General features: G+C 42.5%; 1 protein-coding gene across 9 annotated transcripts; it reads left to right on the forward strand.

The window, feature by feature from the left end:
• The first annotated feature begins 14807 nt into the window (after positions 1-14807).
• Positions 14808-25894, forward strand: LOC146253644 (uncharacterized). 9 transcript variants are annotated; one of them, XR_014731838.1, is made up of 5 exons: positions 14808-19605; positions 20724-21486; positions 23338-23436; positions 24352-24482; positions 24620-25894. XR_014731838.1 is itself a non-coding variant. In XM_084678324.1 (5 exons), the coding sequence occupies exons 2-5, from the start codon at positions 21415-21417 to the stop codon at positions 24632-24634; spliced, it is 321 nt and encodes a 106-aa protein (XP_084534450.1). In that variant the 5' UTR covers positions 14808-15647; positions 20724-21414; the 3' UTR covers positions 24635-25894. The 9 variants fall into 9 exon arrangements, 2 of the variants coding, with proteins under 2 accessions (XP_084534450.1, XP_084534449.1); XM_084678324.1 differs by having other exon boundaries at positions 14808-15647; positions 20724-21490; XR_014731835.1 differs by lacking the exon at positions 14808-19605 and adding an exon at positions 19616-20164 and having other exon boundaries at positions 20724-21490.
• Positions 25895-72089: the final 46195 nt, after the last annotated feature.

Raw genomic sequence — 72089 nt, forward strand, 5'->3', positions numbered from 1 at the left:
TATGGGTAATTTGATTGCTTGGCCACCTCATTGCTGCTTGCAGCTATAGTTTTATGTGGATTTGTACGAGGGGAGTCACATGACTGTAGGGCCTTTAAATATTGGCCAAACAACATAAACTATTCCGCTATGTTTAAAGGAAGTAATATGTATTAATATTAACCACATATTGTGGAATTATAGTTATTTGACTATATGGGTTATATCAGAGCAAGAATGGTCAAAGTCAGTTTAAATGAAATAGATACTAACATTGCAAATGAATTAAATCTATTACAAGGCAAACATGTTACAAAATGAAGGCTTTAAATCTTACCTACCCTACCATGATTATTGAAAATTAGATATAGAAACAGTGAGAGGTGAGGAAGGAGGAGAAGGAGAAACCAGAACTGAGGTGAAGCCCTCAGGAGATCAAGAATCCAAAGAACAATGCCTCACAGTTCCCTTTAAACCCAACTATTATCTGTAGAACAACCAATCAGACCACATCTTGACCCTTACTTATCAACATATGACTAGAAATGCAATAGTAAGTTACACAATGAGTTGTGAGACCCATCAAATAGAGACTCCATCCAGCAACTCCAGATTTTAGCATATGAGAGATGGGGGCAGGGTGACACCCAGCTTTATAGAACATCAAGTTGACTTCAGTCATTGGAAAACTACAATAACCACAAGGTGGAGCTACGTTTCCATATATTAGATTATTTCAAAAGGTTCAGGGTACTGGGCGTTATGCATACACACGTGACTGTTTGTTTGTGTGTGTTTGTGTGTGTGAGTTATCTGTTATTCTAATCTGATGTAATGTGTTGTAACTGCTGAAAATCTTCAGAAGGAGTAAGGAGAGATACAAGGATAGAGGGAATGAAGTATCCTGTGGAAACAGGACAGAGTTCTGATTGTAGGGTTACTGGGAGCATTTAAGGTGACAATTACTTCTATAAATTGATGTGTGTCGACTATGTTTTTTAGTTTTGTATGTGTGTTCTAGTTTTGGTGTGAGTGTGTGTGTGGCAAGCAGGCCGAGTCTTGGGTGAATGAATGGTAATTTCTATGTGTGTGTGGTGATCATTGCTCACAACGCTAGCCAGCAATGTCAAGGGTCGTCCCCTTGGAGAGGGATCGACTGAAGAGATTTGGCTACCATGATGACCAGGTTTCTGTCTCTCTTGTAAGCCTCGGCTTCCATTAATTTTGGAGGCCGATGCCCATTTCTCTCTCTCACACTCATTTTTACTCTATCTTTCATCGGATTGAATACCTAATCTTTGATCTTAGATCTTCAACTAAGATCTGTTTTTTGCTGTACTTGTTATCAGTGTGTGTGTCAGTCTTGTGTGTGTGTGTGTGTACGTTTGTGTTAGCCTGCCTGTGCCTTGTGAGCCTGAATGTGTCTGTTATCCATGTAGATATTTTAGTAAGGACGTCCTGCCCTCCCTTCTCTCAACTGAACTGTCTCTCTCTTCCAATCCCACTATCTCGCCATACCTCTCCCCATCCTTGATTCTGCACCCCTTCTCTAACCCTTCCTGTGAATGCCTCTTTCTCCCTCACTCTTTCACTTTCTTCTTCTCTCAATCTCTATATTTTACTATCTCTCCCTTTCACTCTATGTCTTCACCTTTATCTTTATTTTCCCACTTCCTCAATTAGCTGCCTTGCACTGCAGTGATGGTGAAACAAAGATTAGAGCAAGGGGATGGAGAGATTACCATCATCCACTGTTCAGAAAGACAGGTAATTACTAGGGGAGATGGAGAAAGAGAGATATCAGCAGAAAGAGGGAGAGAGAGAGTGAAAGGAAGAGAGCAAGAAACATGACCGCCCCTGGTAGAAATGGATCTCTCTCCATCTTTTTCTCACAGAAGTTACTGATAGGTTGATTCTGAAGACCAGGCGCTCTATGATGGACTGATAAGGGCCGGGAGTGGAAGCTGTAACAGTTTAAAAGGGGGACCAACGCCATATTAATGTAGATTTAGAATGGGATGTCATAAAAGCTCCTGTAGGTGTAATGTGTAGGTGTCCCAAAACTTTTGTATATGTACTGTATATGTATGCACACACACACACACACACCACAGCTGTCTAATCCATCTTGTAAAGGATCTGATTAACACCCACTAATTACACTCAAAATAGTAGTCCCTGGGTAAGCTTATAACACATACACACTCAAATTCACACACACCCGCACACACGAAAACTGCAGCCTTTTGAATGCCTACATTTATAAAAGCAGGCATAGGGTGGTGTTTGTAGTGTGTCAGCTGTTAACTGACTATGATTTATCTGATCATCCAAGTGTTTGCTCCCACAGCAGGGTTCAACATTTAAAAAAATTGCGACTGGCCCCATGGGCCAGTGGGTTTGAAATTTACTGGCCCAAAGGCCATTTTTACTGGCCCCCCCTCCAAAAGTTGTAATTTATCATTGTTACAACAAAACCAAAGACTTTTAAGTTATGTTATTCTGTTAACATATTTAACCATTTATTAAACACATCCTGGATATAAAAAGAACAAAAATGAAATCACATTTCTAGTGATAAAAAATAATAAGGTAATAGTCAGCAAAACAATTGACTTCTAACGTCAAAAACTACGTGCTCTCTTCCCTGCTGACAGCCGTCTCTGCACGACTGTCTGGCTGAAACTGAAACCTCTGGTCCCTCAATGCTAATTTATAAAAGCTTCCATTGAATTTCATCAGTATGATACGAAGTACCCAAGTCGACACAATTTTTCTGCTGCAGTTCAATAGCCCGGGGGAACAAGGCGAACGTCTGTCCGTCTTAATTACGTGATATTCCGTTGTTATAAATCGTAAAATAAAATGATGGGCATCTGCATTTAAATTCCTAACCAGCATGGTCAACGGCCTGGAAGATAGATTGTCAACCATCCGCTTAACTGTCACGCAAACCAGGTGCTGCCTGCTAGCATGGCTGGTCAGGGATTGTTTTCGAAAATTGTCGGTGCCTTTGTAAAAAAGATCGACTTTTGTCTGCTTTAAATGGGAACATACGACAGGCGACACAGTGCATCTTAGCTCCATAAAAAAAGTTGCTTCCGTTTGAACTCATAGCTCTACTTTGCTTTCATCTTCACTTTTGTCTCGCGCCAGTTCTTAAAAAATGTATCGAGATTAGAGAATTACAATTTGACAACCAGTCGTCACTCACTCAACTCTTGATTTGCCAAATGTGCGCCCCACAAGCTGCAAAGTTATTTATGCATTTAGCAGATAGCAAAACTTATGAAGGATGTTAACTTTTACTATGCAAAATTTTGCACAATTTTTTTTTCAATCAATAATTTGCAGTGGCCCGATCGGGCCAGTGAGTTGCTATTTAACTGTCCCGACGTTACTTTTTACTGGCCTCGAAATTTAGAGCATGCATGACTACAGATTTCTGTACCAACGCTATCAGCTACATTCATGTGTGTGTGGGCCTGTCCTCACTGCTCACTGCTCTATACTCTACTGTAGCCCCACTTGTGTCTTGTTGTAGTGTTAGCTTATGTTCAGCTCACCGTAATGTTTCTTTACCTGACCAGACAGCTTAACAAAAATCTATTTTGCTAAGCACCATGTATTTGTATGTGCCTGAATCACAGTGGTTCAGCCAATAAGCCTATCTCGTATTTCTGAATCTGTAAAAGGGAAGTGAGTCCCTATTTTTGGGTTAGCAATCCCACAATTAGCAGTCCCGTAGTAGTAAGCATTGCTGTGTGCACTTTTACTACTACAAAAAAACGTTGGTTTCTTTTCACAGTTTTCAGAGCAGCGAAGATTGTAAACGAATGTGGGTTCATGTTATGATTGGCCTAGTCCAGTCACAGTAAGCTGGGTCCGAGTATTTTTGAGGTAGAAAGGGAAACACCACAATGTGAACAGTCAGGAATTGAACTAATAACTCCTTCTAACAGCAGGCCAAGAGATGCATTCAACATACATTTTACTTATAAATGTGCTGTAAACAGTAGATATCTCTCTCTCTCTGTAGAATGTAGAAAAAGTTGAAATTCCATATAGCAGTATCTAAAAGCATATCAATAAGAACTTGGATTTGGCAAACATTTCAACAGAAGGATTCCATCGTACCGAACATTTTCCTTTCTTTGTATACACTCACAGCACTCCAGAACTGCTTAGGGCATCAGTTTGTATATGTTTGAATTTCAAAATCGTAAACATTTCTCCCACGCTCCCCTGCTACTAACAATCATGTGTCTGACACCTCTGTAGTTGAGTACTGTGACAAAACATTCTTACCTCTGACCTCATCTCCGCCCTTTCAATTACCTTAAAGGCATGACCTTGCAGGACCATTAACCTGAATTCAGAAGGGAATTTTCTGAATGTGTGTATGTGTGTGTGTGTCTTGACATACAGTAATGCCACAGGAATAGAGCCCCCCACGGGAAATACTGTTATGCTCTGGTACCTTAGAGAAATATCCCAGACATCTTGACAGATGTTTGTGATCAGAGAAGGAAAGCCCAACCCTAGCCGAAGGTCTTTACCACGCTCCTCACTTGCTTCTTCTGAAAGACACCCTGTCCTCTGTTAAACATGACTTGGAGTGTGTGTGTGTGCGTGTCAGTGTGCTTGTGCTCCAACAGTCCACCATAAACAGCAACTTTTCCTACCCTTCTGCAGATCCCACATTTTCAAAAACCTGTATGAAAGAGAGTACTTTTCCTGATGAGGTATTTGTGTTTGTTCTGCAATCCGGTACCTGACTTTCCTGGGTTACTGATAAAGCAGGATAATTGGTAACCCTTCCTTTTACAGTCCCGTAAGTACTAGGTATTTACCTATAATGTAAAGGGTATGTTTTGTGTTTATTTAGTATTACGGATTGGTACCAAGGCAGTAAATACCTAGATAATTCAAAGTATTTAACCATTAACTAAATACTAACGTGCTGGACATTACTGGGTATGTTTTCTGTATTATTGGGTATTACCAATTGGTACCAAGGTGGTAAATACAGAGATAATGCAAAGTATTTACCCATTAACTAATTACTAACGTGCTGGTTATTACTGGGTAATTTTCACTGGTCCTAATAAGACAGAAGACAAAACTTAGTATTTACCTGGAAACTTATAAATATTACTATTTAAATACTGCTGGTAGTAAGTTGGTAACTACGGGAGATATATATGGTAAATTATAATGTGTTATTGGGTAAATACCACTGCTACTAAGTAGGTAAAGACGGCCAGGCTCCATCAGACTTACGAAAAAAATACTCTACTATTACCCAGCAGTTCCCTAAGGCTAATGTCGGTAACAGTCCACGTCTAATGAGAAGGTAATATAAGATAGTACTTTCCAATAAAATACCTTTTCAGATACATTTATCGATGATGGCCTTATTTACTTGGCTGGTATGCCTACCTCCGCGGGAAGAGTTTTCCTTTACTATCATGGTAAATCTTCTTGGATACTGGGTATGTTCTTGCGCATGTTTGGACTATTTACTCAGTAAGTAATCTGAAACTGGACTGTAAAAGGAAGCCGTGTTTGTTTCCATGGTGTTACCAGGTTCTTACCATATTCTTTGTGAGCGAATACCACTTTGTCAATGTTACCCTTAGTATGAACTTGTATTCTACGTTCCAAGGCGATACCAGGTAAAACAAGGCTATGTACTCAGTAAGTAATCTGAAACTGGACTGTAAAAGGAAGCCGTATTTGTTTCCATGATGTTACGAGGCTCTTACCATATTCTTTGTAAGCAAATACCACTTTGTCAATGTTACCCTTAGTATGAACTTGTAATATAAGTTCCAAGGCGATACCAGGTAAAACATGGCTATGTACTGTAGCAGAGAGTCCACAGACAAAGCATGGTACCATCAACACCTTCCCCTACCCCCGACAAGGGAAGGGTCCTTCCCCTTTGTCCTTATCTCCCAGAGTAGGAGCTTCAAATTCCTGACCCAGCATGGGGTCAGGAACAGAGACCATGGTCTCACATTGTCAGAACAAAGGGAATTACTTGAAGGAACTTTCTTGTGTGGACTTATAAACATTTTCTAAAGGACTACATGGCTCATGGACACTAATTCAAGGACAGTAGTCGATGTGTTATAATGTGTTTGTCTCATTTACCTAGAACGTTGTTAATTGATGTTTGATTATAACTTCCCTTCAGGTATAGTTAAATCAGTCAATCTTGGTATCAAAATAATTGTATCATACTAACAAAACCAGTTATGAACGTTGTATTGTTATATTCTGAAGTTTGAGCATTCCATGGACATTTGAGATAATGGAACTCAAAACTATCAGCCACTTCACACCTCTGGGTAGGTCCCAGGACAACTCCCAGGTGGAAGTAACTGACCAATGAGAGAGGTCACCTTCACAGGGATGACCCCCCTTGGTTCTTTGGGGTATTTAACCCCCAAATGTACAATCACCCCCGCTCGTTCGTAGGATCAACTGGAGGTGCACACTCTAGTCTATTTCCTCATAACCTGCACATTCACTTTGACGAGAGATTCCGTTTTTATTCGTTGGACATAACGAACCATTGACTCCGTTCTTCAAACCGACAAAAGTAACTGCGATTTGCAATATTTCTTACTTGTGACATATTGGCATGTTGTGTTTGAATTGTTGATGTTTGATTGTATTTTACAAATGATTTAACTTAATCATTGTTAGGTCAGTTTCCATTGATCGTCCATTGTTACTATAGAAGCCTCTTCCTCTCTACCTCTTCCTCAACTTCTCCCCTCCCCCTTCACACGCGCTCTACGCAACCATTGTGTAGTGCGCTCGCATTAGAATCTAGGCCTACTGTACTGCTTTAGCCCAACTAACCCATAACTTACCTGGTATGTGTTCACTATAATTACATTCTCTTAAATAAATCATTGTGTATAATACTTACTCATCTCTCACGTTATATGATCGGCTCTACTTTCATAGAATTCACTACTTAAGATTAGACTGATTATTACGAGTGCTGTTTTATTCAACAAGGTTTCCTCTGTCCCTTCCACGAATCAGAGGTGGTGCCACAAGAACTACTATACTTTATTATAAACGAAGTATTGCTAATCTTAACCGTGCAAACCACACTACAGTACTCAGTAAGGAATCTGAACTGGACTGTAAAAGAAAGCTGTGTTTGTTTCCATGGTGTTACTAGGCTGTTACCATATCCTTTTCAACTGTTCATTCCCTTTTCATGCAATAAACACAAACTTGGATTATGTTTCAAAGGAAAACGTGACACTTCACTCTGTAAATTGTAACATTATTGACCGAACATGAACAAATACAAAGGTTAAATCTATACAACCCTCCATATAAAAACTCAAACTTCAATAACTTAATACCATAGAACACATCAGTATTAGTTTTGCCCCTTGGTTTGTCTTTCTACAGCTCCTGTAACATAAAACATAGTCTACAAATATCTAAGATTCTTCCTATTTTATTTTAGAATACAAAATAATCGAGTGCCACATTTATCTGAGTGTATCCTGTGTGGTAGCCAAGGATGCTGTGGTAGTCTTGGTTCTTTAGAAGTGGTTGCACACTGGGCATCGTTTTTTCCTTGCCTGCCGCCTCTCCCTTTGGAGCCTTATTATTAAGCTTTTACCACCTTGAGCCGTCCTCTGAAGTAATATTTTTGTAAATGTCATACTACTAAAAAAGATGTTCAATGAATCTAAGTGGTATTAGCACTCAGGAGCTTCATTTTCTTAGCGAGAAAAACTCTGGATGCAGATATCACACATCGTGAGATTAAAATGGCTAGCAAAGATTTAAATGGCAAATTTTGGCCTCTAAATGTGTTCTGGACCAATCATCGTTCTACTGGTAGGTAATGGACGATAATAGACCGATGGTTCATCCAATCACCTGCCAACTAATATATGGAAGTTCCGGGTTTTATTCTGAAAAGTTTCTGTCATCAATGATTGGTTTCGACAGTTGGTTGGTTTTGTGAGCTAACTCCAGCAGCAGTCTTGCATTACTCGGTAAGTCACAAAATAACACACAGCCTAATTACATAATTTATTTGTCAAGAAAAAGTATAGCAATGCATATTGCATTGCACAAGTGGCCTTACAACAATATTTATTATGTTACTGTAGCAGTCGACATTGCCTGGGGCCTATTCCATAAAGGCCGCTCAAAAACGCTAGACTTAAAGTCCTAAACCAGACTTGAATAAGTTTAATTAGTCAAGCGGGGCTTAAGCGGTTCCATAAAGGCCAATTTCAGCTCACGCAGTCCTACTAATTCAAGTCCGATTTACGTAGTCAAGCTATTTGCGCGTGCACACTATTTTTCAACAGCCCGAGAGGTAAAACATGGATCATACAATCCACCACGGCAAAAGCAATGCGGACGGCCACATGACTTCTTCCAGAAAGAACGTCCCCTTTAAATCGTGTACTAAGACTCATCCACCGCTTCAATCAAAGTAAAATGACACGCCATGATTGACGTCGTGAACGTAGACCTTTGTTGATTAAAAAATACCCTCTAAACTAATCTAAATTGACTTTTTTGACATTGTTTAAAATAAATAGCCTTCTATTAATTAAAACATCCAGTAGCCTAGAGCTAACTTTTTAACATGGGTTTTGTATCGGGGAAATGGGGGGCGGATTTAGGTTTGTTTTGCAATTGTAGGCTACTGTTAACAATTATATTGCTATGATAATTATATTCGGATAATTTAGATTGAGATGTAGGCCTATGCCTGATGCCTCAACATTTGAAATCACAAACTAACATCCATACATTTAACGGCTATGGTGCGTAGCCTATCAAAGCATTGTTCATCATTGTTTAATGCATTAGGCTAAATGTTGTAGCCTATGTAGGCTATTTACGTTGATTTTCTATCAATGTTGAACTGATGAGAATAAGAAAATGAGAATATACGTGGTAAATCATCGTCTTCCCGTTGGTTCAGTGTTACAGGGACGTCTAGTTAAACACCAAGTCACGCTAAGCCTGACAGTTAGTCTGACCCTGACTAGTTTCGTAGCCTAAGTTGCCATAGTAACCGAGTTCGAACTACGTTGAGCTAGCTTTATGGAACCGAATGAACAAGAAATGAGTCCGACTAACTGACATAAGTCTGGCTTATTCGGTAAACTGGCTTTATGGAACAGGCCTCTGGTTGCTCGTCCATGTTGCTAACATGTTTATTTTCTTTCTATGATCTGTCTTGTAGTTCACAGTCCAGAGGATGATATCCACCGCTATCGTGCTCGGCGCACCAGGAGCATGACCCTCTGCCGAAAACTAAATGGCCGGGTTTCCCAGATTCGTTAAGAAACTCTTAACGCTAAAGGCCGATTTATACTTCTGCGTTTTTACGCACACGCACACAGGGAACGCCCTCTCCGTCAAAGAACTCCCTCTCTGTGCCCTCTCCAAACCCCTCGCAGACTTCTGCGTGCACGTCCTGATTTTCCTGACTATGTGTCTGTCCGTCCGTCATTTTACGGATACCCCTTGGCTGTGATTGGTCCGTATTAAGAACCGCTTGCGTCGGGGACGGGGGCGGGGTTGCCGTGACCAACCAGAGAACAGAATCCTTTGACCGCCATTGTTGTAAGTTTTTACAATTCATGTTTCAGCTAAACAGTACATGTAAATCAGCATCTGAATTAAAATGTGAAGAGAAATGGGCAGAACCTAGCAAGCATTGCAGTGCAGCGCCATCTACTGTTCTGGCGGTGAATTGCTTTCAGCACGCAGAGCCGTCGGAGTAGTATAAATTCAACCAATCCGTCCGACTCCGTGCATGCGTCTGTCCGTTAACGGAGACCCAGAAGTATAAACCGGCCTTAAGAGCTTCTTAAGAGCGTTTTGCGTTCTAGAGCGTTTTTAGAATGCTTCTAAGAAGCTATTAGCGTTAAGAGCTTCTTAACAAATCTGGGAAACGTGGCCTATGTCGACAAGAGCACATAGCTTTGACTGCCATCATTGGGGCAATTGTGATTTAACCTTTGTATTTGTTCATGTCATGCCATGTAAACAGTGCTCTAATTTAAAATAATGTTACAATTTACAGAGTGAAGTGTCATGTTTTTCTTAGTAACATAATCCATGTTTGTGTTTATTGCATGGAAAAGGGACAAAACTAATACTGATGTGTTCTATGGTATGAAGTTATTGAATTTTGAGTTTTTATATGGAGGGTTGTATAGATTTAACCTTTGTATTTGTTCATGTTCGGTCAATAATGTTACAATTTACAGAGTGAAGTGTCACGTTTTCCTTTGAAACATAATCCAAGTTTGTGTTTATTGCATGAAAAGGGAATGAAAAGTTTAAAAGGATATGGTAAGAGACTGGTAACACCATGGAAACAAACGGCTTCCTTTTACAGTCCAGTTTCAAATTACTTACTGAGTACATAGCCATGTTATACTTGGTATTGCCTTGGAACGTATAGTACAACTTCATACTAAGGGTAACATTGACAAAGTGGTATTCGCTCACAATGAATATGGTAAGAGCCTGGTAACACCATGGAAACAAACACGGCTTCCTTTTACAGTCCAGTTTCAGATTACTTACTGAGTACATAGCCATGTTTTACCTGGTATCGCCTTGGAACATGTAGTACAAGTTCATACTAAGGGTAACGTTGACAAAGTGGTATTCGCATTCAAAGGATATGGTAAGAACCTGGTAACACCATGGAAACAAACACAGCTTCCTTTTACAGTCCAGTTTCAGATTACTTACTGAGTAAATAGTCCAAACATGCGCAAGAACATACCCAGTATCCAAGAAGATTTACCATGATAGTAGAGGACAACTCTTCCCGTGGAGTTAGGTATACCAGCCAAGTAAATGAGGCCATCGTCGATAAATGTATCTGAAAAGGGCATTTTATTGGAAAGTACTATCTTATATTTTCATTAGACGTGGACTGTTACAGACATTAGCCTGAGGTAACTGCAGGGTAATAGTAGAGCACTGGGGAACCTTCAGGGCCTTCTACGCCTTCAGAGAAGGCCTAAACAAATAATAAATAATAATAATACATTTAATGCTAATAATACAAATAATAAAGTATTCAATATATATATTTGTTTTCTATCTCATTTAATTTAATACAATAAATTAAATAAATTTTCTCTCATCTATGTTCTAAAGTTTAGCTTACTGTCATGTTCATGTCCTGAAAACATGTTATCCAATCAGAATCGTCCGTCTCTATTAAGGCCCAGTTAGCTGGCTCATTCATTGGTTAGGACTTCACGAATCCAAGGGAAGGCCAAGCTATGTGTTTTGGTGTGAAGAGTGACGGGCAAATCGACCAATCACGCTTTGATTTCATGTGGGCGGGAATAAAACAAATGATTTTAGGCCTTCATGAAGGCTGATCTCTGCAGAGTGGTGACAGCGGTTGAGAGACAGAGTTAAATGACAGAAGACGAGAGTGATGTTTCTCAAAGTCCTGACCTTGTTGTTGTGGGCCGTAGTATGATTACGGCGCTGCTCGTCTAGCTGAAGATCAACTCTTGTGTCCCCAAAGGTTTTCAAACTGACCGTAGTTTGCAGGTGTGCCGCAGAATCTTGATGTCGGTGGGCTGACTTCAGATCAGGCTGACAAATCCGCCACTGACCCAGGTGGATGACTTGTCAGTTGTAAAAAGTAAACAACTCCAGCTGTACAGCTTGTTTGTTTTCTTTCTCTATCATTCAGTCTTATAGCTTTAGTGGTTATTCACTCCTGGCTATACATTTGTGTCTAAATTTGAGTCAGCCTTGACACCATGGCTGTCAGTCTGTCCATCTGTGGCAGTTGTAGTATTGTTAAATAGATCAAACTAAAAACTGTATCTAATTATATATTCAGAATACAAAGGTAACTTTTTTTCCAATTACAAAGGGGTGTTATTTGCAGATTTATGTTGCCAAGAACATTGTTTCAGTTTTATAGCATTGTCAGAACAAATTACTTAACGTAGCCATGACCAAAAGGAGCTGAAGGTTACAACTCTCTCTCTCTTTCTTTCTCTCGTTCTGTCTCTCTATCCACGTATCACCCTCTCTGGACACTTAGGTGAAGTCACCACCTTTTCTTTTTCAACATGTTACCCAAGTGTCGTATTTTCTACACAGCTTTTAGACCCAACCTGACCCAAACTCCACCACTTTCTCTCTTGTTCCTAAAAGCAACTTTTCCTGTACTGTGATGAGGCTGTTCTGTCTAGACTGATGATTTGGTGTGACTTGGTATCACACATTGAAGGTACAGTGTGTCATCTTCGGGTCATTGTGACCCTTCTGTCATTGTGACCCACCCCCCACGTGTTTCGAAAACTTTACCTCATACAAAAATAAAGTGAAGCATTTTCTTTTAACTGTCCGGCTGTCTCACACCCCCCACAGCCCGAAGGTTAACCTTTAGATGAGTGAGTCCTAAATATTACCGGCGCTTCCACCAGAGTGAGTTACTTTTTCAAAACGAAAGCTTTAGTTAGCTTCCGTTACCTAGCAACCTAGCATAATACTCGTAGCAATGCTACTACCTGCTAGTGTTACTTTTTTTGAAAACAAATTTGAAGCCATACTATAGCGTTTGTCATATAGTTTTTGTCTATCGGAAAATAATCGGTTGGAATGTTCAGAATCACACGTGTGACGCTACTCTGTGGGGCCCGCTTTCGAACGATCACATATTTGTGATGCTACTAATTAAGGAGTTAAAAGAAAATGCTTTTTTTTTATTGGGTCGTTGTGACCTGAAGGCAGCACAAGGGTTAAGTGCCTTTTCCACCCTTTCCCTTCCTTCCTTCCTTCCTTCCTTCCTTCCTTCCTTCCTTCCTTCCTTCCTTACCATCCAACCATTTCTCTTTTCTTCATCTTTCTTCCGGAATTCTTCTGTCCTTCTCAAACCTTTCTGTTCTCTGTTGCTGCATATTACATTCTTTTGTTAACTACAGTATGTGTTATACACTCAATGATCAATTCCTTCCCTATCAATTCCTTCCCTATTTCAAACAGTTTTTGTCATAACGGCTTAGCTTTTTGGAGCTATCGCTTTTATTCTACACAACTATTGGTGTGTGTCTGTGTGTTTGACACTTTTAGGTCACAGTCCTCTGTCCTGACTGTCTGACTGACAGAATGTAATTTTGAATTAAATATGCCCACACTTGCAGCATACACTATTTGACATGCAATGTAGGTTAATGTGCACACAAGTTTGTAAGTGCAAAACCAAGTACCTGCACACACACTCCAATGCACACAACACCTATTTTAATATTTTACTATATAACTCATTAACCCCCCCACACACACACAAATCCACATAGCACAGACACACACACATGCACCTTGTGATGGTGTCACAGATATTTATCTGTTCCTGGGTGGTAAGATCCAGCCTGCTTGCCAGTCAGTTCATTAATGTCCATCTCCACCCCTTACCACAGCAGCCTCCGGTTGGGGTACTCACTCTTCATCCCCCCTCCTCCACTGGATTTGTGGATCAATAACAGTGAAGCAGGTTAATGGAATTAGGCCCTCTAATGGAAAGTAAAAACTAGATTTAATTTACTGTCTCTTAAAATCCCTGAGAGTGGTTAGACCAGATTGAAAATTAGTCTGTAATTGTGGGCAAGGTAAATAGAACCCTGTGTGCAGAGACCAACTCAGATGGATTCACTTTTTAGCTCCTTCCAAAGTACAGACTTGCAGACATCACTATCGGTCTCATTCAGAATGAGGAAGAAGCTTCCTGGTTTGGTTTGCATTATTACCCCGGTTAACCAAAGTATAGAAGTTTGTTGTTTTATGTTGGTGGGAGCACTTCCAAGCAAACTAATGAGACATGTTTGTCGAAGAGGACGAGTGTATTCAAACTAATTCCGCACTGTCTATGGTTATTGAATCCACCAATACTGTTGTGTGGCCTTCCATGCAGAAACCCCCCCGCCCCCATCTCAGCTGTTTTCAATAATACAATTGAACAGAAACAGAAAGCATTTGTGTTGCATTTTATGTGCTGCATTGATGGTTTTACTTAACTTATGAATTTAAGTATCTAGCCTCGTAAGCAAGCTATGCAAGGAACTAACACATTGCTCTGACATGTTCAGCCTAACTACTTGTGACTGTACTCTAAAAGTTCTTGACTGAGGCACAAGTAGGCTTCTCCTCTCTGTGTCCGTGGAAAGTAAAGCATGTCGTTCATATTCAGCTGTTTACATATCAAATCATATCTCTCTTCATGACATTTTCACCAAAATGTTCTGTTAAAACACATAACTTAACTTTATCAAAACAAGCTATTTTAACAGTTATTTTGCAGATATTTACTTTCATCCCACGGACAAATAACTTAATAACATAATTTTTGGTTTAGACATAGGAACCTTGAATTGTGAACTGAGCTCGGGTAGTTGATGTCATGCAATCCCAGCATGCACCAGTCAGTATCAAATATTACAAAAGCCTGCAAAAGCCTTTTAGGGGCTATCTTGTTGTTTATGATCATTTACCAATGCACTTATAGTAAAGCTCTCTCTTGGAAGTCGCTTTTGATAAAAGTGTCTGCTAAATGAATAAATGTAAAGACGCCAGAGCAGGACGAAGGAAAGTTGATTAGATAGTTGTGTAGCGGCAATGTTCCTGTTACCCAGAATGCTCCGCGGCAAGCTGAAAAGCTACAGAGTTAAAGGTTTAAACTTAGTTAGATAAGCATTCTTTGGAGTTTTGTTGTTGTGTTCGTTCTGTTTTGATATGTGATGGTCTGTAGTTTGGATACTGTAGTAGTTTTCATGCAAACTCTGTAGCACAGGATGCAAGATAGAACAGTATGTCTCATTTTAGTATCTAATCACAGCACAGGCTAAGGGCTGGCCCAGTGGGCCTGCCAAAAGCCTATGGGACATATCCTTCTATGGGCCTGTTCTAGGGTCTGATTAAGCAATCAGCAGATTGCTCTGTTCCCTCTGATACTTCCACTGGTCAGATTGACACGGGGAAGCAGCCGTTAGGAGGGGGGTGGAGGTTGCCCTTTATGAAATGAATCAACATGTATTGAGGGATAGGCCTATCTGTGTATCAGGGTTCCAGGCCAATTGCCAATGAAATATTTGTATGACGTACAAGCCTTGTATAAATATCCCTTGTAGCCATGTTAAAGTGGGTTAGTCCCTGGAGCTGAGGCAAACCTTGTGAATGTATTCCGAACCTGGCACAATAAAGTAAGACCTTTGTTATAATCGACTACGACTTGCAGAAATCCTTCTTGTCCACATCAACTGACCTTGGACCATAGAAAGAGCATATTGAGTCCACAACAAAATTGGTGACCCCAACGAGATTCCTGGAAATCTACATTAATGGAAGTGGGCAAGTAAAACACCCATGTGTAATGCTTAGATAAGGATTGAACTGGCAAAATCAAAAGGTTAAGATTGATGGAAAGTCGATAAGCAAAGGCTTGTATTGTGCCGGGACATGTGTGTTTATTAAACACCCGTATGTCTCCCTGAATGAAAGAAGGAATGTAGAAAGGCGTGTGCTTTTTTCCCCCAAAAAGCTTCTCCAGGGTACCCGACAGAATCAGCAAGGGCCTGGCCGGACAGGTCTATTATAACTGATTCTAGGTACAAAAGATGGCGGCAGAAAGTTACGGGAAGAACTGTCGTGTGCCATGACCTTGGGACATGACTAGCGCACTAGAGTCATAAACCTGGAAAGCGAAACTTAACCACCAACGATTAAGGTTGTGTGTAACTGTCTTAAGAGGAGGTTACACTAGAAATTGTAAGAAGTTGAAAGGAAATTATGTTAGACCAGAGATGCTATGATCAGGACATCTAGGAACTAACCCTCAATAGACTTACGGCAAAATTATTGTTACAGTACGTAAATATCTATGATCTGTCAAAAGGTTTTTACTGAACAAACACCAGTAAGACAGCAAAAAACAGGGCGCCTATGTTTTTAGTTTGTGTGAAAATAAACGGAGTCATGATCCATAATAATTCACAATAAACGCGCTGGATAAACGACAGTGAATGAATATTTAAATAAAGAAACGGAACAATGCATAAGACATGGTTTGATAGCGAGAGAGACTGAATAGAGTTCCTTGGTAACTCCACTTGGTAGACAGCTGAGCGGCTTCCTCGGGAAAAAAGTGGAGTAGGAATTTTGCCTCACGGAGGGCTACAAACCATGAATGGAGTCAGATGGATAACAACTAAGATTTTATTAAGAAAAAACAAAGAGTTGTTTTGAAACTAAATAAAATAGGAAATAAAAGGTTACAGCAAGAAAACTAAACTGCGACACAGAAAAATGGTGTCTGACCAGGGGCTGCGAGTACAAGCCCCCACCAACTGATATCCTTTTGGTGCGGGCAGCGGGCCAAAAATGGGGCTAAAAGCTAAGTATAGGAGAATAAAATGAGAATAAAATTAGACACAGAAATAAAAGAAAAGGAAAAATTGATGTTAAGTGAATGTGTACCGATGCCGGATGAGTTGTCTCACATTTTGTTTTCTGAACATTGCAGACGCTTATCCGGGCATGTGGACACTCCGTTCTGAATAGACTGATAAAGAAGGTTTATTTAAAGATTGTAATAAAAATAAAAAATAAAGAAAAAATGAGTGTGACTCCGTGGGTGTTGGTTGAAATGTGCCACGTTCAACAAATTGACCTTGCATGAACATGTAGACAAGTACATATAGGAAAAAATTGAAAAGATGGAACAAATGTGTAATAATTGGGTAGTAACACATATCTTCAAGCCTAGGTCTGTTCTCGCTTTCGACTGCCATGAGTGATAGTGAGAGTCCAGAGGGAGGGGCCAGAGCGAGCCAGAGTGCTGACCAGACACCACCAGAGAGACCTCCGCGCGTGACTGCAGAGGAGGTCCTCAGCCTTCGTTATCCTCTTCTCTGGGACCGCCTCCTCATCATGAACAGGAAATGGGCCAAGCACACTGCCAAGATGACGACCGTGTGGCTAGAACATGGAACTTTTGATCTAAGCCCGTGTGGCGACATGAGAGTGCTGATTGCTAATTATAGGCACTCTGGGAGTACAAAGGACAAACTTGAAAAGCGTGCAGAAGAAGCTGAAGTTTTGAAACTGTACGAGACTCAAGGTCGGGACTATTGTGCCTCACTAAAAGCTTGTAGGCAGGCTGCCCAGGCTGGTCACGAGACTTTGAAGGGAGTGTCACCTCCCCCATATGATAGTAAGAAAGGCGCTTCCCCCCATCCATATATGGCTGGAAAAAGACAATGCCCTGCTGAAAGGGGCATATAGCCACGTCAGAGAACTTCTGGATGCACCAGAGGGGACTGTGGGAAAGGGAAACAAGAGAGTGGGAGCATATCACCATGTTAAGGAACTTCTCAAAGAGGCGACAAGAGGTGTGGGACAGGCTGAGAGTCCTTTTTCCGGATAAGGTCAGGCTGGACATGCTGACGGGAGAAACCATCAAGCCAACCGAACCACCTGTGGCGTTTATTCACCGAATCCTGGGAACATGGAGGGCGGAGCTTGGAAGGAATCCAGAAGACGAGGTCTTGCAGCAAGCTATGTTTTATTAGGTTATTCAATGACTGTCTGAGGCTGTACAGGGACGGCTGGGAGATGTAGTAAGTTTCCACTCAATGCCGTTCGCACAGTTTTGTGAACACATTGCTCACGCGGTGTCAAGAGAGCGTAACAGAGAAGAGAAAAGGCCAAAAGAAGACAGAGACGATGTGAGAAAATTGAATAAGATCCAACTAAAAGCTGGGCTGCAAGCAGTGCTCGTTTCTCCCCTTCCTGTCTCCAGCAAAAATAGACAGTGGGGAAACCAGAGGACAAGATAAGAAGGAGGGCCGAAGACAAAGTTCAAGGGTGTTGGGGCTGTGGCCTCCCAGGACATTTCAAGCAAAATTGAAGATTAACAACAAATTGCTGTTGCCTCTTGGTGTCTGACAAAACACCTCTCTCGGAAGAGATGCACTCTGGTAATTGAACTGCAGTCTCACCTGCATCACAAGGCATGGGGTAGTACCAACCAGTGCCCCAAATGATGATGCAACAACCAAACAAGGAAGCCACTGTGTTCTGGCCGGGAGAAATACAGATGATAGTAGAGTCCATATTATACCTTTGCCTAAAGCCCAACCCCCAGCCCTGAAGTATCACTGTACACTGCGGTACTTCCCGAACACAGTAAAATAAAGAAATGACAAATGGCTGAAAGAACAACCACAGACTGTACCCATCACTCTCAGAAATTTCATCATTGGCCCTCAGGGGGCAGCAGTGATGGTGGATGAAACACCTTACCTAAAGAAGCAATTCTCGGTTGACAACTCCCTCCCCCATGTCACACTACTGGTAAACCCTGGCTACAGGGCCCGTGACCTGGGTCCCATGGTAAAAGCGGTAAAAACGCAATGGAGGAAGGAAAATACACCAAACTCCAAATCATCAAGGAGGGACCATCGACCCCCCAGGCTATCAGGCTGCCAGAAAGAAGGGCCGAAAAGATGACTGCGGAAGAACAATGGGCGGAAATTATGGCAGTAGTCCCACCAGAGCTGTGGTCGGCCCATGAGACGGATGTGGGCCTGATAAAATCTGCACAGGCCGTTCAAGTCACACTAAGACCAGGATGCCGACCCCCTCGAGTACGTCAGTATCCCTTGAAGAAAGAGACTGAAGCTGGCATTGAACCAACCATCAAGGGACTGTTGAAAGCAGGTGTGCTTGTACACTCTCGGTCCTCGGCAAACACTCCAATCTGCCCCGTGCTAAAAGCGGACGGGACTAAATATAGATTGGTGCATGATCTAAGAGCACTGAATGAAGTAGTTCTGCAGCACGAGGCTGTGGTCCCAAATCCACACACACTTCTGACCAATGTGCCGGCCAACTCAAAGTACTATACGGTGGTCGACTTGACCTCTGCATTCTACTCAGTCCCGTTGGCTGAGGAATCTAGGGACCTGTTCACATTCACCTACAATGGACAAAAGTTGACCTACACCAGGGTCCCACAAGGCTACACCCACCCCCCTCATCTGTTAACCAAGCTCTTAAGAAAGATCTAGCGGACATTAGCGGACGAATAACATCCACGCTCCTTATGTACGTGGACGATTTGGCACTATGCGCGGAAAGCCTGGAAGAGTGCCATCGGGACTCGATTGTTTTGCTAACAACGCTTGCAGAGAGAGGGCACAAGGCCTCTCAAGAAAAGCTCCAGTATTGTCAGCCACGAGTGCAGTACCTGTCCAGAACGCTGGGAGCAGGAACCAAGGGAATCTCGCTAGCACATCTGCTGGGAATATCCCAAGGCTCGAAACCACAGACGGTGGGGGACTTGATGACGTTTCTTGGCATGACTGGCTACAGCGCTGAATGGGTGAGCGAGTACAAAGCTGTGGTCGCTCCCCTCAGAGACATGATGAAGGAGGCAGGAGTCACCTTACTGCAAGCCAAGCTGAGGTGGACAGAGGAGGGAGAGAAAGCGTTTATAACCATCAAACAAAGTCTGCAGCAGGCTCCGGCTCTGGCCCTCCCGGACTATGGCAAACCCTTCATTTTGTATGTATCAAACCGCGCACACAACGCCACTGCATTACTGACAAAGTCCTCCAGTGGGGGACGGAAGCAACCTATTGCTTACTATTCATGCGGTTTGACACCGGTTGAAGCAGCATTACCACCGTGCTATCAAGGTTTAGCCGCTATGCACCACATGTATGAGAAGGCATCGACACTTACAATGGGCTATCCAATCACCATCTATACACACCACAAAATTGCAGGTCTTGTTGAACGAGGTAAATTTCTGTTAACGGAGTCACGAGTTAGGAGTTATGTAACATTGTTGCGATACCCAGACGTAAGCATTAAAAGCTGCACCACGGTAAATCCGGCTGACAACATTCGTCTGCCAGAGGAGGGCATACCACACGATTGTGAAGCTGAAACATCAGAGTATGTAAAACTAAGGGCTGATTTGGCATCTGAACCATTAGAAAGGCCTGAATTAACCCTGTTTGTGGATGGATCATGTTTCAGAGAGGCAGATGGTTTGAAGGACGGGTATGCGGTGGTGGAGCTTGCGGCAAATGGGGCGTTCGCTACTCTAAAATCTGAGGTATGTCAACAACCATGCTCGGCCCAGAAGGCCTCACAGAGGCCTGCCGGTTAGCGCGGGACAGGACGGTAAATATTTACACAGACTCGTCCTATGCGCTGGGGGTATGTCATCTGTTTGGGTCATTGTGGAGGTCTAGGGGATTCAGGAAAACTGATGGATCCAGCATCACGGCCAAGTAATGTCTTTAATTACCGCCATGATGCTGCCAGACAGGATAGCAATAATAAAGTGCAAGGCACACCAGAATGATTCTTCTACCATCACTCTGGGAAACAACAGGGCAGACGAGGCTGCAAAACAGGCAGCACAGGAGAAACAGGGCGCTGTATTAACGGTAATACAAATAACCCCGGAGTTGATCGATAGAGACATGGCAGAGGTCCAGGCAACGGCTTCAGAGTCAGAGAAGCAGTTGTGGGTGGACAGAGGGGCAGCACAGGGAAAAGATGGGGTGTGGAGGAATCATGAGGGATTGAGCATACAGTACAGGCATCAAAGTCAGTCCAAGGTGAAGCTAGAAACGTCAAACTCAGATCTACATGCCTTTGTGAAACAGGTCTCTAAGATCCAGGAGGCAATCCACGTGCAGGAGAGCAGGAGGGAGGAGCGGTTGCTGGAGGGAAGGGCCGTCATCAAAATCCAACCTGGTGACCGGGTCTTTGTCAAGACCTACCGGAGAAAGTGGAACACTCCCCGGAGAGACGGCCCTTACACTTTAACAAAAGCAACAGCCACTGCAGTACAGGTCGAGGGTTCAAACACGTGGTTTCATCTAAACCACTGCGTTAAGGACCCCCGCCCAAATTTGCCAACACCCTCTGACACCCTGACACCAAATTCAGACCAAAGTAAAAATGTTTCAGTCAATAATGAGAAATCTTCTCTTGTGTGTAGTCCTCCTGAAAGTAGGAGGAGAGACAGTAGACTTGGGGAGTACCCTGCTGGGGAACCCCCAAGAGGAGGGGAGAGACGGTCTGGACCACAAACCAGATCCAGAGCCAGGGCTCGAGCCGGGGAAGGTCCTGCAACTGGAGCCAGTGCAGGAGGCAGCCGAACCTCCAGCAGCCCCGCCGGAAAACCTGGGGGTGCCATTACCCGGGCAACCACCAGGAGACGGGCAGCTGAGCGAGAGAGAGGTGGGCCAGACAAATCCCTCACTTCCGCTGCATTAACCACCCCCGGACGAGAGAGAGGCGGGCCAGACAGACCCCACACTTCCACTGCAGAAACCACCCCCGGACGAGGGAATGGCGGACCTGCCAGACCCCGACTTCACACCACAGTATCCCCCTCCGAGTGACAGGCTCGGTGAGGGAGAGGTAGGTGGGTGTAGTCGAAAAAATAGTCTAAGTTTTTAACAGATATCAAAAAGTAAAACAGCACGGAAACAGTAGCAAAGTTTGATGCAAAGTGTTTATTCGAATCTAACACAAAGGATTGATTCCAACAAACGCGAGTAGACCCCGGAGTCTGACTGAAACTTTTCTGCGGACATTTTCTTATATATTTTTCCTCCATTATTTTATACTATTTTATCATTGGTACATTATATGTGGTCACAGATTCATGTATGCATTTTCATACTCGGTTGGTCCATTGTCGCAGAATTTGCATAGCCTGGACCTTCCCTAACTTTCTGCCATCCAGTGCCCACGTGGGGCTTTGCAGCTCAGCTGCACGGTCATACAGAGTTTAAGGACATAAATCTGTCCCCTGATGTCTGGCGCTTGTAGTTCTCAATATCTGGGCCTTGTAGTCTTTCATGGGAGAGGCCTACACACACACTTCTCTCTGTTGCTCTCAAACTCTATCTATCTGGTCTTCCACATTTGGTCTCTATGTCTTCTATGTTTTAGTGGTAATACTAATCAGTCAGCTTTGCATCTGGTTTTCAATAGTATAGCATATAAAAGTAAAAAGGTGATTAAGAGGTTCATTTTCAATCTTATAATCTATAATCATTTCAACTTCATAATTACAGTAGTGTGATGTTTTTTTCCACTACATGGGGAGGCACGGGATAATGTGGAAAGTGGGGTGAGCAGTACTAACACCAAAACTGTGTGCATAGCGTAAGTAATTGCCCATGCAATGCCACCAACTAGGACACTAGAAAGGTTTGATGGCGAACTAAAGGTTGCGCAGGATCACCTGTATATAGAACTAAGAAAGGTTTGGATGATTGTGACACCAAAACTGTGTGGGTATGAGAATCTAGGGAGAGAACGTATACCAGTGGTGGCGAACTGTGTGGATGGAGCATGCTCAGTGGCAGGGTCTGCATGGCAGACAGGAACAGGTGAACCCAAGCGAACACCCTCTCAGAACATGTTTGAAAAGATAGAAGGGGCTCTTAGACCTCTTGGCCAACTAACCATGGAAAGTGACTACCTTCATAAGAAATACCAAGCGGTGTAAGAGGGCCAGGAAAAAATGTCTATACCCTATTACTATGTGCGGTAAATGCACTAGCCACGGCCCTCCCATTGCAACTGGAGATGCATTTGTGCCCTTTAACACTGATTTGGTTACCAGCAATACAACAGCTAGAAATTGCAGCAGAGGATGAGGAGTGGAAACTTTTGGTGAAGGATGTGACGTATGAAAAATGTGTTATGAGGGGCCCAAGTCAAAGAATCAACAGGAGAGTCAGTTGCTGGACCACGATCTGCCATGCCCAGTTAAGCCAACCAGGAGGGATACTGATTGAGGGGCACCCAAAGAGTGAGTTGCGGGATTCAATAAAGCTAACACAGGGAAGAGGGGCCACTCAGATATGTAAGATAAAAACAGGATTGGAAATGGCCCCGAAAGACTGTCATGAGGAAACGGCGGGCCCCCAGAGTTACCCCTTGAGACCATACAAAACCCCAATAGAAGGTGAATTACTAACTAATTGGGCCCAGAGGGACATGGGGGACTGTGCTTTACAGATCTGGATGATGGCGGCTCCACGACATCTGCCAGTAATGATGCACTGGTGTCTGACGATCACAGCCAAAATAGAGGAAAGGGAAAGGTGGATGCAAATGATGGATGCTACTTAGAGTTACCACCCAACCAAAGTGCCTTTAGGAGACGTAAGCCACAGGCAGGCCCCGTAGCGCTGCAAGCACCACCGGTAGCACTAAATTTGATGTTGTCAATTAAAATACCTTTTGCCACCCCAGGAGAGTCACGATTCACCCATCCTGTGACAGTGAGGGCAGGGGAAAATAACATCTGCAGATTGGCCAACACGGGAACCCAGGAGCCTTTGCTGGCTTGGGGTGAGTCTCAATGCACATTCACAATCACCAGGGCGGCAAGGGGCTGGGATGTGGTGGTCCGATTCACACCCCAGTGGACTCGGAGCCAGGGAGTTGAGTATGAAATACAGGTTCAGGCCCCCATACAGATCAGGCAAGCAGCCCCCGATCCAGCTCTGGTCCCCTTGGAGTGGGGAACAGAAACTGGACCAGTAAAAAGAACGCACTCTAGAGGGTTGCTAAAGGAGGCGCAGTACAACCAGTGGTATTTATGGACCGAATTCACCGCACAAGCTAATGGCCTAACCGATTGCTATGTTTGCTCTAAGCCTCGACCAGAGAAGTTGTATGTTACCTCCACGCACCTAGGTTGGGAGCAGTGTGAGGAAAAGACCAACCAATGGCTGGCGGCTCCTGCAAACAGGCTGGAGAACAATATCCCCACCTGTGAAGCAGCATGCCTCGCCTACTTGGGGTCTCGTGAGTATACAGAGGGAGTGGATGGAGTGTTGGGAAAAACAACTAGGGATGACATCAAGGTTAGCTATCGGTATTTGGACGGTATGTTGCCCCAGTTAAAGGAAAAGATAGCCATACCAACAGCGGTTTCTCTCATTCTGGAAAAGTCCTTCGAATATTACGAAAAGCAAGGAACAGTCGAGGTGGGAACGGTTCCGGAGGGGGACTGTAGTTACATCTGGGAAGTGGGTGGAGTCTGCACTAAGCTGATAGCTGGACAGGCCAGACAGATTAAGGGAGAAAAGGCCAGGCGCCCAATTCCACCGTCTTGTCCCTACCACTACCAAAATCAAGTAGTTGCTGATGTGTTTTGGCTGTGTGACTACAAAGCGGGTTTAAGATCAACTCTGCCATTGGGGTGGGGAGGAAGGTGTGCTAGGGTGCATGCAGTAACTCATGTCGTCCACTTTAAGCTAGCTCAAGCAGCAGAAAAGATCCAGGAGGCCTCACGTGTACGCCGCGCCTTCACATGTGACGTAACTATTGACGCTATATGCCAGCCAAGGGGGGTGCCCAATGACTTCAAGGCCAGAAATGAGGTGATTGAGGTAATTTTGTCATTTATTATTTGCTGCTGCATATCCATTTTCCGGTCTCGTGTCAAAACCCACTATGCCTTCCCTGTGGGGACTGTGGGTTCCCTGAAAGAGACTGATGTCAATCCCGCTTATCTGCTCAAAACCAGGGCCTCCCTTCCTGACCTCTACCCGGTGCCCGGATGGAAAAAGGAGGGAGTAATCTTGGAAGGATAAGCGGGCTGGAGAGTATCCAGACCAAGCCACACCAGGCCTCAACAACCGTTCGAGCCGCAACAAGGCGTGGCCAGCTACTCAATGAGTATTCATAGAAAATTATGTTTGTTGATTTCTTTGGTTTTAATTTTAAGGGATTGTGAAGTGATCATGGGTCATAAACTCATGGGTCATAAATGTGTAAAATTGTTAAAGAGGTTTGTGGAGGACTGCCATTCCAAACCTATGAGGTATTGTAATGATGGCTGTCCATGGTTTCTTCCCATAAAGAATATGGCCTAACAGCAGCCAGGGGGAGTTTTACGCCAGGATTTCAAAAGCCACAGAAAGGCAATTCTGAACAACTGCTAGACACAGCACTTGTTTTTGTAAAACTGTGTTTGAAATCTGGGGTAATTGCACCATGGAGGGAAGGGAAAATAAATATATATATACTCACACGTGCTAAGCTTACAATCATACGAGTAGGAGACACCAAAGTATCCTCAGAAAAAAGGGGAACCCATGTTACATAACATTAATCTGGATCAATACACCAAGACAGACACCATCTATTATTTCAACCATATAATCATTTATTTTAGTTTCAGTATATGGGTCATTTTAAGGTTTCTAAGTTTTCTGTTTTCTTAAAAAAGGTTTTGCTTTTCCCCTTTGGTAAAAATGTTTAAATAAAGAGTCACTCATCATACAAGTTTTTAGTACATAAGAGCTCAAGGAAGTGGATCCTTTAGAGGAGGGATTTGTAGTAGTTTTCATGCAAACTCTGTAGCACAGGATGCAAGATAGAACAGTATGTCTCATTTTAGTATCTAATCACAGCACAGGCTAAGGGCTGGCCCAGTGGGCCTGCCAAAAGCCTATGGGACATATCCTTCTATGGGCCTGTTCTAGGGTCTGATTAAGCAATCAGCAGATTGCTCTGTTCCCTCTGATACTTCCACTGGTCAGATTGACACGGGGAAGCAGCCGTTAGGAGGGGGGTGGAGGTTGCCCTTTATGAAATGAATCAACATGTATTGAGGGATAGGCCTATCTGTGTATCAGGGTTCCAGGCCAATTGCCAATGAAATATTTGTATGACGTACAAGCCTTGTATAAATATCCCTTGTAGCCATGTTAAAGTGGGTTGGTCTCTGGAGCTGAGGCAAACCTCGTGAATGTATTCCGATCCTGGCACAATAAAGTAAGACCTTTGTTATAATTGACTACGACTTGCAGAAATCCTTCTTGTCCACATCAACTGACCTTGGACCATAAAAAGAGCATATTGAGTCCACAACAATACATTAAGTGTTCACCCTGAGTGTGAATGTTGTCCTGTTAGAGGCCGATCTAACCTGTCTGACGCCTCTACGTACAACCAGTTATGATATTTTCAAATTCGCACAGCCAGTTGGCGCTACATGTATAATTTGACGCTGTTAGGATAATTTCTCAAGTAATGCACAGAGTCGTCGGATTCAAAGAAAGTACAATAGTTTAATGCTTGCCAGCAAGGAGACAAAGTCTGATCGCAATACAAAGTTTGTCCGCTAGCATGTTGTGCTAGCTAGCTATTTAAGCAGAACCGCTCTTTACAGTCATTGGTTAAGACAAAGGCATGCAAATGTTCCATTGCTCTTCTTCATTGGCTCCTTGCATAGACCTGGCACGCGTGTGTGCGTGCGTGCGTGTTTGAGTGTGTGTGCCTTTTGACCCCTGTAAGCTTGACCACATGATTCACCCAACACAGATAAGGCCAGACATCTTTTATGGCCTCTCCAGTAAGAGAGAGTGGTCAGCCCAGGTCACCTTGTTTACATATGCCTCGTGTTCCCCAAAGTTCAGATTTGGGGGTAGGCCCCTCTCTACACACAAGGAATGCTGAACACAGAATCATTCTTATACAGGATAAATGTGTTACATCTTCAATTTTCCCAACAACGCGCCGGCAACGTCTGTAATATTTGGATACTGATTACGGCATCTGAATACTTTGTGTTGTGCCTAGAGTTGCTTTGAATGAATATGTGAAACCATTATAACTTATTAGGCTTTATTCAATATTATTTTGATTGAAAATGCTCAAATCAAATGTATTTGTATAGCCCTTTTTACACGCAAGCATGTCACAGAGGGCTTCACATACGCCCATAGAACTGCCCCTCAACCAACCTAAACCCTCAAGGAAGACAAGGAAAAACTCCCAACGGGAGAAAAAATTGAAGAAACCTTGAGAGGAGCAATTCAGAGAGGGATCCCCTCCTCCAGAGACGGTTGGTAAGAGAGAGGAGCAGAACACAAGCTAAACATAGTCATACAATGTCAATGGGTTTTGAAACACCAAAAATCCATTGTTCGGCTTTATAGACGTTGGATGGGACCTGGAAACTCGCTGTTGGCCGTCATGGAGAACAGCGAGTTTCCAGGTCCCAAAAAATGCTGTTTTTATTTTACAGAGAAGTCATATTAACCGTCAAACAACAACTTGTAATGTGATATTACAGATACATCTCGTACATTTGGTACTGGAAAATTGCAATTATTTTACGGTTAATTGATTTTTTTTTTTTACCGTAATTGAATGGGTGTAATCTGGCGTCCCAGCTGCCAGATTGTTCCTGCTTTTTACACAGTTTTTTTTTGTTTACAGTGTACAGCATCTGCATATCTGTTACACTTAAGTGACAACATCCCCAGGACAATTTTCTCTTTAGGGGAAATGCATCAAGGTTAGCCAAGCTTGAGCTCATGGAGTTTAAGACGCAGCCTGTCTGTCCAGAAGTGTTTGGGAGGGATTCTGACAGTTCAGACCATTACCAAACTCAGTAAGATTTTATTATATGTTGCAGGGCCGGCCCAAGGCATAAGCAAACTAAACGGCTGCTTAGGGCCCCTGTGTCTACCAGAGGGCCCCCAAGAGCAAATGAAATTACAGTTTAATGTATTATGTAAAAATATATATATTCTTTTTTTATCAGCAGTGATAAGCGACACCGAGGTGCCCCCAAACCAATTTTGCTTAAGGCCCCATAAAGGCTTGGGCCAGCCCTGATATGCCGGTTGGCACTGTTTGGCCTACACGGTGTACCCTGTCTGGTGTTACTCTCCATCTTGAGTAAGACAACAAGACAGCTGTGGTAGCTGACAAAGAGCTGTTCACTAGGGTGTCTATTCCCAGACTGGGTTATGTATTAATCTGATTCAAATGCGTAATTTGGAAACAAGCTTTTGGATTTATAAGTTAGTTCTTCTTAAACATTACTCTGGAAGTGCTTTCAGTGTGTGAAATAAAATTACTTAATTAAAAAAAAATCCTGCAATAAGGATAGGTCGTATAGGCTGTTTACATTTAAATGGAGCATTTCCAATATGCACTGCAAATCAAGAGCGAGAGGACCGTCTGTCAATGTGAGGTATTGTTTCATTGTTATATGTGACTCATTTGATTTGTCCTCATATTGGAGAATGCACTCTTAGCCGAGTCAGCAAATAATGCCTGCCTCTGTTCAACTTTCTCAAAGCTCAATTATTCACGTCTTATGAATAACGCACATTACCAGAACTGGCGATGGGATATTTTTTTATACCTCCATGCCTAAATTAGTCATAGCCTTCCAATGCCAAACATACAATTTTCACTCCCCTCGACCGCTTAGTAATACGGGAAAGCGCCACAATCAGCATTTACGTTGGGTCAACGTCAATAAAATGGTTTGCATGATATTCAACTCCACATCTTGTGTTTTGTTTCAAACAGGTTCTGTGAATTATTGTATATTACAGACCTACAAACTTGTTGCTTTTCTTGGTCAATTGGGTCATTAATCGTGTAGAACCGGAGAGCAGGGGCGGATCTAGAAAAATATTCATGGGGTGGCAAGAGGGTGGCAGGAGATTTTGAGAGGTGGCACCTCCGTGGCAGAAGTATATATGCTGATTTAATCGCAGCCATATTAATCAATGTTTATTTGGAATCAATGTTTATTTGGAATGCCCCCAAATTAAGACATTTTAACTCAAAAACATAAGGCTACATTATTATGGCACATTATTAAAGCCTTAAATCAAAGATATTGAGGAAACACTGAACACAAATTTCAAAAGTGTTTTCATTGATTTATTGGCTAATCCATAAACTGTATCTACAAACCAAAGTTTGGACAACTTGGCCGGCTAGTAGTAGAAGAATGTGCCACAAGTTTGAGGTTTGTATGGTCCATTTTGACAAAAATGTTGAAGAAACACTGAAAATGGTGTGTATTCAAATGGATGCTAGATTTTTTCGGCATTTAGACTGTCTACTCTTTTACCCCGGTCCCTAAATATGACACGGAGCCTGAACAGAGGTACAAATATGAATGTCTGTTGAATCTCAAATATAAAACTGATTTCACCTCGGTCTCAGTCGGCGCAGTGGGGAGGGTGGTTGGAGTCGTCTAGTGCTGCATTCACTTGCAGTGGGATATTAGCATGCCCAAAATTCACGAAAACCCATGGAATTTCAAATAGAATGCATTGGTCTGAGGCAAAATTTTAATACGCTTTTCAACTCATTATGTCTGTACTCTTTTCGAAATGTTTATAACGTCGTATAAGCATCGGCAAATAGTCGGCAAATGGTCAGATATCTTCTCATCTCTGTGCTCTATTTCAAACGTTGCAGATACGTCGGCTCATCGTCGGCTCATCACTGACGCTTTCAGGCAACGTTCCATTATGCTCATTTCGTGTTGTATTGCTTGGCCTATCTAGAGCCAGAGACTCGCGAGTCAGAGGCGTTCACTTTTTAAACCGTCATTTATCTTCTCAAAGAAGGAGCAGTCGTTGTTAGGTAAGTAAATGAAAGTAGAAAAATATCAAAACGTTTTGTGATAAGTAGCCTATGCCTACAACAATGTGTAAAGTTACTGTAATGAGCTAGGTTTGAGTGAACGTTATGCTACAGAGCTAGCGCAAAGGGACCCCAACCGGCTAGGTTAGTTCGACACTGGTCAGACATTTTACAAAAATGTAGCTACTAACTAGAGCAAAATAAACATACATATAGCGTTACATGTTATGTCAAAGTGTTGTATTGTAATAAGTAACCTAGGCCTACATACACATAGGCTAATACATTCTGGTTTAACAGTGATATGTCAGATTTTTTTTCTTATTTCGGCAGTTAGCTAGCCTGACGTTGTCATACTCATAATTCTAGTCAGAATATGAGTCTGAGAACTCTCCGTAGGGCTTTGACTACGGGGCGTGTTTCAAACGAGCCTGGAAAACAAATGCCTCTTCGCTCAATTGGATAGACCAACAACCAATAAGAGCAACGTAATATTTTGTTTGTTCAAAACGAATTCAAACTTAAGCGTTCTTTTGTGACATGGGTGATTACGTTACTGTTGATCATCTGTCCATCATTGTATAAAGCCCACCCTGGCAATTTCATTGGTACGCCCAGATTCTGGTTTTCTGTAGTTGTTCCCCAATACGAGACCCTCCAGACCCAACTTCCCGACCACATTTTTTTGTGGGCAGGGAGAAGTTGGGCTGGCAGCCAGGCTAGCAGTTAGTTACTGTAACCATGGCAGTCAAGACAGAGGCAAGTCAGAGGGCGGCGGAGACCAATGGAAGACGCAGAATTGTTGGCAAAGCTGTATATTTATGTTTCTCTGTCCCTCTTTCTTTTCTGTGTTGGAGTTCTTTTAAGAGCTTGATGACATTAACATCCAGTCTGATAATAAAAGATCGTTAATTTGAATTGTGTCTCTTCATTACACACACACAGTAAATCCAGGTTGAATCAAGTAGCTAGCTACTGCTAATAGCCCATTGTATGTTCATTAGCTAAGTGACATTTCAGCTAGATAGTGAAACATTTGCTGTTTGAGAGATCCAAACTAAATAAATAAATGTAGAGTTAAGAGGAAATATCTGTAGAACGGCCGGTTGGTACAGTTTTGATTCATTGTCCAGACATCGTCTGGAAGTCGGTTTCGATCAATTGCCGACGTCTCGGCGACATCTTGCCAATGTGCAAACGATGTCCATACGCCGTCGGGCCGACATATATTGTATACATCGGCCCGACGTCGGCCCGACGTATGTGTGCTATCTGAGGCCTGTTCCATAAAGCAAGTTTACCGAATAAGCCAGACTTATGTCAGTTAGTCGGACTCATTTCTTGTTCATTCGGTTCCATAAAGCTAGCTCAACGTAGTTCGAACTCGGTTACTATAGCAACTTAGGCTACGAAATTTGTCTGGTCAGGGTCAGACTAACTCTCGGGCTTAGCGTGACTTGGTGCTTAACCAGACATTCCTGTAACACTGACCCAACGGGAAAACGATGATTTACCACGTATATTCTCATTTTCTTATTCTCATCAGTTCAACATTGATAGAAAATCAACGTAAATAGCCTACATAGGCTACAATATTTAGCCTAATGCATTAAACAATGAGGAACAATGCTTTGATAGGCTACGCACCATAGCCGTTAAATGTATGGATGTTAGTTTGTGATTTCAAATGTAGGCCTATGCCTGATGCCTAAACATCTCAATCTAAATTATCCAAGTATATTTATCATAGCAATATAATTGTTAACAGTAGCCTACAATTGCAAAATTTAACCTAAATTTGCCCTCCATTTCCCTGACCCAAAACTACTGGATAATGTTTTAATTAATAGTGGGCTATTTATTTTAAACAATGTAAAAAAAAGTCAATTTAGATTAGTTTAGAGGGTATTTTTTAATCAACAAAGGTCTACTTTCACGACGTCAATCATGGCGTGTCATTTTACTTTGATTGAAGCGGTGGATGAGGGAGCTGTCATTGTACACGATTTAAAGGGGACGTTCTTTCTGGAAGAAGTAATGTGGCCGTGTGCATTGCATTTGCCGTGGTGGATTGTATGATCCATGTTTTACCTCTCGGGCTGTTAAAAAATAGGGTGCACGCGCAATTAGCTTGACTACGTAAATCTGACTTGAATTAGTAGGACTGCGTGAGCTGAAATTGGCCTTTATGGAACCGCTTAAGCCCCGCTTGACTAATTCAACTTATTCAAGTCTGGTTTAGGACTTTAAGTCTAGCTTTTTTGAGCGGCCTTTATGGAATAGGCCCCTGGGTAGTAGCCTAGGTCTGTGATAGCAATCAAAGAAAGTCTGTCAACCGTAATTCCGCAGTTTTTTAGTCTGAATAACCGCAGAAAAAATCAGCAGATTTTTTTGGGCTTGTATTCGCTCTCGCAAATGTACGAGTGGGTAGGGGGGTTTGAGTCGTGTAGTGCTGCATTCACTTGCAGTGGGATATTAGAAATTCGCTGTGGCAAATGTCCAAGTCGGTGGAGTGGGGAGGGGGGGTGGAGTCGTCTCATGCTGCATTCGCTTGCAGTCGGATTTTAGAAATTCGCTCTCGCAAATGTCAGATGAGCCACAACTTTTTTTTGTTTTCAAAGCTGCCAACTGGGGTGGCAGCTGGGGTGGCAAGGCTATTGTTAGGGTGGCAGTTGCCACCCCATGCCACCCCGGTAGATCTGCCCCTGCCGGAGAGGTTTTTTTTTGGGGGGGAAGGGGGGGGGGGTGTAGGCTGCCCTTCTTCTGCATGCCATGCAGGCTTAGAATTGTGAAACATTATTGGATCATTCAGTTTTTTATTTCCAGCACATGCAGCTTCTCCATGCAGGGTTCCAGACTGCTTTTTTATTGACAGCGATCGCTTCCAGCAAACTTCTTTTGAATAGGCAATTTCCCCCTAAATAAATATCAAGCATATTTACGTGTTTGGGGGCATATTTTCAGTTAGCAGATGGTATTGTTTGAATCGCGATTCCATCTGAAAAATATTGCTGGTGACAACATTGTTAGAATAGCTAGTTTCAAAGGGGGTTCGGCTTGTTTCATAATAAATGGACCCATCTGCAACCGACGCACGCCTTACAATTTCCCCCAGAAATTGTACCATCTCTCGTTCCTCTTTCAAGTAGCTAATAAGCATCTGTGCTCAAGTGTTTAGCATTAAATTAGCTGCATGGTCTGTAGAGATCTTGGGACGAAGCTGCAATAGAGTACATAAAAGAAAGTATTTCATTCTGTAGAAATTGTGTAAATGTTTTATGTAGTTAGATGGTCCAAGGAGAATGAGTGGAGTTGGTGAAGAGTCCTGGTGAGTTGCAGTCATTAGTTCACGTACTAATCTGAGTCTAGTCTCCTCCACGTCTCCCCAACGTGACGTCATCAGCAAATTGCGCTAATATGCTAATGCTACCACCAAAAACAACCAAAACTGGTCTTTAACACCATTTGGGGATTTTTTAAATGATATACATATCTTGAGTGCTTCATGTACCCATTTATAAACAGTGATGTTTAACCAGCAATATGGCCTTTAAGTCTCGCTCAGAAATGTGTCATTTAAATATTAAAATCACAAAAAAATGAGCCGGGGCAAGCCCACCCCCCGCAACACTGTCACCTTTTTTACTCTGAGGAGTTTGCAGGTCTGATATTATATTATATGTATTTAGTAATTTAGCAGAGCTCTTACCCAGAGCGACTTACAATAAGTACAATCACATTCCCCCGAGGCAAGTAAGGTGAAGTGCCTTGCCCACACACAACGTCAATTTGGCACGGTCGTAAATCAAACCAGCAACCTTCTGATTACTCCAATCTTTGCCATTCGATTATGATGTGCTTTGGCGCCTGAGGAAAGCGGTCCTGACCCTTGCCGAGTCGTGAGTTTTCAGCACCTTGGACAGCGTTCTAAATCGCAGCCCATGGTCCCTGTGGCGTTGTGTGTCATCAGGACATTGCCACGTTCTGAATGATATAGTAGGGATAAAGTAAAACAATGGTACTGGTAGTTGTAAACAAAACTGTGTGAAATAGTTATATTTGTTGGCAAATGCAGACCAATCACAGTGTATGCGTTTAATGTACTTGTACGTGTCATAATAATACAAAATAAATGTTCCCACAAGCAGCACCCGTGTGTTAAGGTGACAGTTCATGCGTGACTTTTGGCTGCTCTGGTGTGTCCGTTTGTCTGATCATATGAAGGAATTTCGCCTTGATTCGCTACCAGCCAGCATCCCGCAGGTCCCTGTTCTCTCTGCGTGCGTGTGTGAGTCTGAGAGAGAAATCTCGCATGCTTTTGCGCACGCCTTTATGCTGCGCCTTTATTGTGAAAATGTCCCGGTTATTTTAACCCTTAGTTGTAAATATACGAACTGGTGAGTTTACACAGCACCAGCACCACAATTGTTTGTTTTTCCGTCCATAATCCATATCAAATAAATGTGCACCATAAAGACCACTTATTTGTTTTTCCATAATGAAAGAGATGGCTAGAGCGATGGAACGAATTCCTCATGAGGGTACGCTCAAAGAGCAGCCGCTTTTCGCCAGCCAAATCACAAATCCTAGTAGCAGTCTTGTGAGATGCAGGTGAGTGGTTAAGAACGGACGTAACTCGTGTCGCTTCACTCTTCAGAACTCTGTTTCTCAGATTTTTTCGCCCGCAAGACGAGGTTTTTGATGCGCTATTCCAAAAGAAAACCGATATGGAGAAGGAAATACCTGCTTGAACCGTGGAGCACCTCTGAGATTCCCTGAGATAGAGAGCGACAGAGAAGTTCTCATGTTTGATGATAGAATACATAAGACGTTTGGTGGAGGAGAACCGAGACAAATAGTTTTTGTATTTTATCTGTGGATTATTCAATGGTTGGCTTGATTGTGCTTCCAGGATGGATAGCAAATGAATGGGCTGGGACTGGGGAAAATGCAATGTGAAGTCATTACATAAAATAGCTACATGAAAATACGTTTCGAGAGCTGTTTTCGTTGCATTGGAGTACGCCATTTGGAAACAATCTTTCGGATTTAAAGGTTAGTTCTTCTTAAACATTTATCTGGAAGTGCTTTTCAATGTGACAAAAAAAGAGTCGGCTATTCACACATTTGTATCCAGAAATCCGTCTCACACGACCTACAGAACAGTGTACTCATTCAACATGACAGATGAATGGACGTGTTCTCAGATGTATTTCTTCAATTTATTTTCTCCAATTCTAAATCTAAATTTATAAATGTATGGTTGATATTTTTGGATTATTATTCTTTGTTTATGTTCAGGGAACTTGGATGTGAAAAATGTCGCAGGGTCAATTTACTTCCAGTCGGATCACTGAGCTAAAACCCATCGCGCTCTGTAGAAATGTTAATCTAACAGTCCGCTCGAGACCACCGCACATACAAGCAGAGTTGCCAAGGCCACAGAGACCCTCGCCAACCACAGACAACCATTTTTTATGTTTAGCAAAGTAGACGTCGCACAATATAGCTGAACAAATTGAAGATACACCATAGATTTACGTTTTTGTCGTCAGAATGCCTTTGGACACATTTACTCGATTTTTTACTTTTGGATATTGATTTTTCCTCAGATCTTTCTGAGAACCAGGTCTTTCCTCAGGTCTTTCTGAACCTGCACACATCTTTTTGATGTCTGACAAGGTAAGCTAAGTTTGTACGTTACTCCTGAGTTTTGTGATTGGTTTGCATTCTATCCCCTGAACTTGGTCTGCAAGCTTGCCATTGACAAGTCGGTGTCTTGGAGAAAAGCTTCTGACCCGTGGTCAGTGGACGAAAAGGGCAGAATTATTTGAGCTAATACAGCCTACGTTTATAGAGCTAGTTTGTTGAGTGAAGATCTTTTATTCTTTATTGCATCAATCAGGTTGCCTATGTTTTGTAGCTGAAACATGACAATGCACAAGTACAATAATCCCTTTTACCTTTATCTTGTGAATTTATAAGGCTACTATAAATGTTGGTGTTAAAAATGTGCTTCTGTAAGATGTGTTGAGGCAAATGACTTGTAGGCACATACTATACGTTAATGAGGATGCACTAATCCTGCAGTTTTATTGTAGTAACTTACCTGTATACTTAAAATACTCAGACAGCCAGGACTACATAATCAGCCAAATATGAGGTGGGCTATACAGCTTACTTTAAAATCCACATAATTTAACTTATGACAACACCGCACAGGCCATACCTACTTGAACATTTACATTTCTGAATACCGAAGAGGCCCCATTTTTCATCTTCGTGGTTTTTCATTATTTTGTTAATCTGGGCATCTAACCATGCTTATTGAATCATATTTTTTAAGGTTATGGATGGTTCATTTGTCTTTGTACGGCATGTTAACTATAGAATAAAGCCATGTTTGTGTTCTGTTTGACTTTATGCAATCAATCTCCCAACTTCATGGCATTCCATTTGAGTTCGGCGCATATAGTCTACCGCATTCGGACATTAAATGTAGTGCTCTACAGTTAATGTGGTGAGAAACACACACACACACACACACACACACACACACTGCAATGTCACCACTGCAAGCAGCGCGTGGAAGATCCATTTCAAATGCCACGTCACAATCAACACAATCAACTCCTCCGCATTTTCGGAATGCCTGTGCCTCCCGTTTCTTGTTCCGACAAAACGTGCCTGTTCAGACAGCGCTGGCAGCCGCGTCTGATCTTGCAGGGCCGACCGCCCCCGCTCTTCTTGCTAAATTATCTTGTTCTCCTTAGACAAAGCGGCCATACAAATGTAACCGGGTAGCTCTAGGACCCAGGAGCTTTAACTCACAGCTGGCGCTCATTTCTTAATGAGGCCCGCGATAGTTTAAGTAGGAGTAGTACTGGAGGCAATTGTTTGCTGTTTGAGTAACCTAATGCCTTAGGCATCAGTTCCAAGGTCAGCGGGATATTGACGGTGATCAAGTGAGTTGCGGGGTCTAAACGCAATAGCAGTTAGTGAAAGGCAAATCGAGGCTTTTCGAAACACCGAGACAATTGAAACATTTGAGTCGGGGCCTTTGAAACGCTCGAAACCTTTACTCAACAGCGACATCTGCTGGCAGCTACGAGTATGGCATGACCAACGGGTTTATAGCTAATTCCACCTTAATTTTGTAAAGAGCTGTGTGGTTGAGTGGATGTATTGCTGTTCTGCAACGCAGACAGTGTGGTATCGTATATCTGAGAGATCTATCTCATTCAAAAATATTATTGGCCCAAAGAATGGTTTTCGAACGGTTCGAGAAGGTAAACTAAAAATAGACACTGTCATATATATATTTATACATCTTTTGCATTGTTTTCAAACCAAAATGAAGGCCAAAAATATATCTTGTTAGTGGAGTATGGATTTCGGGTGGATGTGTGCCATGAAGTAGTGCTTGTGCAATAAGACTTGTGAGGGAGAAGGTACATTTACAGGTTTTTATTGAGAAACAGGATCTTATCAACATTGCCTGGGCTCAGGCGATTACGTTTTTTATCAACCACCTGGCCAGCCTTCGAGAAAATGCGCTCACATGGCACCGAGGTTGCAGGGATGGCCAGATGGACCATCGCCAGTTTGTAAAGGTGAGGGAAGACCCCTGCATTTCTGGCCCAGTAAACCAAGGGGTCTTCCACTCTGTCCAGGTAGGCATTTGCCAGGTACCGCTGTTCCTCAATTGTAGCACTGGCAATGGTGCTCTGGACTCTCCTGGTGTCACTCATTCGGTCATCAAGGAGTGACCACAGGTTGATGTCGTGGACGCTCCCCTTTCAAGGAAATAAATCATTAGGAATAAATCATTTCTAAGGAATGTTAAAGATACAAGTACATATCCAAGAATAACACCTCTGATGTTGTCGGTCCAGCTTGTCTCTGATGACTGGTGCCAGGCGTGGAAGTAGGTGGAGGTGGTGTCGGAGCTGGTGGAGGTGGTCTGGGAGCTGGTGTGGGAGCTGGAGCTGTTGCCTTGATGAATTTTGCACACTCTGCTGTGACGTATCTAAGTGCATCCTTTGCTTTATCCGGGTTGCCAAATGCAATTGTTTTGAATCTTGGATCTAAAATGGTTGCAGCCTGTAGACAATGAACCGTCTCTGGACATTGCCTGGCCCTCAAACATTGCAGCAGTCGGTATGTTTTGATCGTAAATTATTAATTTGTAAATACTGCTGCTATTGTATCATGAATACATGTATCTTCTACTACAAGTGTTAAGTGCCTGCCACTGTTTTCCCCACATTTAGATTTATCTTTGTTTTCAAGTTGTTTGGTTTGAGCAGTGGTTTGTTGTGCTTATCTAGTGTGCTTTGGTTTGCCGTGAATAATTTTTATAATGTACTATTAAGTACCTTTGGATGTTATTATTGTGTATAAAATAAAACGTTGTATATTTTTGATACCACAGTCTCTGTACCGTTCATTTGATTGGACGGGACACAAATAGTAGTTATAGTATTTCTCACTAAGGGTCTCTCACCCCATCTGTGAGAGTGGCGTAGTCAGTCCACCCCGCCACACAAACAACACATGTCAACCGCTGAACTTGTTGCGAGCCTGCAGTTTGTTATTGATGTGGAGCTCATCTCTTGTCATCACTTTCAGAAAAAAAAAGCAGGGACCACCATGTTAAGCACCAAGTGCTGAACATCATGGTCCAAAGCACCAAGTGCTAGCATCATGGTCCAAAAATCACAAATTCTCCTTTTTTTCTTTTTTACAGCATAAAGGCCATACCAGACTCGACATGCTTCTAAGTAGCCTACTTACTGAGATAGAGCTATAGTCCATGCAGATATCGGCAGTTAGTTGGCTGGTTGGCTTCTCGGCCCCTAGAATAATGAAGTGTGTCCTTCGTTAATAATTTGTTACACAAAACTTTATTATGTTAAATATTCATCCAAAATGATTCACACCTTCACAAAATCAACCACAAACAATTTCTGCATATGCAGGTAGCAACGCTAATGCTAAATAAGTATTTAACTGGTCGGCTCCATGATGCTGGGTAAGTAGCTAGCTCCTGAGACTTCACACCAAAAGAACAAAGGGGAACCATTGCTTAATACATGTTCATTGGTACCTAGCGAAAAGTAGCCTGAACTTTCCTAGATATTTAGCTACAGCACTAATGCTGAATGCTCGCTGTTATAGATGTCTGTCTTACTAGAACGGTGTATGTATGCATCGTTGCTAACGTGTGCTGACGTTGTGACTGTATCTGAGAAAGACGCATAAGTGACAGAGAGACGGATGGAGAGCAGGGAAAGGATATGCAGCTGAAAGAATTTGCTGCGTGTTTAACCTGGATAGTGTTTAAAACGAAACGCAATATGTGGCGGCCGATGTTGATTCTGTGACGCACCGCCACAAATTATTCCATGTGTGGGAAACACTGAAGTATACCGCGGTTGAAACGGTATAGCCAAATCTCTCCCGGTAGACACCTTTCTACCGTTGCACGGTATATACCGTCATACCGCCCAGCCCTAAATGTTACCTACCCAGCAAGACCCATGAGGTGCTGTTGGATATGTGTGTGTGTGTTTGTGTGTTGTGTGTGAAAGCACATGCATGTGTGGATATATGTGTGAGTGACTGCCAGTGGTATACCTGTGCCCACAGTATGTGTGTCAGTCTGTATATGTGGTGGCTCCAATTCTTCTATTTATATAAAAATCCCAACCTCTATTAACTCTATGCTTCACCAATGCTGGTACACTCACGTACAGGCCCATGTTATTGTGGGCCGATGAGACAGTTTAGATATTCTTGAAACTCGTTTGACAGCCTCTGTTGCCCCTTTGTCTGGTTAGATATAAAACAATTCTGAGAAGGGCACGTTCTGTACACAATGTGTGTAGTATTGTATGTATCACTGCTGATTCACTGTAAAACACTTATCAACTCCTGTGGTGTGTGCACCTTTAGTCAGATACCAAACCTAAATATTATAAAAATGTACATTGTAGAAGGTCAAGAGTTGGACAACATGAGAGCAAAACTACTTCATGTTGGGCCAACAACAATAGGCTGAATAGGGATTTGAACTCTTGAGTATAAGGTTACAAAGCAGCCTCTCTATCCTCTCTGCTACACACCAACTGTTGAGAATGAATGAGTAGAAATGGCAGAATATTAGCTTTGGTCAGCTTTGGGACAAAGGTTAAGAAGCGGTTGACATTTCAAAGTGGAATTGCATGAAATTGCGCATGGTATTTCATAATGATGTCATCCTGTTTAACTAAACAGATATTCAAATTTAAGACAGGCTAAAAGACTGCAGCTGGATTCAAACCTACAACCTTATACTTTACAGGTCACTGTCCGAGTCCATTGAGCAATTCTCAGTGTTACATTTACTTTTATGCATTTAGCAGACGCTTTTATCCAAAGCGACTTCCAAGAGAGAGCTTTACAAAAGAGCATAGGTCACTGATCGTGTGTTGACTACCTCAGTAATGAATACTGTCAGTTACTGTATAGTTACTGTATGAAAAAGTAAGCTGTTTCTTCTGTGGTAAGAGTTGTTAGATTCAGCCAAAGATTAAACTACTCAAATTCAATCATATTTTGACATACCAAGGTGAAATTGTCAATGGTACTTCAGAGTGATGTAATCTTGAACACAAAGATGGTTTGAAAACCATCAGTCAAAATGATATTTGATTTATTGACATATTACATTATATTTACATTTATTCATTTAGCAAACACTTTAATCCAAAGCGACTTCCAAGAGAGAGCTTTACAAAGTACATAGGTCACTGATAATAACAACAACAAGATAGCCCCAAAGCATTGCGGGTAGCCAAAACAAGAAGCACACATTGTGAACAACCAAATAATAAGTGCCAAAGGGAAGAACCATAAGAGCATGTAGTTAAGCAAGTTACAATTAAACAACATTAATCTTTAAGTGCAAGTGTACCTGTAGAAAAAGCAAGCAACAGTAAAAATAAAAATAAGATTAACAAAAATAGAATATTTCGCAGCGAATACAACAGTTTAAATCAGTTACCACTAACCAACAAGAGCAACAAGTCTCTAAGCAAGAGTCATTGTCATCCTTGAGGAAACTAGCATTGGGTTCAGCAAACCATTCCTAAGTACCATTGTATTCCTGGAACAAGTGCGTCTTGAGCCTTCTTTTGAAGGTGGAGAGACAGTCTGTCTCTGATGGTGGTGGGGAGTTGATTCCACCACTGGGGGGCCAGGCAGGAGAAGAGCTTGTGTTGGGACCAGGCGGTCTTGAGCGGTGGTACCAACAGGCGGTTGTCTGAAGAAGACCGTAGGTGGCGGGTGGGGGTGTAAGGCTGCAGGAGAGACTTGATGTAGTTGGGTGCAGTCCCATTCACTGCTCGGAAGGTCAGTACCAGGATTTTGAATCTGATGCGGGCCGTGATGGGAAGCCAGTGGAGGGAAATGAGGAGCGGAGTAACGTGGGAGCGTCTGGGTAGATTGTAGACCAGGCGTGCCGCTGCGTTCTGAATCCTCTGAAGAGGGCGGGTTGCGCATGCTGGGAGGCCGGCGAGCAGCGAGTTGCAGTAGTCCAACTTGGAGAGGACAAGTGCTTGGACAAGCAGCTGGGTGGAGTGCTCAGACAAGTATCTCCTGATCTTCCGGATGTTGTAGAGGGTGAATCTACACGACCGAGAGACCGCAGCAATGTGGGCCGTGAGGGAGAGCTCATCATCCATGGTAACCCCAAAGTTCCTGGCAGAGGATGAAGGGGTCACCGTGGCAGATCCCAGGGTGATTGAGAGGTCGTGGGAGATGGAGGGTTTGGCTGGGATGATGAGAAGTTCTGTTTTGGCGAGGTTCAGCTGGAGGTGGTGCTCGGTCATCCAGACGGAGATGTCTGCAAGGCAGGCCTCAATCCTAGCTGAGATCCCCAGATCGGTCGGGGGGAACAACAAGTACAGCTGCGTGTCGTCAGCGTAGCAGTGGTAGGAGAAGCCATGGGAGGTGATGATTGGTCCAAGTGAGGTGGTGTACAGAGAGAAGAGGAGGGTTCCAAGGACGGAGCCCTGTGGGACACCAGTGGAGAGCTGGTGAGGGTCTGACAGTTTGCCTCCCCAGGAGACCTGGTAGCATCTTTCTGATAGATAGGATGAGATCCACTGGAGTGCAGTGCCAGTGATGCCCATCTCAGAGAGTTTGTAGAGCAGGATCTGGTGGTTAACCGTATCAAACGCTGCAGAAAGGTCCAGCAGAATGATGATGGACACAAAGATATTGAGGCAATGTGGACATTTACATAATTACACCCCTTTCAGACATTTTGTATTACATTTCTCATTAAATTTCACTCTTTATAAAAACACACCTGCCCGCACACTATCCCAATCCATGCCGTTTACCTTCCTCCCAGCACAAGTCACGGCAAAGCGGAAATGCTATAGCGGTCGCATGAGGTTTAGATGACGACCAAAAATTGCCTCCCACAATCAAAACACATTGATCGCAACACTGTTTACAGAATTTCTCAAAGATGGCTTTACGACCGCTTTCTAGAACCACATTCAATTTACGATCAAGAAGGGCGTCATTGGGAATAGGTCTATGATACAACCCATGATCAACTCTTTGCAAAATATAATATCCTATCGCCGACTCTCACTTCACATTAAACCACACAACATGCACTCTCAGGGTGGCCAACAAGATTATTTTAACTAACAAACAACAATATTACAAACATCTAACTGAACGAATGCAGCAACTGAAATCCCTTGCATAACTGTTGTAACCAAACTATTTTCCATTAGTCTTGACGTTTTATGACATGCCGCACTGCATGCTTGGTACCCAAGAGCACTGACGCTGATTATCTAGCTGTGCTCCGACTGCGTGATATGACGAGATGCTAGTGACGCGCTAGGGTCTCGGAGTCTCCTGAAATGGAACACGTCTTTCTGCCTTGAAGCTGTGTGCGCATCATCATCAAGACCCCATGTATATGTCAAGATAACATCCAAGCTCACAATTTGGCCAAATATGACTGCAGCTTTGTATACCATATGTACTGTGTTATGGTTGTTTGAGTTAAACAACTTGCTTAATGAATTAAATGGCTGTCAAATCCAATAAATGTATAAAAGAGAGAGTTCCAATCAAATCTGAATTATTTTTAAACCTAGAGGTTTAAAAGACAACCTTTGCCTAAACTGACATGCACCAACTCAGAGAACTGAGTTTCAACATCCATTTACACATTTAGTCTCTATTTTTTACTTTGCTCTTAAGGCATAACTATGTTTAACTTAATGTCTGCACCTCTCTGTCACCAACTGTCTCTGGAGTGGGGGGTGGGGGCTTTACAGGGTGTCTACTGGTTCAAACAAGTTAAATGTAAGACTTTTTGAGACCTTTTAATATCACTTCCAATTGAAATTAAAGACCAAATTTACAATGGAAATACATATCACAAGTGGAAATATCCAGTAATCTTCCCTAACACTGATGTCTGTTCAATTTGAACAGTATGGTAAAATGACAACAATCGGTTGAGTTTAAATACATTCACTAAATGTGTGTAATGCGAAAGGATAACACAAAAATGTAATTGCTGTCCTAAATTATATTTTGTATTACACAATGGTGGAGCAGAATGGAAGGAGGCAAATGTGTGAGATGAACTGATGTGGAGCACAAATCATCCAAGAAGCAGTACTGTTAAGTTATCAGAGTTGCGCTGGCATAACTTGGCGTGGAATTATGAGCGGAGTGTCAGTTTTATAAGTACTAATTATTTATTCTGTGCACCGGCTATGTCCAACCGTCTCTGTGCATCATACAAGAGAACTCAACAACATGTGTGTCATGCACGCAGATATGAGAAACGTAACACCTCAAATACAACAGCCAATGCTATTACCGTAATATAAGATCATCATCCATAACGATAGTTTAACACCCCCACTCGCTCTTATCTCATTAGGTTGCATGAAAACAAAAGTAACAGAATTTGGTAACCTCGTTAACTTAAAGAAACAAGATACTCTTTGCACTCTTAAGTACCAAACATGTTTCTTGTAAATCTTTGTAACTTTAGCTTTGTAGGTGGCTTTGTCAGGACATCAGCAATCATTTGCTCAGTAGGACAATATTCAAAAATAAACTTTCCAATGTTCACATTTTCCCTTATAAAATGATACTTAATGTCAATGTGCTTGCAGCGTGCTTTTGGCTAGTGCTATGGCACCTTGGTTGTCTTCATACACCTTTGTTTGTGCGTATAGGTATGTGTCTACACCTCTGAGTAGCTGTTCTAAGCAGATTCATTCTTGAATGGCTGATGCTAAGGACATGTACTCAGCCTCACAGGTGGATAAAGCTACTGTTGGTTGTTTTCTTGTTTTCCAGGATATCAAAGAGCTTCCCTCATTTAGACTGACACAATATCCTGATGTACTACGCCTATCCGCTGGATCTGCTGCCCAGTCATTATCAGTGTAGACTCTTAGGGCCTAGTTTTTCTGTGTAATTTCTCTTGAAACATAATCCGTGTTCTACTGTAGGTTCAGCAAAGTGTTGGGAGAGTTTACTGACCACAAAAGTTATGTCTGGTTGGGTACATGTGGACAAGTAAAATTAAACTTCCTACTGCCTCCCTGTACTTTCTTGGGTCTTTCATTTTTTCTGCAGCTTCTGTGTATTCAAGTTTTGGTTCACATGGAGTTTCTCTAGGTTTACAATCCTGCATTCCGAATCGATCTAGAATTTTGCTCACATATCTCTCCTGTCACATTTTGACAGCACCATCTGTTTGTTTGAAATCCATGCACAAGAAATATCTCAGCTTTCCCAAGTCTTTCATTTTGAACCTTTCAGTGAGCATTCCCTTGACATGTTTCAGAACATTCTCATTGCTAGCTGCTATGATCAGATCATCAACCCATATGATTAGGATTACTTTCTCATTGTGCTTTTCTTTCGTATGCACACAGGTATCAGCTGGGTTCTGTACAAAATCATTCTCAATTAAACATGTATGCAACATAGCATTCCAATTTCTCCCTGACTGTTTTAGAGAGATAGAGACCCTAGAGAGATTTTTGTAATTTCCACACTAGTTTTTCGTCTGTTTCAGACTTTTTCTCATAACCCTCAGGTTGCTCCATATAAAACTCACGATCAATTGGGGCATGCAAATAAGCTGTTTTAACGTCCATCTGGTGTAGGACTAGGTTATCTTGTACAGCCTTTTGCATGACCACTCTCACACTTGTCATATCAGCTGTGGGTAAGAAGGTCTCCTCGTAGTCAGTGCCTGGTTTCTGACTGTAGCCTTTTGCTACGAATCTCGCTTTGTATTTGTCAGATCCAACCCTTTCTGTCTTAAGTGCATAAACCCATCTGCCACCCCACTGTCTGTTTGCCTGGTGGCAACTGAGTAAGGCTGAAAGTCTCTTTCTCCTCCAGAAATTGCATCTCCTCTCCCATGGCATTCATCCACTGCCTTGCTTTGCTTGATGCAATGGCGTCCTGGTAGGTTTGAGGTATGTCACACACTGTTCTGTAACAAGAGTCCATGCATGTGTGTAGTTTGTCATCTGTCTCAAAATCCTGTAGATGAGCTGGTCTCTTTTTGGTTCTCGGTGGGTACCTTCTGATCACAGTCTCTGTGGCCTCACTAGCACCACTTTGAACACCCTGAACTGGTACATTTTCCACATTCTCATCAACAACATTCACTCCACTGTTGTCAACAGTAGAGTGTACATCCCTGTATTCTGTGAGTGACTCAGATGTTTTTGTCTCCCTTTCTTTGGTTGTTTTAGTGGTGAATTTCACCAATCTTTGCTTTTGGACCCTTTCAGTTTCTGGATAGTATACTAGAGAGGCTGGGCTGTTTTTATCATAGCCTATAAAAACACCTTGCTCACATTTGGAGTCCAATTTGCTTTTCTCTTGCTTATAGGCAAAACACGTTGATCCGAATGTTTGCCATTTGGATATGTCTGGTACCTTGCCTGTAAATAGCATGTATGGCGTTTTCTTGGTACGCCTGTTGTAGCATCTGTTTCTCACATAAGCGGAGGTCTGTACAGTGTAGTTCCATAGCTTATCTGGTAACCCGCTTTCTATCAGTAGGCATTAGGTGTTCTCCACCCTCTCTCTGCAGTGCCATTTTGGTGGGGTGAGTAAGGCGCAGACCTCTCATGTCTAATCCTATTTTTTGTTAACAGTGTCTGGAAATCTCGACTTGTAAACTCAGTGCTGTTATCTGAACAGATACACTTGACTTCTCCATAAGGAGCTATGTCTGCTAGGAATCTTTCTGTAGCCTGCACTGTATCACTCTTGGATTTTAGGAAGTATACAATCATAGTGCAGAGTAGTCGTCTTTAAAGGACTGTGCATATCTGTGTCCTTCTATGCTTTGTGTCCGCATGGGACCGGCTAAGTCGGTGTGGACTAGTTCTAGGGGCTTCTTTGCCTTCCTATCTGGCTCCCTATTTTTTGTCTGGGTGAACATTCCCTGTGTACACACATCACATGACTGATCAAACCCTAATGCACCTCCCTTAATCTCCATGCCTTTTACAACACCTTGCAACCTTTTCACATCTCCATAATTACAATGACCCAATATTTCATGCCACGTTTGCATATCATGACATACTTTACAATGATCAATATCCTTCTCAACAGTTTGTAAGTAGTACAAATTTCCATCCTCATGGATGTCAAACCTGCTACCACCCTTGGTGACCATGCGACTGTCCCCCTTTTTGAAAGTGATTGTTGCTCCTCCATTTGTTCCTCTTGCCACTGAGAAGATGTCATGTGGGTACGATGGTATGTAGAGCATATCTCGTAGCTGCGCTGTGTGTTGTCGTCCTGCATTGTCTAGAAAATGTATCACCGCCGTTCCTCTTTTTTGTGCTATTCCACTGCATTTGCTTCCGTCTGCTAACTCCACTGAGTGGGTCTCTGACTGGAACGAGTTGTCAAAGCTCTTGAACTTGTTGATGTCATTCACAATGTGGGAAGTCGCCCCCGCATCCACCATGATGACTTTCAGTTTCATGTTACCTGGTGGTCTATCACTCTTGACATATTCGGCCTTGAAGAAGTGGTCTTGGTCGCCATCTTGCTTCTCTGCAACTTTTCTGATGCCATCTTGTCCCCCCTTTTTCTTACAAAGTGACTCTGCATGCGTATTGTTCTTACAGTAATTGCACCACACTTTTCTGTAACATGTTCTCGCCCTGTGTCCCTTTATTCCACACTTGTAGCAAGTAATGTTGGCATCTTCTTCTTTTCTGTTACTGTATGGCTTGCTGTAGTCTCTGCATTTCTCCTCAGACCCATCGAATAAAAGCTGGGATGTTGGAACTCCTGTTGCTCGGTTATGCTGGGGACACACTATACAATTTGTTTTATCTATAAGATTTTCAAACTGTGAGAGACCACAAAAATTAGGACAAAAAATCCTAGATTTAGCCGTTTTGCTCCTATAGTGTGTGGTCACTCTTAACACACCTCACACCAAGGGAACATCTGATCAAATCTGCGGAACCATCAAGATAATCGGGACATATGTTACCTAGGGCTGTCAACAAATATTCTAAATTTGAATATATATTCGAATAGTGGTTAAAAAACGAACAACCGCAGCGGCAGCGCATCTGTCTACTTTGCGGGTGGGCGTGCGCCTCAGTGTCGGAAGGGCCAAAATCGGCCCGATTATCCTGTGGTGTGTCCCCAGCATTAGCCATGCTAGCTAGTATATTGCGTTATACGTTGCGTTCAACTTATTCACACTTGCTTATCTTCAACTCTGGGCTCATAACCTGTTAAGTTATCAGAGTTGCGCTGGCATAACTTGGCGTGGAATTATGAGCGGAGTGTCAGTTTTATAAGTATTTATTCTTTATTCTGTGCACCGACTACGTCCAACCGTCTCTGTGCATCATGCAAGAGAACGCAGATATGAGAAAAGTAACACTTTAAATACAACAGCCAATGCTATTACCGTAATATAGAGCGTCATCCATAAAGATAGTTTAACAAGTACTTCTCTTGAGTGGTTTTTATTCAGATGACTAATCGTTGGATTCAGGTCAAAAGTCTATAACCTGAACTGGTTTCATTACTTAAAGTCAGCAGTTTGGCATGCTGGTACATGGAAAGGATTAAACATTTAGACTTTCATCAAAGTAAAAAATGCTGGTTTGTCCTTTTTATCAATGTCCTCAAAAAAGCAGTCTGCAGAGCTACTGTGTCTGTGGGGTGACTGTGTCTCTGGAGGGCTGGCAGGCAGGGGCAAGCAGGGCCTGCAGGCAGGCTGTCCTGGGGTCAGGGCTGAAGAGAAGCTGTCCAGCTAGAGGGGGGTAGTTGTTGGGAAAATTGAAGATGTAACACATTTATCCTGTATAAGAATGATTCTGTGTTCAGCATTCCTTGTGTGTAGAGAGAGGCCTACCCCCAAATCTGAACTTTGGGGAACACGAGGCATATGTAAACAAGGTGACCTGGGCTGACCACTCTCTCTAACTGGAGAGGCCATAAAAGATGTCTGGCCTTATCTGTGTTGGGTGAATCATGTGGTCAAGCTTACAGGGGTCAAAAGGCACACACACTCAAACACGCACGCACACACGCGCGCCAGGTCTATGCAAGGAGCCAATGAAGAAGAGCAATGGAACATTTGCATGCCTTTGTCTTAACCAATGACTGTAAACAGTGGTTCTGCTTAAATAGCTAGCTAGCACAACATGCTAGCGGACAAACTTTGTAGCACAATGGCGTGTGATGTTTTTGTCTCCTTGTGGGCCGGCCGCAAGCAATAAAGCTTTCTTAAACTTGTTCACCGACTGACTGTGCAATGCTTGATAGGTTAATATTTCTGACAGTAGTCCAGCAAGGGATCTGTTTTTCTCTCAGCATCCTCTGTTGAACTCTGTTGAACAGACCTCTGCATGACCCTCCAGACCTGTAAAAGTGAAGAAAGGGTCCATGTCAGTTGTAAAAAAGGAAGCGTTTTACATCTACACTTGACATAAACTACAGTTTTGACAGTGAAATGCAGTGGCATTTCTTGAACTTTCCAAATGTGTTGACCTGATGGAGACCCGGCCATGCAAAGTCACTCAAAACATTTGGCTCGATTCCAGGCTCTGGCAGGAGTATTTAGCTCTAAACTGGTCAATATGCACATCTGACCAAAGACCAGCTTGACCTTTACCTGTAAACAGTGATTCTGAATGTCAGAGACCTTTAAATAGGCGGACCAAGTGAAACTAGCTTGGCTAACGTAGGTCGCTTTCTCAGGAAAATGATAAATGAAATAGGCTTTTTTTTTTTTTTACAATGTATTTATTGATTTTCAGTTTGCAAATCACATCTAATTGTACAACAATAGAGCAATACACAGCAAACATTTTCACCCAATTCCCCCCTTCCATAATAATAAAGTAACTAAATAATAATTAAGTTCGCAACATAATAAAAAGAAACACAAAAGTACATCTTACAGACAATGAAGTGTTTTTAGTTGCGGTTCTAGTGATTTTTTCAAGCATTTATCCTACTCATATTGCATAATTCATTAAGAACACCCTTTGAAACAAGCTACTGTAACAACGTTGTCACTGGCAGTATTTCAGATGTAATTGCGATTCAAATAGTACCGTCTGCTAATTGACAATAAGCCCCCCAAAACGTAAATAAGTTTAATAAATATTAATTTAAGGGGACATGGCTAATTTAAAAGCAGTTTGCTAGAGGCAAGCTAGCTGCCGTTGCTATCCACAGTCCTTGTGGAGTGTTTGAAAGCGCAGGAAATTTGAATGTTTCTTTTGTAAGGGATAATTAAGCAATATGTCCCAAGAGGCCATGGTTTGCGCTGATTTTAGAACAGGTAAGGGGAGTTGTTAGGCACGACACTAAGCAGTTTTCTCCAGTTTTGTTTCGCTGACCGGGCCCCTCGCTCCGCGTAAATCACAGAAAGGTTAACATATGATCCAGTCCGATCAATTCGCTAACATTTCTCAATTATGGTTATTCTCATCTGCCCAATAAACATTTTAACAATAGTCTGTCTTAACAACAGCAAATCTTTTTTCAGCCTTTTGCTGAATGAAACGAATCTCGTTTTTATTAAGTAATATTGTCTGGGTCATATGTTGTCAACGATTCTATAGCCCACCCACACATTGTGATCGTTTGCCATCCTGTTGTGTTGCATTGCGTGTTGAGTAATTGCGGTAAGTAGGCTACCCCATCATGCCCTTCTTTCAAAAACACAAAAGTGGCTGCAGGAAGCAGCACAAACTCAAAGAGCAGGATTAAAGGCTGGCAAACCTGGCAAAATTATCTTCATTTGGATTTGTGGCGAGGTGTTCAAGAGGACGCTACGTCTGACCCCCAGCCCAACAGCAATGAGTGAAACTCAGCCACCATGGTAGGCTAACGTTTACTGTCTGGTAGCCTATTGAAAGCACTTAGACATGGCTATTAAAGGTAATTAAATGCACGTATAGGCATAAGGCAGCAGCCAGGTTAGATATTGAAAACAATGTGCTGGATGTTGTTGGAAAATAGCTCAAGCTAGATAGGCTAAACGTTAAGCTAGCATATACAAAAATAAAATCAAACATTCACCAATCAATTCACAATGTGTATTGTAAAAAGCAGTGTTGGGAAAGTTCACTTTCTACATGAACTAGTTCAGTTCATAGTTCAAAATGTTGAACTAAGTTCAAAGCTCCAAATAATGAACTAGGTTAGTTCAGTTCTTTTTTTCAATATGTGGCTGCCGTCTGCAAAACCGCTCTCTGCCTCTACACAATTCGGCGTTTTCACACTTGCCATGCATAGACAGTAGAAGAAAGAAAGAAAGCACACGCAGCAATTGCCAGGTTGGGTAACCCTGGACACAAGACTGTTAACGGTGTTTTTAGCCTGGAAGTCTCTAGAAATCTGGCACCTTATTAAACAAAATTAAAAAGAGTGAATGTGCCATTCACAGACACCAGAATGAGTGCGTCCACTGCACAGTATCGTTCATCAGGCAGCAGGGGCGGAGCCAATGGGGGGGCACGGAGTGGCACGTGACCCCCCTGGAATCTGTTTGGTTCTCAGGTGCCCCCCCCTATTTTCATTGGCTCTGAATTATGTCAATCTCAATAAGAAATTATTGCCTGGACAGAACATGACAGAAGCCATATATCCCCGTTTTCCCTAAAGGGTACACTTTGTGGACAGCGTAAACTGAGGTAGGTTTTGATGGTGTGTGTATATAGGATACATGAATTGTAATTATACAATATGGTTTAAATCGCACAGTCCCCAGATGGCACAGTTTTTATTGCTGAATTGGCCTTTTGAGGCGACAACATTCTGCAGCATTACTGTAGATTTTTCTTAGGACCCGCGCTCATTCTCAAGACAACCAGTTTGAATGTTACATGAATCCATTTTGTAAGTAGCACTTTCTTCCCTTGGTCTAACGGTTCAGATAACAAAGCTATGATATTGATATACTTAGCTAAAGATATAGTGCTACGACAGACGTGAATCCGAGGCAAAAAGGCCACTTCCCTTGACAGCGGTCAAATATGCATAGCAACGGTCAAATATGAGAAAATTGTTTACCACAGAACGTTGGGAAGCCCCATTCAAGTGAATGGAGCATTCTACAGAATTAAGAACAGCCGTGTAATAAGACATAATAAAGTTTAGCTATAGCTGTGGCATTGAAGACAGTAAGCCAGTGTAGCGAGCCGACTCTGTGGCTAACGTCAAAACAAGACGCAGTCTCACTCAAATTCCAAGTTTTACACAAATAACAAACTATGCTGACCCGCTGGCTGTCTTCGCAATCGCCATATCCTTAACAACTGCTGTTCATTTGGATGTAGTACGAACCCTTGGACCCTGGTACGAAATTAAGAAAATACTCACCAGACGCAGATCGACAGTTGACTGAGTGACAACACTGTTGACAACACTGTTGTTGCTGCCGCAGTCGTCAATGGAGGCTGACAGGCTCTCACGTAGCAAACAAATCAACGTTTTTACAACAACCTATATTAAAATCTCACCACCTGGCTGTTTTCACAATAGTCATATCGTCATAACATTTCGCTCTTTCAGTTTTTTTGTGCAAAATTGAACTATAAAATTAGCTACAAAAAATACTACTAAGATGCTTTCTAGCATGGCTAATGCCTAAAAGACAGGCGGTCTCACGGGCGACCTGCACTCGCTCAAATTTCAAAGACTGTCACAACCTAAATCAAAAATGCAGATTGCAGTTCCACTTGAAATCGCTTTCTCTACAAAGCCACATGGTTGTGATTTTTTGTGGGTGGTATTTTTCACTCGTAATCCAAGCTCCAATTTGCAAGTTAGAAAGTCTATCAGGTTGTATCCATGCGTCGTTGCTAACGTGTGTTGACGTGGTGACGTAGCTAGCACAGACTACCCTTTGTCGACAAAAGGCACTTTGTCGCCACCAAAACGTTGTAACCTCCTAAACTGTGCAACGGAACGTAAATCCAAATCCCTCCTGAATGGGGATTTGATCTCATAAGCATAAGGTTACAAGGCATACTCTCTATCCTCTCTGCTACACACCAACTGTTGAGAAGGTATGAGTAGAAAGGGCAGCAAATTAGTTTTGGTCAGCTTTGGGACAAAGGTTAAGAAGCGATTCACATTTCAGCTGTGCTGTCCTGATTCTGATTCTGTCCAGCTAGAGGGGGTAGTCCAGCAAGGGATCAGTTTTTCTCTCAGCATCCTCTGTTGAACTCTGTTGAGCAGGCCTCTGCATGACCCTCCAGACCTGTAAAAGTGAAGAAAGGATCCATGTCAGTTGTGAAAAATGAAGCTGTTTGAATCTACACTTGACAAACTACAGTTTTGACTGTGAAATGCAGTGGCATTACTTGAGCTTGAATCCAAATGTGTTGAACTGATGGAGACCTGGCCATGCAAATTCACTCAAAACATTTGGCTCGATTCCAGGCTCTGGCAAGAATATTTAGTTCTAAACTGGTCAATATACACATCTGACCAAAGACCAGCTCGACCTTTGCCTGTAAACCGTGATTCTGACTGTCAAAGACCTTTAAATAGGCTGACCGAGTTAAACTAGCCTGGCTAACGTCGCTTTCTCAGGAAAATGACAAATGAAATAGACTTGTTTTGAAGGATCCTATATACTGGGTATCTTCAGTAGACACTTGTCTTCAAAAAGCAGCCCTCCCTGACGTTTTAGGACTAGAATTGAGTGAATTACGATATCGTTTACACACTGCCAGTGAGTGAGCGAGCCGAGTCTGTCATTGAGGCGAAGTCAAAACAATGTACCCTCGGGACGCAGTCTCACTCCACTTGCAAGTTTTCCACAAATCACAAAAAATAATCGGAGCATCTGGCTACAAGCACAATTTCTACATCTCCTAAAGGCTTCCCTCCTCGAAGTTTGGTAACAAACACATTTTTGGTGTCGACCGAACTGTGAAATGGTGAACTTATAAACATGACGCGACCAAAACATGGCTGCCGCCTAAGCCAATGCGGTCTCCCTGGCGCATAGACTTATTACAAAGACTTTCTCGACCCAAATCAAAATTCTGAGCCGACAGGTCTGTGGGGAATTGCTTGTTCTCCTAAAAGCTACCCTCCTCTACCGTTTTGATGAATTCGCAGAGATGATGATGATGATGAATTCGCATGATTCAGTAATTACACAGAGGGAAGAACTAGCTACTTGAGCTGTGATTGGAAGCGAAATGAGGGTGAGGGTGGGGCTTGGTCAGCACACCATTTCCAGAAAGGATGTGTGTGCGTCTCACCAAGCTTGTGCGTGTGTCAAGTAGGTTGACCTCCTGTCCCTCTTTGCGTTGTATAGCACAGCATTTTCAATATGCGACGTGTGGAACAAGGGGTGAAAATGCTGTGCGACACAACGCAAAGCGGGACAGGTGGTCACCCTAGTGTCAAGGGGCAGGATGAGCCTGTGAGAAGGTGAAATTGTTTATGGTACTAGAGATTGATGTCGTCTTGAACCCTATTTGGTTTGAAAAACAATCAGTCAAAATTATATTTGATTTATTAACAAAAAAAATATTGAGGCAATTTGGACATTTCCATAAATACACTTTCAGCCATTTTGTATAGCATTTCTTATTCCATGTCACCCTATGTAAAGACATGTATTCTACGCATCTGTAACTAATTTCAAGTTGATTGGGTCTATGTTTTATGAGTAGAAGGGTTTTGAAGGTTAAGGCAGGAGGACTGGGTAGTTTTGTTACAGATACTTTATTCCACATGATACAATACACAGGGCTCCAGACTGCGACCAAATGGTCGCATTTTGCGACCAGTTTTTAAGACAGTGCGAGCATTTTTTGCAAGCACTCGGTCATGTGCGACCTACAATTTTTTAATTCATTGGGTGTGCACAATGTCAGCACACTTTAGCAACGACGCATAGATACGACGTTCTAGTAGGCCTAAGACAGCGATATCAGCTTTCCTTCTGCATTAGTACCGTAGCTTAAAGTCTTGGAAAGTTTAGGATATTTTTCGCTAGGTTCCTACGAACATGTCTTAATCTGCCAGACAAGTGGGTGCCCCTTCGTTCTTTTGGTGAGCAGCTTCACGAGCCCTTCATACCCGACGTCATTGAGCCTAGCAGCTAAATACTTATTTAGCAGTAGCGTTGCTACTGTATCCCTGCCTGTGTTTGAGCTGTTGCGCTCGGCAAGTATCGTGTTGTGGTGTCGGAGGACTGATCGAAAAGTGCATCATACAGTTAAGTCATTTAGCTAAGACTTGCATGTACAGTACATAATGTCACATTAAATAATGTATTTAAACTCAAGCTTATATGGTGCGTGGCAGGGGCGATTCTAGGATCAGACCTTTAGGGGTGCTCAATGAGAATGTGACATGAATACAGTGCCTTGCAAAAGTGCTAAACGTAAAGCCCCTTGCTAATATAAATCCCTAATTTCACTGGAAAACAATTAATACATTTATGTATTATTATGCAAAATATTGAATGAAAAAACTAAGGATGTCCTTTTCTTCATACCAGCATCAAATGATAATAAACAATATACATAAAAAAAAAAATATATATATATATATATATATAAAAAGGGTCTAAAATTGCCACTGAATTGTACTCTCTCAAGTTACATTAATAAATGCATTGCAGGTGAAGGATTTAGATTGTTTGTGTGTATTCCAATATGTAATGATGGTATTCAATGACACGTGTTCTAGAAAGAGTGGTCTGGAGTCGCAGAGGTCTGATAATATCAGCTTTAATGCAGCAGTTGGAAATCAACAAGTACAGAGCTCTGGGGCTGTCTACGCTTCCCTACCCGCAACAGAGTTTGAGTTGGTTCACGAAGTCCAACTGGCTATCTGTCCCTGCCCCAGCATATATTATACAGTGCAATTGAAACAGAAATATCAAAAAAGGGTTGAGCTTGTTCTCTCGTGTATCAGGGAGTTGTTCTTCCTTATGCATCCCACCTGCTCGGGCTCTCTCTCAGCCCGGATTCAAGGTTGCTTCTGAAATGGAGAGATAACAACACAAAATACAGCCTGTTTCCCACACCCTGTGTGAGACACAATGTGTTAAGCCTGAGCACACTTCTAAGTTCATAAGCCATACATTTAATAAGCGCAATACATAATTTTAATACATGCATCCTTTATAAAGTCTTATGAGCATATTGTTCCCGTTGCTATATAGTGCACAGTGCCCGTGATGCATTTGGTGATTAAGTTGCCACAAATATTAATAACTGGGATTATAGATAGTGCCATGCCCGTGATACAGCTAATGATTATAGTTCTAGAATTGTATTGTAATGTATTATAAATTATTTACAGGTCAATATAAGGGTGTGCCCCTAAATCTTTTGCTTGCGCTCCTAAAATTTTAAGTCAGGGGGCTACTGTGCTCCTAGTAAAAAACGTTAGTCTGGAGCCCTGAATACATCATTGTAATATTTGATTTGGCGTATGGTTGTGCTTGCAGCGGCTCCCTGCCGCACCCAACGGAGACACCGTCTCGACATCCGGGCAGAGAGCAGCAACAGCATTCCCCCTGAGAAAGAAGAAAAAGAAAACCAGACAAAAGGGAGGAGGCCGGGGAGGTGGAGGCCGCAGGAGACCGAGAGTGTTTGTGTCGCACTAGCAATGCAGAAGCTGGGATCCCTGCTATATACCCCTCCCTATAAGAAGGGTGTGCCTGACGCGTGATGACGATTGCTAGTCGTGCTAGGTCTCGCGTCCCCTTGCATGAACCTGCTTCGCTTTCTTGTATTTGGACAGTACAAGAAAATTCATAAGTCTGACAATATGGGTCCTTGATACTTTTTTGTTCCCCATGAGAAATAAGGCATGTGTACCAATTTTCAGGCATTTTGGAGTATTGGGGCGCTGGGGAAATCACGTAGACTTTGGGCGTGTTTTATAGCGCCACCTATGGGCACACATGGGCCACTAGCCGTCTGGGAGTAATGAGTGACCTGTTGTATCATTGGGCCAAATTGGAAAAATCGGGTACAGGACTTTATGAGCTATTGGGCCATTTAGCGGAGAAATATAATAATAATACTAACAAAAACAATAGATTTCCTCCTACAGGAGGAACCCTAATAATAATAATAATAATAATACTAACAAAAAACAATAGGTTTCCTCCTACCGGAGGAACCCTAATGACCAGATAGTTATGCTTTGCATACTCACAGATGTCCGCTCCAAGGGGCCTTTGTGGTAGTGGTGTCGTTATCAGAGGCTCCTTCTGTGTTGGTCTGACCTTCATACACTCTGGGCATGTTGTCACTAGGTCCTGAATCTCGCTCTCCAGACCAGGCCACCACTCGCTCATGTGCACATTTAGTGATGCCCTGGTGCCCATCGTGCAGACATTGCAATATGTCACTTCTCATGCTGTGCGGGATGAGGATACGGTCGCCTTAGAGCACAAGACCTTCTGACACTAAAGACTAATAAAGACTAAGTCTTTATTGTTAATCAGAGGAACCAACGGTTTGTTATCTGTCCAGATTTTCCTTTCTGCACACCTGACATTCATGCCTTCTTATGCTGGACGCTACTGGTGTTGCGCGATTATTCGCTAATCAGCGAATCACCAGACGCTTATTAACTCAGTGCTTTTTGTATGCTGGGTGCTATTGGTATTGCAAGACCATTCAGTAGTTTGTCTTAACACATACACAAATTTGTGGCGGTGCGCCACAGAATCAACACCGGCTGCCACATATTGCGTTTTGTAAAAAAAAAAAAGACTACGACACTATTTAGATTAAAACATGCAACAAATTCTTTCAGCTGTATTTCCTTTCCCTGCTCTCCCTCCGTCTCTTTGTCACTTACGCGTCTTTCTCACATACATACAGTCATAACGTCAGCACACATTAGCAACAATGCATACATATGTCATTCTAGTAAGACAGAGAGCATTCAGCATTAGTGCTAAAGCTAAAGATCTAGGAAAGTTCAGGCTACTTTTCGCTAGGTACTTACGAACATGTCTTAATCGAAGGTTCCCCTTTGTTCTTTTGGTGAGAAGTCTCAGGAGCTAGCTACTTACCCGGCGTCATGGAGCAAACCAATTAAATAGTAATTTAGCACTAGCGTTGCTACCTGCATATGCATAAAATTATTTGTTTGTGGTTGATTTTGTGAAGGTGTGAATCATTTTGGATTCATATTTAATATAATAAAGTTCTGTGTAACGAATTATTAAATAACGAAGGAATTATTTTGAACCCCCCCTCGTTCGTTGGAGGGCATTATGGATCCGTATTGACCTGTGAGTACTAGGTCACCACGCGGATGGCATGACTGCGCATCAGCCAATCGGAACGCTCGTACTCATAACTTTTTTGAGTCTTTTGTTTTTAACTCAAGTGTTGTCACATGTGAGGCAGTTGTTTTTGTTTGTAATAAATATTTAAGCGTGATGATGAAGTACGGTATGGTTATTTTGTACCATTTCTTATTTGAATTGACTATATTTACTATATAAATTACTATACCGTGATATATACTGTATCCGTGATATAAAATTACTCATACGGTGATAGGAGATTTTGGCCATATCGCCCACCCCTAATAGAAAGCCAGAGTTGGTGCGGTGGTGACGAGTTGCTTTACCCTTTTAAAGTTGCTTTACCCTTTTAAAATGCTGCTTGTGCAGCATCCCAATCTATGTCAACATAGACATAATAAAGAGTAGACGCCGCATTGGTGATGGGCAGGAGGGGCTGCTGCCCCCGGCCCCGGCCACTAGGGGGCCCCGGCACGGGAGATTAAAAAAAAGAAATTTTTTGATGCATTTACGCCATCTTGGAAAGGGAAAATTCGTATTGCTTAGCATCAGAATAAAAAAGATACCAGCACTGTGCAGCATATTCCTGCTCAAATCGGCGAACAATCGCAAACAGGGCTCGGGGGATTACTTTTCACAAGTCAAATGTAACATTACCATACTATTGGTTTTATTTTGTGAAAAGAATAACCATGTCCTGTATTCTAGTGATATACATGTATGACCTTTGCAGCAAAGCAAACCGCGTGAAAATCAGTTTGGTATTCAGTTCGGTATGATTACAGTTTTTTACAATCACTTTGACACAAATTTCAGAACCTCGATGTCCTTTTACAAAACTCAAAACACGAAACTGTAACTGTTGCATTACTCTTAACGCATAGTTTTACAGGAACTGACAAACAATATTCCAAGTTTAGAACATGAAAGTTTCAGTATAACGAGATCCATTAACACCAATTACTATGAAACATGAACAAATTGGACTAAACCATAATGTTTTCAGATTTGAAAACCAGCAGCACATGTAGGCATGCGTGCCTTGTACTATAATTGCTTTGTCAATGTATAGCCTTGTACTTGACACCCTACTCTCCCTTCCTCAACCCTATTGAGGAATTGTTCTTCACATGGAGGTGTACGATAGGCACCGTCATTAAATATTGTACTACAAAATGTGTGATACATGTAAGATCCTCTTCTCCAGGCCATGGACGAGGGATACAATTACATCACGGCAGACCAGTGTCAGGCCAGGATTTGCTATGCCTGGAGATTCTTTCAGAGATGTTTGTCAAATTAAAACATCTATTGCCATGTGAATGAAAACTTGTGGCCAAATCCACAAGATGGAAATAAAGGAGAGCAATAAATCCTTTATTTTGCTTTGTTTGTTTGTTTTTTGAGCCAGGTGAGGAACACTGCAGTACATGTTCACGTGCTGTTGCATAGTTTTCTTTTGTAGCTAATTATGTTTGCTTTGATACAAAAAAAACTATAATTGCTGTTATTTGATTGTATTTCATCAATACATTTCTGATTTTGCTCAATGATTCCACTGTCTGTAGTATTTTCTCTTAGTCCATTGTCCATGGTGATGTTGTGTCTTATGAAACATGTATCACACATTTTGTAGTACAATATCTAATGATTGTACAAACAACTACATGGTGAAACTATGGGTATATTGTGTGCGGTTGATGTAAGTGAATGTTTCTATAGTATTTCATGATAAATTCTTTTTTTGAACGAATGATTCTGCATGCGAACATGACTGTTTCGTGTTTTGTATCTAGAGTTTTGAAAAAGGACATCAAGGATCTGAAATTTGTGTCAAAGTGATTGTAAAAAACGGTAATTTAATGTGCTGACAGCTCATTGCCCCAGCCAAACAGATTACACTGAGTGGAGCGGTTGACGTTTCCAAGATGGCGGCCCCACGCCTCGTCAGCGCCAGCAGGCATTAGCGGTCGTTGCGGTGTCTACTCTATATTATGTCTATGGGTATCAAAGCATACAAGACAACAATGGCTTTGCATGAAGGTGATGTCAAACGAGTTTGACCTGCTTCGCCAAATTGACTGCTACGATTTGATTTGTGACTTTGCCTTCAAAAAAAGTAGACGAGTGGACTTAAATTAGACCCACACTGATTATCTAGCCTATGTTCTTTTCAGTAGGCGGCCACAGCCTGATAATTAAATTGTTAAATCGAGTTGTTATGTGTTCGCTGGGCTGTGTGTGTGCATGCTAGACTGCATGGTCCAATGTATTTGACATTGTGGCTGGCTAGGAGTGCGTGTTTAGTGGTGATTTTTTTAAGACTGCTCCGCTTCCCCTAAAATTTCAAAAAAAATAATGTTCAAATATGTACTATTTTAAATGCCTTAGAACATGTTCATATCGAAGATGAGCTCTTTCAGAATCAGTTAGATATATGAACAGTTACAAATGAACAAATCGTTCACAAACGACACATCACAAGGATTTGCAACTGTAGTTGAATGACAAATTGCAGCAACCTATTTCTTGGTATTTCCTTTGCGAAATTGCTAACCAATTTTCATCATACAATTCATACAATTATACACCATGTTCTTGTTTCAGTGTAACCTAATTTCCACATTTCCTCCTTGATTAATATTGTTTTGTTAGATCGTTCGTTCATTCATTCATTAATTCAATAGGCTAGGCTAGTGTCGTTGGGGTGAACTAGCCAGTATATCACATACCTGTGATCACCTGATTCGGCCCGCGGGCCGTACGTTTGACACCCCTGATTTACAGTATTACCCGAGCTCTGGCCCTTCTCTGAGCGCCACCACACATTCTAACTCCTCTCCCTTGCCCCACAACTCTCCATTGACCTGGTACTAGTCTTCCTCTCCCTTGTCCCACTCCTCTTCCTTGTCCTGGTACTTTTCTTCCTCTCCCTCGCCCCATTCCTCTCCCTTGCCCATGTCCCACTCCTCTCCCTTGTCCTGGTAATTGTCTCCCTCTCCCTCGTGCAGGCATAGTAACTGTATTCTTACTTTCTTTGTGTTGCTCTATATTGTTCTTTTCCACACAAGATCAGTCCAAAGAGGTCCTCTTTACTGTCTCTACCATATGGTCATGTGATTGAAAGAACCTCAACATCTGAGTGTTTCCTAGTTGGGAATCAGCTGTGATCTACAGTATTTGCATTACTTCAACCAGCTTTTTCTCAGTAGCAATAGAATAAAATACAGGGGATATATTTGTGTTTCAATTCACAATATGAACAGCTGTTCACTTTGACTTTAGCCAATAAGTTAGGTTTTGAACATGATATCTGTTCTGACATATAGTGTGAAATATAGTGTGGGAATTGGTAAATTAGTCCCTAAAAATTGATTGTTTTGGTCTTGGTTGAGCTTGTGTGTAAAAGAAGTTTTGGATCCTGTTAAATGTTCCCAAAAACGCCTAAACAGCATGCCCCAAAGTAAATTGACTGCTGTTCTTCAACCATTTGGAGTACATGCATGTAAATTGACTCTTTTAAAAGCTGACACTCTGAAGTTAAGTTTCTTGTTGTCAGGAACCCTGTCAGTCCTACTGGTCTTGAGTAATAGAAGCTTGAACACAAGGAAAGTGAAAGTTTCTATTTCCGATTTTGTGTTGAAAACAGAGGCCTGAAGAGGCCTAGAGGTGGTAGGTATTAGCTGGAAGACAGCATTGGACCACAGGTTGAAGTCTTACCCAATTCAAATCAAAAGTCAAACATAATACCACAATATATTCAGATTTGACAAGGGTTTTATTTTGAAGGCTCCAAAACACCTAGCATATGGGGTATCGCCATTTACAGCTAGCTCTAAGCTACAAGGATAACTAGCTCATTTCAGAGCCAGTCAAAGCCAGTTAGAAAAAATCGTGTAGAAGGGGTGGGGGGACGCACAGACCTAGTTGGCTTTAGAGGGCTGTCACCGGGGCATGGAAGCTCCTATTGGGTCGAACAAGGTGTCAATCAAAAGGTTAGAGTGTACCGGCCATTTTAATACTATCCGCGCGTTTGTACTCTGCTCACATCTCTTCCTATGAGCGATTGTTTGAGACATTGGAAAAAATAATTTTGACGAAGGAAGAATGAAGCAACAAGATTGTGGCTATGTGTGGATATACTTCATTGTTTGTACAATTACTCAACATGGTCTTTGGACCTTTGGGAATGTAAGCAGATGAGGTTTTGATGAGTTGTGTGCAGACCTGGAACATTCCAAAGTAATCGTCGGTAAGTCAAACTTTTTTCTCTGGCATTGTTGAAGGAACGGTCACCGGACAAAGACGTTGACGGTACTTTCTGTTGCGAGTTGAGCTTGAATTGGTTTATTTCAATGAAAGCACAAGAATCGTAGCTTTCCAACGAGGTATCATATGTTTAGCCGTCGAAAAAACAATTTTTAAATTGAGTGCGTTCTCACTGAGGGAGGGGGCGCAGTGTTGCTGGCTTGCCGGCGAGCCAAGGAACGGGAATAGTTACATTTGTGTTTATTCTATGCATTTTGTGTCAAAGCAACAAGAAATGTGTTAGTTTTTTTCAATCGCTAAGAAGCGCTTACACATACTCTTAACACAGACTGACACCTACAAAACACAATTGGCCAAAGGGATAATTTTCTTCTCAAAAACACATTTTGTTAAATATATACTAACTCTCCATTTCAAGACAGAACACATGTTTCTCTGCACACACTGACTTTACCAAAACACTGGAAATCTGACTCAAAATGAAATTATTCTGTGAAAGAATAACACTTGTTTTCAATTCACAAGGTACATGCAGTCAATCAAAGTACACCCGGTTTCAAAATACTGGCTATTGTTGACATTATAAAAAGTGCATAGACTTATGTTTCAGGTATTTGTATGCAAAACATGCAATCCACCTTTTACACTAAATTTCTTGGTTGGTCTTGGTATGTCCACATATACAATAATGTTCACATTCCAGTAAAAAGCAAATCAGTTTTACAGTAATAGAACAGAAAACGTTTTACAGTAATGCATACAGTGAACAAAATATCGGTTTGTTGAAAGATGCGTATAATGGAGGCAACCGTTGACCACCTCAACTTGGGTTGCACTCTTTCACCAGCCTCTCTTAGTGAAAGACCGTGGTTGATTACATGGTCAATGATATTGGTACGAAGTTCATCACTGACTACTGTTCTTGCAGCCCTTGGAATGCCACCACCACGCATTCTTACACCTCTACCTTGCCCTCTCCTTGGGCCTGCTCTTATCCCCAGCCCTGCTCCTCTCATTGCACCTGCACCTCCTTCTGCATCTCTCACTGCTTCTGCACCTCTCCCTCCATCTCTCACTGGGCTTGCTCGAATCTCCCTGGGCCCCTTGCTCTTTCTCGTCCAAACATTACAGTGTTTGTATGTTTCTGTTTCCAAAAACATCACTCCTCAAAGTCCTTCTTTTATAGTAATTGAAGGAAATAACCCCTGCCACTGAGTCTAAGCGAGACTGGAATCAGCTGTGGTTGGCCCACTTTATCCAACATAAATCAGCTGTGTGTCTGTTTTTCGATTGTCTTTTTTTTTTTTTTTTTTTAGCTGAGATATGTTGATTTTGAACTAATACCATTGCAGAAGCAGATGTTTTTATACTGTATCTAAGGATAATTAGGGTTTCTCCGGTAGGAGGGAACCTATTGTTTTTGTTAGTATTCCTATTATTATTTTTTTTCTTTTCCGTTAAATGGCTCAATAGCTCAAAACGTCCTGGACCCTATTTTTTCCAATTTGGCCCAATGATTCAACAGGTCACTCATTACTCCCAGACGGCTAGTGGCCCATGTACGCCCATAGGTGGCGCTATAAAACACGCCCAAAGTCTACGTGATTTCCCTAGCACCCCATTACTCCAAAATGCCTGCAAATTGGTATACATGCCTTATTCCTCAAGGGGAACAAAAAAGCCCATGAGGTCCGCCATAAGAGATTTTGCTGTGCTGTCCAAATTTGGTCCAACCTTCAGGTCCCTTCTCCTCATGAACCATAGATCCAATCGACTTGAAATGTGTTCCAGATGTGTATAATACATGTCTTTACAAGGGTGACATAGAATAAGAAATGCAATACAAAATGGCTGAAAGGGGTGTATTTATGTAAATGTCCACATTGCCTCAATATCTTTGTGTCAATAAATGTAATATAATTTTGACTCATGGTTTTTCAAACCTAATAGGGTTTAAGACGACATCACTCTGAAATACCATAAACAATTTCACCTTGGTATGTCTATATCCAGATAGAGGTCCGAAATGCTGCGCACCCCTTCCTCAGTGAGAACGCACTCAAATTCAAAAAAATATTTTTTTAGATGGCTACACATATGATACCTCGTTGGAAAGCTACGATTCTTGTGCTTCCATTGAAATAAACCAATTCAAGCTCAACTCGTAACAGAAAGTACCGTCAACGTCTTTGTCCAGTGACCGTTTATTCAACAATGCCAGAGAAAAAAGTTGTACTTACCTACGATTACTTAGGAATGTTCCAGGTATGCACACAACTCATCAAAACCTCATCTGCTTGCATTCCCAAGGGTCCAAAGTATCAAACCATGTCGAGTAGTTGTCCAAACAATGAATTATATCCACACATAGCCACGATCGTTTTGCTTCATTCTTACAAATCAAAAACATTTTTTGATGAAGTGTCACAAACAATTGCTAATAGCTACTCATGTGAGTAGAGTAGAAACCCGGGGATAGTCTTAAAATGGCCGCTACACTATGATCTTTTGATAGACATCTTGGTTGACCCAATAGGAGCTTCCATGCCCCGGTGACAGCCCTCTAAAGCCAACCAGGTTGGTGCGTCCCGCCCCCCCCCTGCACCCCCCCCCACCGCCCCCTCTACACAATTTTTTCTAACTGGCTTACAATGGCAATTAAATGAGCTAGTGATCCTTGTAGCTTAGAGCTAGCTGAAAATGGCGATACCCCATATGCCAGGTTTTGTGGAGCCTTCAAAATAAAAGTCGATTGCGCAATATGTCAGTGTTCTTTGTGCGCCAATCCTGGGAATCAGATAAAGCACTCCAATGTGTTCATGCTTCAGTTTTTGTGTTTCAGTAATACTAATGAGGGATTTAGCTGTTATATATGATAGTTCTAAGTACCACCTTTCATTAGAGATAACAATTATACCTTTTTATCCTAAGAATTTGACCTTGGTTACAAGGGTTTTCTGGAGTCTCCAAAAGGCCCTTTTAGAAAACGCATGGATGTATTCTTATAAAAACATGTGTCAAATCTGAATATATTGTGGTATTATGTTTGACTTTTGATCTGAATTCTAGGCCTCTTCAGGCCTCTCTTTTCAACACAAAATCTAGGCGGAAATAGAAACTTTCACTTTCCTTGTGTTCAAGCTTCTATTACTCAACACCAGTAGGACTGACAGGGGTCCTGACAACAAGAAACATAACTTCAGAGTGTCAGCTTTCAAAAGAGTCCATTTACATACATGTACTCCAAATGGTTCAAGAACAGCAGTCAATTTAGTTTGGGTATGCTGTTTAGGCACATTTAACAGGAATGAGAAGAGGATATATGATTTAATTCAATTGAATTGCTCCACAGCTCGCGCTCCAAATTCTCACAGGCTCATCCTGCTCCTTGACACTAGGGTGACCACCTGTCCCGCTTTGCGTTGTGTCGCACATCATTTTCACCCCTTGTCCCACACGTTGCATATTGAATATGCTGTGCGATACAGCGCAAAGAGGGACAGGTGGTCAACCTACTTGACACACGCGCGAGCTTGGCGAGACGCACACGCATCCTTTCTGGGAAAATTCATTTAGCTTCCAATCGCAGCTCGCCGTTACGGCGGCCATTGTTGTTTTCAACTGGAATTGCCTGTCCAGGTAAGCTGAACATGAGCTCTGCCCTAGCCTGGTTGCCCACATGACTATTGTTAATTGTGCATTGACTGAGATTCTGGAAAGTTTTTTCAGCCATCTTGGAGAAAATGTGTCAATTGTGGGAGGCATGTTTTTGGACTACCCCTAAACATGTGGCCGCCGCAGCATTTCTTCTTTGGCATGACCTGTGCTGGGAGAGAGGGAAACAGCATGGATGGAAGTTGTGTGTGGGCAGATGTGTCTTAATATAGGGTGAAATGGACTAAGAAATGCAATACAAAATGGCTGAAAGTCAAAATGGTCTCATGTTACACTTTGCCGTGACCTCTTCATGTTTACTTTTGAAATACATGGAAACTCGCCGGTTACTGAGTGGGCTTGTGGCGTTTTTTTTTCCAAACATTGGCTTCGTTTGATAAAATGTTTAAATCTTGCGAAATCCATTGCATTCCTTCAAGACTCACACTACGCAGCCAAACACGCATTCGTTTTTATCGATGAACAAATAATGTAATCGACGAAATTCTTAATGATCAATAATCAATCGTCGATTAATTATGCCCATCCCTAGCACGGTGTCCAATAATGTTCCTGCCACGTCTCCTTGTTTTAGTGAGGTTACGTAAAACCTGCCTTATCCACAAAAATCTGCTCATGACCAATGTTCAATCTAAGCTGCGCGCCCGCGCACTAGATTTTCCAGACCGCACACAAAATTGCGGTATTTTTTTTACACAATTATTTTATAAAACCAATAAATGTTCAGTTGATCGGTAAATGCGGTGAAGCCCACTTCATACATTTCAATGTCACTCTAGACGCAAGCTTTTAACAAAACAACGACCATGGTGCTCTGCTCAAGCTTTGAATGGCAGCGAAAATCAGAAACGTTACCTTTACGGTGCGTTCACACTGCAGCGGGGCGGGCGTTGGCTTCCAATTCATTTTCAATGAAACCAGGCGTTGACGCTCGCATAGGGCATTGTGGGAAGGTGAGCGGGGTGTCGAAAGTTGGATTTTCTTGTAACGTAGCAACTGTTGGTCATAGTAAACATTTCTAGGTTTGACAATTTCAAGATGGAAGAGCAACTCATCGTATGTGTCTTCATACCCAGTATTGTATGATACGTCTATGTTCGATTAGAGACGTGAACCAAAAAATGATGCCTGGCGCAGGGTTGCTGAGGTTGTTGACGTCCCTGGTGTGTATTTTGTACTTTAATTCAGTTTCATCACATTACTTAACTTTCTTCTGTGCTAGTTGCATAGTCTAGCTAGCTCACCCGGCACACGATTGACATTCAACGTTAAAATGCTGGCTGGCAGCCACTCGCTATCCATACACTGAATGTGTAGTGGCAAGTCATAATCTACCGATTGATTTGCAGAGATTTGGAGTAGTATAATAAAAGGTTACACATGTCAACCTTTGTCTGATGCATCTTTTTTGTAGATAAGATCATGTCAGATCTAGAAAGCGTATCGGATTTTTGTTTAATGTGTGTAAAAGTTGTATTTTGTCTGCACATTTGGCATGACATTATACAAACTACAACAGTGATTTAAGAGAACTACAGCTCTGTCTGACACGCCCCCGAGCGTGGTGCACTGTGGGAAGGCCAGCGGTGCAGAGCGGTAAAAAACGCTGCAGTGTGAACGCACCGTTACGGTGAGTGTCCACAGCTGAGCGGCGCGTCGGCTTCCAAACCATTTTCAATGAAACCGGGCGTTGACGCTGGTGTAGAGCAACGCCCGGTTTCATCGAAAATGGATTGGAAGCCGACGCCAACGCGCCGCCCGCTCCGCTGTAGTCGACGCGCACCGTTACAGGCGAAGGTTTACGTAGGGTCCATAGGGACTAGTCACGACCAAAGTTTGGGAAAGATACAATTGTCCCCTAGCCTGGCTGCCAGCCCAACTTCTCCCCGCCCACAAAAAAATGTGGTCGGGAAGTTGGGTCTGGAGGGTCTCGTATTGGGGAACAACTACAGAAAACCAGAATCTGGGCGTACCAATGAAATTGCCAGGGCGGGCTTTATACGATGATGGACAGATGATCAACAGTAACGTAATCACCCACGTCACAAAAGAGCGCTTAAGTTGAATTCGTTTTGAAGAAACAACATATTATGTTGCTCTGATTGGTTGTAGGTCTATCCAATTGAGCGAAGAGGCATTTGTTTTCCAGGCTCGTTTGAAACACGCCCCGTAGTCAAATCCCAACGGAGAGTTCTCAGACTCATATTCTGAGTAGAATTATGAGTATGACAACGTCAGGCTAATTGTCCCCACCAACATGTTGTTAATTTTCTAAAAAAATATTTTGCACATATATTTGCAAAACTCATTAGTATTATTATCTTTACTATATTCGTTGCCCAGAAAAGTGAAAAATACTTTTCCAAGTTAACCAATGAGCCCTCGAGCCTGCGAGACAAGACAATGTCATTTAATTGGCTGAATTGGCAGGCAGAGTCAGAAACACTTCGTGAATTGTGACTTGCAGAAAAAGAGCTGGCACTCAGTACGCCAGGAAATAATAAAGCCTCCTATTAGTATTTTGTTTGGTCTCAGCATTGATATTTTTGACCCTTGTGTGCTTTATATATAGGAAAATCTCACCCAAAAAGGAGAGATATCAGAAGTTTTTTCACCACCCAGAGAGTAAGTAGCTAGCAAGAAGGTCGTTGTTAGTTAGTTAGCTAATAGGAAAACTACACACACAGTGCAAACCTGCTGGCCTTACATCAACACCCATTCTACAATGGAAACATGTTTTGAAAGTTGTTAGTGTAGTGAAGCATGTAACTTTTGCTTGTATTCAATCTATCCCTTGCGTCTGCAATCTTTCGACCAGTGTGTTAGCAGCAGCTTGTATTGTTGAAGCCAGAAGGATAAAGCTAACCTACCCATATAATTGGACCATGCTAGTTTAGCCTAGTACCAGCAGGTAGCAACTCAAAAGTGTCATTAACTGGTAATAAGTAGGCCTATATGATCCCTTGGATAGTAATATGCCTATCCCTGTAATCTCGACCAATGTCAGCAGTCAACTAAGCATGGTTAGCGACTGTCTTCAATTGATTAATTACTGTGCAGGACAAACAGCACCCTGAAGATACAGATGTAGAGCAGGTTGGTGATGAATCAGCATCAGGTGTTCAGGTGGGAAGTTAAATTGTTTATTTTGGTAAATACTGCATTAAATTGCAGTTTTTTAAGGGATGTTTAGACAATGTTACCCATGAATGTTATCATTCACACTTATACTTGTAGATAGTAAAAAGGTGCTATAAATTGGGATGCCCAAATGTATGCATCATATAAGATTTCATTGCTCAGAAGTCCAGTACAGATTATGTAGGCCTAGTACAGCTCTATAAAACCTGAACCAATTACCTACGTATAAAAAAGTGTCCCTTCCAAAGCTGAGACCAGACCTACGCCCTTGTTACAGGCGCCCCCAAAAAAGGGGCAATTTTACATTTAAACACAAATGGCTTGATGAAATTGTTCAAACGGACACAAGCGATGGTCCAGGTAGGCTGATAAATTTTTCTTATATATTTAGCTACGAAGAAGCTAGCGGAGTTCTCTGCAAACTTTGCTCAGAGTACTGAGGTTTGCGCTCCGACAAATTTCTATTTGCTCAGTGCGGAAAAAAATTAGAGGGAACATTGCTCATGACCCATGGAATCTGCCTCTAGCTCCACCACTCTCTGGACAAGACAAAAGAAATGCAGCACATCAGGCCCATTCACAGCACTATGCACTTCCAAATTCAGTACCAATGATACTATAGCTTACCTGCACATAGTCATATTGCAGTTGTTTTACACGTTCACTGTGGGGTAGATTTGTTTCATTTGCATTCTGTTGCGGGCAAGTACACGAGTTAATACAGAAATCTCACATTATGTATGTTTTGGAAGGTGGTGTTGTCCTCAATTATGCACTGCTGTATTTCTTGTAGCCTTATGGAATTATTTGCAATCACCATTTTGACTATACGGGTCTCTTGTTGTGCAGTGAACATTCTTCCCCTGCCCCCAGCATCTGGACGTCTAGCAATTCTGTAAAGTAACAATTTCAGTATTTTTATAGGCGATTGCAAAGTGAACTAATTATCTAAAACAGTTTTCAAATGTGTGTGTGCCAGACAGTTGGCAAAAGTGTAAATAATAGCCATACAAGTGTATAGTTTTGCTAGGAGTGTGTTGATCATTTGGCAATTGAGTGTAAAGCAGTGAGTTGTGTTTACAGTTCCGCAAAAAGAGTGCTGTGCCGTGGATTGTACATACAGTTTTGGAAAGTGTGTGTAACTAAATTGCAAACTGAGTGCAAAGCAGTGTTTGTGCTTTTAGTTTTGCAAACTCAGAGAGTGGTTTTGCTATGAGTATCAATCGTTTTAGAAATTGTGCTAAAAGAATCACGTTTAGGGTTTAAGCATTCTGAAAAACTGTAAAGCTACAAATCCCCCCAAACATTTCAGTTTACCTCCAGGGCTTTCTAGCTGGGGCAGGAGCAGGGACGGACTGGGAGTACAAATAGTCCCTGGACTTTGATCCAGACCGGCCCACCAGAACCTGTCCCATATACGCCACCACAGCAAGCTCCCTGCTAATGCATGCAAATTCTGTGGCTTAATGCCAGCGTGCGCAGCATGCGTAGCGCGCTGCTGATTTGAGCTAAAAATAGTTTTTGGAGCTTAATGTAAAACAAACAAACATAGCCGTTTGTCCGATTTGTGAAACATTGTCTAGTGAAGGTAACTAGAGAGGGTATAATTTCTGGGGAAATTGTAGGTAGTTCTTGCTTGCTTCAGTTGGAGGTGGGTCCGTTTTCCCTTCTAGCGATATTTCAAGCATTTAGCCTACTCATATTGCATAATTCATTAAGAACCCCCTTTGAAACAAGCTACTGTAACGGGGCGGGTAGAGCGGGGCGTCGTCTTCCAATTAATTTTCAATGAAACCGGCGTTGAAGCTCGCGTAGGGGATTGTGGGAAGGCGAGCTGGGCGTTGAAAGTTGGATTTTCTCAACTTTATGTAAATGAGGAGCGTGAGAGCGTTTTGTAACGTTGTTAAAACCCAAGCCCTGTAACGGAGGGAACCTGACTCCTGCCGCCGCTCAGAGACTCTCAAAGGCCAGTAAAGGGTGCGCAGAGCAAGGAGTGCGATCAAGGACACAAACGAATGGTACCAATGGAATATTAAGGCTTTATTTTGCCACCACGGTATAGTAAATAATAATGGTAATGGGGAAAATAATAAAAAGGGACAAGTGGAGGGCTGGACAGGACCAAAGAAAATAAATCAACATAAATTTCCCAAAGGTACTAACACACGAATGAGGTGTCCTAACCAAAAATACAGCAGTGGTCTGCCCAGGTCTAGCTGGTGTATATAGACAGTAAGTTGTTTCTATTGGTGATGAATACCCCGGGGCAGCTCTAAACTACTCCCCAGTCCCTGAACAAAAGAACAAGAAAACGTTCTGGACAACACTTAACACTACAAACAAAGCAACTCAACACAACAGGACAAAGAAAACAAGTCAAAAGGACAATGGTTAGCACACAGGGGAATCCAAACAACTAAACACAAAGCAGGCCTTAGCCACACACAATACAGCCAACGACTTATTCCCCCCCAAACAAACACAGAGTGGTACAATATATACTGGTGGAGGGATGGTTGATGACAGGAACCAGGTGAACCGGATTATGGAGAGGAGGAGTCATGCATGGGTGTTGATGGTTCATCCAGAGCATCCAGAGCCTTAAGGAACCCAGAGCCTTAAGGAACTCCGGGCGGACCTCGTCCACCCCAGGGGCCCTGCCACCGCGGAGCTTTTCAACCACCTCGGCGACCTCGGCCCCAGAGATAGAAGGGCCCCCCCCGATGTCCCCAGACTCTGCCTCCACGTCGGAAAGCGTGTTGGTGGAATTAAGGAGGTCTTCAAAGTATTCCTTCCACCGATCCAGGACGTCCCCCGTCGAAGTCAGCAGCGCACCGTCCCCACCGTATACAGTGTTGACAGAGCACTGCTTCCCCCTCCTGAGTCGCCGGATGGTGGTCCAGAACCTTTTTGAAGCCGTTCGGAAGTCATTCTCCATGGCCTCGCCGAACTCCTCCCATGCCCGGGTTTTTGCCTCCGCGACCGCCAAAGCCGCGTTCCGCTTGGCCTGCCGGTACACATCAGCTGCCTCAGGAGTCCTACCAGCCAATAAAGCCCGATAGGCCTCCTTCTTCAGCTTGACGGCATCCCTCACCTCCGGAGTCCACCACCGGGTCCGAGGGTTACCGCCGCGACATGCACCGACCGCCTTGCGGCCGCAGCTCCGGTCAGCCGCTTCAACAATGGAGGCCCGGAACATGGCCCATTCGGACTCAATTTCCCCGGCCCCCCCCGAGACATGATCGAAGCTCTCCCGGAGGTGGGAGTTGAAGCTCCTTCTGACAGAGGGTTCCGCCAGCCGTTCCCAGCAGACCCTCACATTACGTTTGGGCCTGCCAGGCCTGACCGGCGTCCTCCCCCACCAGCGGAGCCAACTCACCACCAGGTGGTGATCAGTTGACAGCTCCGCCCCTCTCCTCACCCGAGTGTCCAAGACATGCGGCCTCAAGTCCGACGACACGACTACGAAGTCGATCATCGAACAGAGACCTCGGGTGTCCTGGTGCCAGGTGCACATATGGACACCCTTATGCTTGAACATGGTGTTCGTTATGGACAAGCCGTGTTTAGCACAGAAGTCCAACAACAGAACACCACTCGGGTGAGGAGAGGAGGGGCCGTTCCTCCC

Source organism: Hypomesus nipponensis, chromosome 17, assembly GCF_054491055.1.
Source record: "Hypomesus nipponensis isolate SF chromosome 17, ASM5449105v1, whole genome shotgun sequence".
NCBI classification, from domain to species: Eukaryota; Metazoa; Chordata; class Actinopteri; order Osmeriformes; family Osmeridae; genus Hypomesus; species Hypomesus nipponensis.

Excerpts from the sequence above, each read along its gene's own strand:
- LOC146253644 (XM_084678324.1), top strand. The coding sequence starts at position 21,415 with ATGGCGGACCTGCCAGACCCCGACTTCACACCACAGTATCCCCCTCCG. Across the intron at positions 21,491-23,337 it reads GCTCGGTGAGGGAGAGGTAG|GAGAGTCACGATTCACCCAT; the intron begins GTGGGTGTAGTC and ends TTGCCACCCCAG. Across the intron at positions 23,437-24,351 it reads GGAGCCTTTGCTGGCTTGGG|CTCAAGCAGCAGAAAAGATC; the intron begins GTGAGTCTCAAT and ends ACTTTAAGCTAG.